Here is a 61,349-nt window from a genome sequence, read left to right on the forward strand (position 1 = left end):
TTCAACACTTTTGACAGCTTCCATATTCAATGCATGCAAAAGCGAGTCTGATGAATACAGATAAAGCATCCAGAGTGTTTCTTTGACATTAAAAATCCATAATCTAGTATATTATTCTTAAGTAATTCACACATCTCTTTTACGTAGGTCTCTCTCTCTATGTGCTCTATAGAAGAAATACCTTCATTAAAGCAAACAAAAATAAACAACTTTTCTTGTATTGGGTAGGGTTAGAAACTGTCCTTACATATAGTACAGAAGTATGCTGATACTTTAATGACAGTGATGAACAGAAAATATTAACTGAAAACAGCTGTCTTTTTTTTAAGCACACAAACACCAAGCGAGTTCATCCTGTACTAGGACTGTCATTTATTGTAATAGGAGAAATTTTTCTCAACAGGTAAAATGAAACATATTATATTCATTGTCATAATTACCCAATCGTTAAAATCAGCCATAGTTGTTATAAGGGCATCAATTTGTAAGATATTTGCTTTTAATTTGCAATCTTCTGTTCTTAACCTAATTAGGAATCCTTATGTGTCACATGATTCTTTTTCAAAAAGAAAAATCACAAAAATTTGGGCTATTAATTGTTTACTGAACTTTCTCCATTTGGAAAGCAGCAAACAGTGTAGAGTTTATGAATTCCCACCAAATTCAATAGAAGAGTTGTAGATCAGACAAAGGCAACTCAAGGAAAGACACCTAACAGAAATTATAAAAGAATAAGTGACCATAATGTTCTTCATTTTGTGCTGAAGGTACACAAAAGAAGATTTTAACTGAAATTTAATGGACAATAGTGACTTTCTAAAAAGAGACTTTTTTCAAGACAATTATAAGAGTAAAAGATGAACTTACTTAAAAGATAATAAATTTCTAATAACTCAGTAACCATGTTGTCATACTTATGTCATTCATACAGTTTAGGTCAAAGCACAAACACCTGACTGGTCATTTTTTTTATCCCTACATCATTCTCAGCTCCTTTCTGTTTTGACTTTAAACTCTGATTTTCTTGTTGGGAAAAACGGACAGCAAGCACCTATCCTTCTGTCTTGCAGGTGACATGTACAATCATGTGTACCTCAGCATCTCAAGGAACAAGGCTGGAGCTACAGAAACAGAAAGCATGACACGGAATACACAGAGAACCAGAACGTTATGTGCCTCCTTAACAATCTCTGGACGAGAGGACTATCCTCTTTGAGATATGCTGTTAAGTAAAGCGGGGAAAGTATCTGTTTAGTGCAGAATTTTCAGATGTTTATAAGATTTTTTTAAAGCCTTATACATTACAATAGTTTCAAATACTTCAGCATCACAACCTAGCTCTTCTCCCATTAAATTAATAGACATATTACCCTACATTTTCATGGAAACAGAATTAGCGACATACATTGGAAATGAAGCTATTTATGCAGGTTTTGTTCCAAACCTTCTATTCAACATTTGACTGGACAACAAAGATTTAGTCTGAAAATTTGTCTCTGTTTCTTCACATATGAGGTCCAACACACAAAAAAATATGAAACTAACCCTGTAGCTCAGGAATGAATATTGGAGAGAGACAAAAAGTTGGTTGTAGAACATGTTCTAACCTATCACAGTGAGACAAGGCTCAACTCAATTGTTTCACTCAGTATGAGTGGACATGTGTTCAAATATAGACCTTTTCTTACCCTCAGCCGGAAAATGTCATTGTGCAAGAGTCAACAGTGAGTTAATATCAAATTTCTTGTGAAACTGAAGAAATTCATGATGGAAACTTCAGTTATTGACTGAGGGTTATGGCGAAGAGATGCCAGAGATTAAGACAGTGTTCAAAGGAACCCATTTTTTGTTGGTAGATGTGAAAGCAAAAACAATGGAGATCCTCAACAGCCTTTCAGAAAATGATCTGCAGAATTGCTTTGAACATTGGCAGCATCCTATGCAGCTGTGTCAACTCAGAAAGAAACTATTTTGAAGGTGATTGTAATTTATTTTCTTAATTTATTAAATAAAAAGATGCTCATGGGGGCTTTTGTGTCAGACCTCACATACACATTTCTTCATTCATAGGTCACTATTCTCCATATGTGAAGTTGCGGGTGAAATTACTTAAAATGTACAACTCTGAATCCCTTTTATTAGAAGGCATAGTAGAGTCTAGATCTAGTTTACCTAACTTCAGGAACTCAAAAAGGCACCTACACCAAGAGTCCAGTTGCTTTAAGCTGCCCCATTTGCCAATGAAGAGAGGTAGACATCCACAGACATTTAGCTGTATCTTAGAGTGTTGATACCATTCATATGTAGTTTTACACGCAAAGGAAGACTCAACATCTGGCAAAGCAACAAGCTACTACTAAAATATGGAGAAAGTTCTGCCCAACGTGTCCTGATCATTTAATACAAACTTTAACTGTTTGATAGTCAGTCATGTTAGTCCCTGGTAGGGGTCTCCCATCTGTAGTAGCCTGATCTGAGAAGATGACTTGTCAGATTTGACCAATACAAATTGGCTGTTTAGAAAAGATTTTTTCTAATAATCTTTCCACTGCACAAGGGTTACGCAAAAGCAGAAGAAACACACTCACAAGATGGTGATGTGTGCGCTAAGGAGGTCCCTCTGGCTGCCACCATATAAGTACAGTCTCCGACACCTCAGTTTTTGGTTGTATTACTGTTGTATCTTGAGAGACATTTTAAGCCTAAAAGGTATGTCTTAAAGGGTGAGAGCTTATTTTTCTTTAAATCTGCCTCACGGAACAGCATAGACCCCAGCCTGCCGTGTAAAACTGAAACACAAGTCATTCATTTCAGAGCAGTATTAATTCTTCAGAAAAATGTGAACACTGCTATTTGTTTTCATGTCAGTGGCCTAAGGGAAACAGGTTAACTGATTCGTTGTCTATGGGAAGAAAAATACATAACAACATCAACAGACTATGAATCCTAGATCAACTCCTCTCCTCCTACTTATATACTGGTGTAATTCTGTTGATGTGGATGGCATAGTCCCCAAAAGAGCTCCAAAATGAGAGGAGAAACACATCCACTAAACTCTGAGTAGATTTTTATCAGTAACACAACAAAAACCTAAAAGAATATTTTAAAAGTGAGAAGACAAATCTCCTGTTTAAAATATTCCCACCTGCATCAGTTCCACAACAGGCAAGCTCGGTAGGACAGTGAGGCATCTGGACACCAGCTGTTGCTAACACCAGGTAACCTCATCCCATACTTGTCCAGCTGTTACAGTGCTCTTTTGTCATAGGGCTAGGAAAAGATGCAGATTTCCATCTGTTTCAACTGAAGCTCTTGGAATGTTGACCACTAAAAATATCTTTGTGATTGAAAATAAAAACAGACTTTTCTAAATAAATAAATAAAATATCCTTTAAAAGTCTACCATTAAAGATTCACCCTTGTAAATTAAAGCTGGCTTTCTGTATCAGAACAGACAGGCAAGTGAGACACATAGACTTCCTTCCTTATGAAGAGTATCAGATTTTATGCTGTTAATGAATGTTCCTGACAAACAGTTGGTGGTAATAATCTAATTTTTTACACTCACAAGAAAACCTACTAAAAATCTTTTCAACTTTACTTTCCCTCATTGCACTGTGTTTAACTGACTAAGGTCTTTTTATAACTACGCATAAAGACAGCCACTGCCAAGAGAGAGATTTTTATAAATCTTATTAGTAGGAGTTTCCTATTGCTCAGGTATTTCATGTGTAATGTTCTCTTTGCTACCCACTAAGAACTACAGCACACAGACCTATTTTACTGAAAAAAATAATAGCATATATATTTGAATTTGACTTGTTTGTAGCATCTGGATTCCTTTCTTTAAGTTATGAAATAGTCATGCAAGGATTTCCCAGAACCAAGCAGCATTAGACTGAAGAAGTAATATAGTTGGGCTTGCAGAATTTCGGAGTAACTTGGCTAATGATCACAAGTTCAACACTGCCTGAACATGTCTGAAGCTGCTTTCTGACACTTCACATCCAGAGAGGTTTTCCTGTCTCCAAACAGATGTTTGTAAAAAGTAAAGTGGAGTTATAATTTGGTTGGATAAGCAAATGTCTTCTGAACTGGGAATGGCAGTCTTCATGCAACAAAGTCCCAGCTTGAACAGCAGATGTGCCACTTAAGCAAAACCCCATTTAATTGTTCCAGATGAAAGGTCAAGATGGTTTAGTGCCTCAAGTAGCACAGGATAGCACTTGAGCATCCTGATATACCACCAGTTGAGCCACAAATTAAATTTTCAATCTCCACTCTTCAGCTGTAAGGAAGAAGTGCATCTTTCTTCTGAGGAAATAATTGTAAAAATAATTGCACAAGTCTGATTGTGTTTTGCTCTGACCTAGCTTCCCAATATCCCATAGCTTCAGAGGAAGGCTGCAGTTGCCAGTAGCCTCAGGGGATCCATATGACAGTGGCGAATCCAAAGCAGCAAAGCTACTTTGTCTCAATCACGTCCTGCCTAAAGGAGTATAGAAGATCTATAGGTGTACATGGAGGTTTAAGAGCAAATACATTTTCCCAGGTTGTTTTGTTCTGCTGCTGTGGTACAAACACTTGATAAATGGTCAAATTGAGGCCCCAGAAAGAAATGCCATTTGAAAGAAGATAGACAGGAAATTGTGTCAGTTCACAAAGTCTCCTTCAAAGAAGGCTTGCTTACATCCACAAAGAAAGCCCCATAAAGTGATCACGCAAATAGCCAGTTGAATAACTTCACTTAATGCAAGCAGAAGTGCTCACAACAAGCTGTGCTACGAAGCAGATGTTTGGATTGAATAGAAATATTTTCACATCGGTTCATGAAGATGGTCAATACAAGAACGCCTGCTATTACTGTGGCATGAAATTTATATTTGGATCCATAAACACAATACATGACAACTTATTCTGTTTAGGAGAGCTGGAATACTGTATTCAGCTTTAGGAACAAGATTAATCTGTTGATACAAAGGAATTAATACAGATCCATGGACAATTTAGATTACATTTTGGAGTGCATATTTTAAAAAGCATTTCTTTTTTGCTATAATTTGGCAGTCGCAGGGTAGCTTGACAGGAAAGGATGGAGAAAATAAACTACTTTTCTACTTAGTACTTCTCTGAGGAAAAGGATCATAAATGTTCTGTTAGGCCTTGCTCATCAAGCTATGTATGCCTGCTGCCTGGGAGCTTAGACATATGCCTTTCACCTGTAATCCATAGGCTCTTTGGTTACACTTTCTCCTAGGTCATATCTGTCTTCACCTCTGGTTGTTCAACACAGCAGTAACTGGGGTCTTGGTGCAGCAGTCCCCCACAGCATCTGGAACAAATTCTGAGGCTTTCTTTGAGAACAAACAAGGATGCAGCTCTGTCAGGCACCTAAAACTGAGCTGTGCTCCCAAGTTAGATGTTTCCTAGACCCATGTTTAAGTTTAAGAGATATGTGAACAGCTTCTGCCTTGTCTATATCCAGCAATACTGTCTGCATTAACATGGTCCACAATAAGCTTCCTAGCAAAATGGAGTCTGCAGACAACTGTGAATCATGTATTAACATGCTGTGTAATGCTTGCAAGTAAACTCCATCGTTTCATATATATATATAAAGGGCAGTAAACTCTTCATTACAAGTTTCTGTTTTCCTCTTGTGGCTCTAAACCAAATCTCATTTACAAGTGGAAACATGTTATTCTGCATAGTGAACACTTGACCTTTTATTTCTACAAAGTAATTCTCAGAAACAATGCCAAAAGCATGTAGTGCTACTGACAGGGTGACACTGCAGCATTTCATATGCATATTTTCTTGGGAAAACTATTTGGAAAAAGCTACAGGAGTCCAATTAAACTTTATCACCTGACTATGCATGCTCACAATAACAAGACTGAATATTAATGTCACTGTGACCCCAACACATGCAGCGCTGCTCACAAACAGGGGCCTCCAACACTTTCTCTAGCAGGAAACTCTGCTGGAGAGATGATACTTAAAGCAAAGAAATTTCTGGAGTGTGATGGTAATAGAACATAAGTGCTTTACTGATATGGACTGCACTTGGGTGTTGTCCTTAAATGTGTTGTTGAATTAAAGCCTGAGGATTTTTCATTCCATGCTTACACTTAACAGTTCCATTAGCGTTTATTTTGCTATTACATAAGTATCTCTGTGATTATCATCTCAACTATATCTGGCTGCAACCCAGACATTCCTTAAATAGCCATCACAAGATTGGTAGTACTGTTTCAATTTTACAGATACCTGTAGGATTGTTTTTGTCAACATATGGGCTGTGAGAGCCAGGAGTCTATGACAGGACACATTTATGACTTACTTTAGGTATGTCCCACAATACCAAAAGCTTCATTACATAAGGTTGCTCACTGTCAGGTCAGTTTATTTCAGTCACCAAGAGATAAATGCAGGCAACCAACTTCAAAATTCATGAAGCCTGAAAGGAGAAACTTTGTTCAGAGCGCTCTTTAATTTCTCCAGAGAATGCATTTTTCTGAATGAGGAATACAGGCTACCATCTGAGGATTTCAATAGCTTTCAAATGTAATGTTAAATTTGAAAGATTTTATGTTCTTTTGGAATAAAGACTATGTTTTGTCCAGCAGAGGGAGACTAGAGTTTTAGAGAAATGTAATACAAGCACTAAGCATAACAAGGAAATAAAAACCTCTTTAACTCAACTGTATCAGACATAGATTTTAATTTATAAGACATAGTAACCTAGATCATACAGACAGCTAAATATAGGCAAAATCTGTTTAAAATCAGCCTTAAAATCATAGTGCTTGATACTGATGTAGGATTTGCAGCCATCATCCCACTTCACATTTGATGCTCTACAAATAATGATTTGAAAGTCCTACTGTGATTGTTGATTAAATTTCAAATTCAAAATTATTCAAATCCAACTTAAAAAATAGAACAAAAGTAGTATTCTCTGCCTTTAAATTGCTTATCATTCTTGTCCACTAGCCTGATACAGATTTCTTGTCCAAGACACATTTCTGTCAGATGTTTTTAAATTCTGATGTAATACATTGAGAGAGTTTCTTAAGTTACTCACATTCATTCAAAAGTTCTTTCCCATATACAAATGATCCCTGAAACACTCCCTGCAGTGAGGGTAAAAAGAGGTAATATGATATGTTAGACCTTCACACTAGTTAATGAAGAATAGCCTTTTGCCATCAATCTCACTACAGAATTATCTTCAATAAGAAATGCTCTCTTAATGATTTTTTAAAACATAAAAACTTCAGATAGTAATTGGAAACATTTGATTTCTAGGATAATCCATCTGCTTTTTTTTTTCAAGCTGCAAAACCTTAAGCTGATATATTTAACAGGGATGAAAGACGAGGTCTGAAAGGAGTTCTTGCTTGAAGAACAGCAAAAACCAGCATAGACCAGGCTCCAGAGTCTGGAGGGCTAACAGAAAAAAAAAACATCTTTTACCTGCTCTCTTCTAATTTTCACTCCATTGTAGAGCTATTCGTCTTTGCTTAACTCCCTTTACATAGTCTAGTCAGTAATAGTTTAATATTTCTGCTCATATAAGTAGTCATGTTAATGTCTACTTATAGGATCACATCAAGAATAGCATGGTGCAGACATGGATAGACCTAAAACATAGCCGCAGCACATACTAATGGAGTCCTGAATCCATCAAATACTTGGGAGTCCCCAGGACATATACTTCTGTTTTTCAATCCACATCAAGAAAAAACTAGAAGAAACAGTAATAAATCTATGTCACTAAAAAGAAGCATGTAAGTAAATAGTGCAAATATGCCATTATCCCCAAAAGAACCCTGGTAACACCATGCCAAAAGGAAGCTGTATCCTGGCACAGACCAGAAGAAGAGGCAGTCCAGTCTAGGTCAGCAGCCAGCACTCTTGAGCAGCCAGACCAGTAACTTGTTTGTTTGCATTGCTCAATTACATTCCTGAACTTTCTGTCACTGTTGTAAACCGCTGTGTGCCAAAAAGAGAATTTTACCTGGAAAGAAATTAGAGACTCATAGACAATTATCACACTACAAAATGAAAAATTGTTGCCTTACTACATGCAGACTTAAGGAAGGGAGATGACGAAGGTAAGCTAAAGGTATCTCTTCTCTCCCTTTGTACTGATTAGATGCAGGTATTACAAATCCCAGTGATTGTGAAACCCAACACTAATTACCCCAACTCAAAACTATACAGCAAGGATTCTTCCAAGGACAGATAAACACATTCCTGATTCGCACTCACTTGTCTCCATGCTGTAAGATCCCATCAGTCTCTTATTTCTGTTGAATGGCCTGTAGCTTCCTGTTCCAGGTAGATCTAAGTGTTTTCACCCAAGGTAAAATATAAAATAAAATTAAATTAGATTAAACTACATAAAAATAAAATAAAATAAAATAAAAAATATAAAATATACCAAGTGTGTTTTATATGAGGAAATATCTGCCAGCAGTTTGCACTCAGGAAAAGGTCAACAGAAAGCTGGAGGAAGCTTTTTTGCAGAGTACCTAGTTTTTTTTCAGAGCGGCCCAGTAAACCATGAACCCAGCCCAGATATCCAGTCCCACGGCTAACCAGGCCACCTCTCACCTCCCTGTTTCACAACAGGAGAAATCTGTCACCCATTGCCTACTTCAGTGCAGTTTTAAAGCTGCAGGCAGTGTTTTTTTACCTCACGCCAGCTTATCTGGCACAGTGCACTGTTCACAGGCTACTCAGATTCACAGCTGCAATAAAAAAGATCCACTCAATAAGCAGCTCTTCCTTTTTTCTTTGTTCAGACACACCAGCTGATGTGCATTGGGGATTACTGCATGATCAGGACAGTTGTGTAACTGAAAGGAGGATGAATACTAGTTTAAACTAGCGAATGAACTGTCAGGTGTAAGCGTGAGAAAGAAAAACAGAATCGGCACGGTCTTAACACAGAGAGGAAAACACCAAGTCCTCCCATGACAGAACATGAAAATAATGGTCACATCAAAAAAAAACACAAACAGAAGAAGAAATATTATACCTAAACAGTATATTTTCTGTGTGTTCTGTGTTATTTGTTAGTTTGGATGTTGTCAGCCTTCAGAAGATAAACCTGATATCAGCGCCAGAAAAATACCAAAGTGATTGACTTTAAGTCAATCAAGCAGTCCTCTCAGTTTCTTGGTCTGTGTCCCAGTTCTTTGGAAACTTTTCCTGAAACCATACAAAGAGCACTGAATTCACTGATTTCCATAGCCCCTCAGAGGGAGCTCACTGCCTCTGAGCTGTGAGCTGTGTGAGGGAAGTCACTGTATGTGGACCAAAGGGTGAAAGTTGGTGATCCTGACAGGGAGACCACTGTGCATGGAGGAGTCAGATCCACATCACGGTTAACCTGAGCAGGCACAGCCTGTACTGCATAGATTCCTTGCCTGCAGGATAAACTCAGCTGGTAACAGGAGTCTGCAGGCATCTCCCACTTGGCGCTGGTGATCCCATCTCCTAGCTGGCCTTGTCTTTGTCTAAAAAGGCAACAAGAAGTTCTCCTTTAAACAACCTCTCTTCCCACCCGTGCCTTAAAATATAACTGAGCCTTTGCAACCTGGATATCTACACTCCTCCTACAGTCAATAGAGAGCTAATCTATACAGGTCATGGCCTTTGCAGAGCAAGTCAGCTCATGCGTGGTCAGCTGAATCACTATCTAAGCTCCACTAGCCATGTTGACTAACCCTCCACAGGAGGGTTGGATTGCTGCAAAGATGGCCACGTCATTATTTGACTGGTGCATATGAATTGTCTTTTAAAACTGAGATAACAGAAAGCCATTTTAGATAAAAACATTGCCAGACCATCCAAAGGACCTTGAGCACTCACGGTACTTGCACGCCTTCAGCGTTAGACTGAGGCAATGCCTGATAGCAATGCTTTTCAAAATAATTTTCTATTACAAACACAATCCATTCAAACTTGCTTGAGTTCAGCTTGAGTGACCTACCTTTTGCCTAAGACCAGCGTTTCCTGATGCAACCAAACATTTTAGCATGACTGGAGGAGCTGGGAACCAGATATAAAATGTCATTGGCATACTTTTAGCAGCCAATGTCACAGTGCTGTTTGTGGCTACTTGGGGTCATGTCATCATCTCTCACACTATCCAGATTTTAAGATAGATAGGGATTTAAATCTTATAAAGAAACATTACCTCACAGACAGCGATCCCTGACCCTCTAATTACAGGCCAGTTAGAAGTGAACCTGTCTAGAAAGTACTATAAAACATAAATGGCTAGCCCCAGCAATGAAATAGACCCTTAGACATCTACTAAATGAGAATGGTGCAGTACATGGTGAAAATTGAACCAAGCTGCTTCGAATTCATTCAGTCCTGTTGATTCTAGGTATGAGCAAGTAGTAAACTATTTTGAAATTTGGATTAAATATTAGTAATAAAATTAATTATTCCAAGTCTGTTGACAATGACAGAGATAAGTTAAAATCATCTTGCTGAAAATACTGACCAACATTTAATATTGCTGCCAGTAAAGAATCATACTTTAGATGATAGATCATAGAATAGACTATAGAATGGTTTGGGTTGAAGGGACCTTAAAGATCACCTAGTTTCAACCTCTCCTCCATGGGTAGAGGCATCTGCCACTAGATGAGAATTAAAAGTAATTTTCCTTCACGGGCATAAAAGGGAGCTCATAAACCAACCAGAAACGTTGTTCAGCTGTTGCTGCAACTCCTCCTTTGTTCTCCTCACACTCATAGGAGGAATAGAAACTCCGCCCCAAGCTTTGGTTGTACTTCTGCCTGAAGATCTAAGTTGGTGCACAGTCACCGATACTGCCAAGGACTGAAGACATTCAAGCAGGAAAAATTCTCTGGCAAGTTTATTTTTCCTTCTTTTTTTTAATTTCTTGGGTCACTGTGCAGCTACCAACAAACCTCTTGCTATGCTCAACAGAATCTGTGTGAAATTGGGCGTGAGTCAACAAGGAAATGAAAGGAAAGACTTTGGCAATGTTTTCTATTGGGATTTAAATGTCCAATGTCTTTTCTGATTGGTATTTTTAACTGAGATTATTTCCATAGCCTCTCTTTAAGGAGAACTTTCTTCTGAACAGATTCTGGACCTCTAAAAATTATGGCTTAGAAAAATCCAGAAATTAATAATTAGTTACTGTAAAACTGTATGATAGACAGTAGACTTAGCTAGATCAATATAAATAATTAAAGTCTAACAATGTTTAGTTAATGATCTATCCAGTTCAAATCATTTATCTGCAACAAATTTTAATATGCAGCAAAGATCTCCAAGAGTGAAAAGACCTAGGAACAAAACACAGAAAAACTGTGCAAATATTTTTTTGTATGAGGCCCAAAGGGTGTTAACAGGTATTTCTGTTTATTTTCTTTAAGAAAGAAGGGTTGGATCCTTTATGTTGACTTCAATGGGAGCTGTAATGCTCTGCCTTCTTTTGAATCACACCTCTGATTACTTTTTCTTGCCTTTCAAAGGCCACATACTTACAGTCAGAATTTTTCATAAATATGTTTGGTAAAATGGGAATAAAGGGGGGGGGGGGGGGGCGTTCTGCTTATGTATCTGAGTAAACAGAGTGATTTTTAGTGATGCTGAGAACCACCACCAGCAATATACTAAGCATTTCTGAAAACTAGGTCCAGCTTTAAGAGCCTATACAGATCCTGATAGGCCAAATCATAGCCAAAGATATCAGACGATGTGGAATTCAGTCAGTAAGAGAACTCAAGAATGGATGAGTAAATTTAGATTTTCTTTCAAAGAAATGTTAATTCCAGGCCTTTCTTTCCTCATGCAGTGCTCAATGGCCCTGGATAGAATGGAAGATTTGAGTCTCAAACAGACTATGGTTCCATTTGAGTCATGTGAAGTTGAAGGTATTCCCCTCACAAAACAAATGCACAGCATTTGGGACCGAGTGTGGAAGTTTAAAGCCAGACCTGACGATCTGCTCATCGCAACCTATGCAAAAGCAGGTTGGTGTGGGTTGGAAAGAGAACAGAAATTTTGGAACGGTGCTTATCGTTGGAACAGAAAACTATGGTTTTCTTTTGTGATTACTATTTGTTTAATCCACAATCAGACATATTTTAAAGACATGAAGCTCTGTCAGCCGTGACTAGTAACTTCTGACTTCTTTGGCAGAAGTAACAAATATCTGTTATTATTGAAGTCCAAATAGTCAAAGTCTAATTACCTATGCTCAAATGTTTTCTTTGATTTAGACTATGTACATATATATTAATGGCAACAATAGAAGATTTCTGCCGATAGGCAATGATTTAACAAAGCCTAGCAAATGTCATCATTACTAAGATGACAGTAGCTTCAGTAGAAGCTGACTGAACCACTAGGGATTATATTACGTTTTTGGGGAAAGACTCAGTGTGTAAATCAGTACTGAAATCTGGAAATGGGTTAATTACTTTAATGAAATAACCAAATTCACTTAATAATTTCAGCCAACAAAATAAAATACCCACCATTAATATTAGCTATCTAGCATTTTAATCACTGATTGCCCACTCAGCTCATTAACATTCCTCCTCTTGATCAGACCTTTTATACTTATTACACAGGAAAACAATGAATAACAAGCATCAGTATTAATCCTGAATGAACAAAAACATGTACAGTTTAGGGGATTTAGGAACAGATTCAGAAACATTTCATGATCTTTAAAAAACAACAATTACTTGAATTATCAAGAATTTTTTAAGATTTTTTTCAGTAGGAAAAAAGTCATTATTAAAAAAAAACAAAACCCAAAACATTATTTGCATAAAACCTAAAAGCTTTTACTTTATTTCCAGTATACTAAAATCAAAACCACATTCTTTTAGCCAGCCTGGATTAAAACTTCTCGGACTTTGAACTTAAAAGTAATAAAGTTAGGATTTCAGAGCTTTTTTCATTACTGGCCTGGGGTTTGAGGATATTTCTGTTGGCAAGAAACAGACCACCTAAAATGTAATCCTTGAAACTGCTTTGGGAACTACCTTTGTATTCCTAATTATACATTTTTGCCCCATTATCCTCTCTTTCAACTTTGTCCATCATCTTCTGTGCTGCTTTGTCTTCCTTCAATAGTGTCCCTCCTTCTGGCTTTCAGTTCCCTAGTAGAAGAGACTTTTCGCTATCTCTGAGGGAAACTTCTAAACACGGACATTTTCAGGTACCACATGGACACAGGAGATAGTGGACATGATTCAACAAGATGGAGACATTGAGAAATGTAGACGTGCCACTACTTACAGACGCCATCCTTTCATTGAGTGGATTATAGAAGAGCCTCCAAGTGAGCGTTACTGTGGTGAGTATTATACAAATAGGTTTGTATTTCAGACAAAATGAAACAAAACAAGCACCCAGTGCTGAGGCTACAGATTTCTTGGAAAACGTCCCATTTGCTTTGTCACTAAAGTGTTCACCATGTTGGCTATTAGGGATCAGTTCAGTTGCCTTCACATAAACATCTAGTGCTACTGAAGCTGATGAAAGGCTGGCAAATGTGACTCAGGCACTACTGAAGACTGTGCTGTTCCAGAGTGGCATCTGAAAGCTTTGTGTGACACTCCACAGTACCTAAAGCTGTAGCAGATATGCACAAGAATGGCAATGTGGGGGTAATTGAATCCCATTCTCTGATTATGGGCTGTATGGAAGAGAAACTTATATCATGGATGTATTCCAAAAAGGTAGATAATGTTTTCAGCAGTTTCACTTCTGTTTTCAGTAACTGCTGTTAAATTCTAGGATCTAATAATCTAAACAATTTGTGGGGCATTCAGGCAAACACCAGGCCTAACTGTTCTGCAAAGACAGTTTCCTACAAGAGGCTTCTCCCAGCAAGAGTTCCCATTCCACACAAATCTTTAAGCCAGGCTGTCTTCACATTTGAAGCTAAAAAGCCTGACTAACTCTGCAGCAGAAGTGCTGCTTCTTCTCTTCTAAGCTAGACTGTGTTGACAAAGAAAGAGACAAAAGTGTGATAGAAGACGTTAGAAAAAAAAATGGAATTCATGGTAGATGTTTAAAAAGGAGAGGGAGAGGGGATAACAGATTTCCATGTAACACCAGATATTCCCAAGTATTCCCACACATACAAAGCTACTGAAAATCTGTTGTCCATCATTCTCCTAGTTTCTCTTTACATGCTATCTAGAAAGTCTAGTCAGCCAGTCTATTCTTTTATCTTAAAACAAACCAAAAAGTTCTTACCTAAGCACTGTGAACTAAAAACGTTGTTTGGGTCAATATGAATTAGTACTCATCATTATCCCTTGGAATGCAGCAGTTAGACACGGTCCCAAGAAAGCAAGAAGATACGAATCAGTGTTCCCCCTTTCCTCTTGTATACATAGGTATATAATTCTCAAGAAACACTGAAGGTGCTTATGTAGGGATGTAGCTGTTACACTTCTACATAAATGCTTTGGAGATGAATGATCAATGAAAGGTGAACTGCTGAAAAATCACAGTCAAAATCCAACATATGAGAATAGAAAAGAAGAGCTAGTGCAATTTAGAGACCAACTCACATCTCATAATGAAACATCCCACAGGCCTGGAGTTAGCTGAAGCTATGCCTTCTCCACGAACAATAAAAACTCACCTTCCTGTGCAGCTGGTGCCTCCCTCCTTCTGGGAACAAAACTGTAAGGTAAGGCTGAAGAGGTGGGAATCAATTCTACCTCACCTGCAAAGAAAGTGACATAAACCAGCACTGAATACCGTTTCCAGAATCCTTCTGAAATCAAAAGGTCTCCTCAGGCAATTTCTCTTTAATACACAAAGCCTGTGCAAAACTAAAGAAGTCTATGACTAAGTTACCTGATTTATTTTTCAGAAAACGGCAGCTTCAAAGCAAAATCTCTTAAGCCTCTGTCATCAAGCTCCAAGAGAAAATTCCAGGAGATGCTCAATATCTCTATAAGCATGTGAAAGTAATTTTTTTTCCTTCTCTCTCTCTTCATATCAATAAAGGTAATCTATGTGGCGAGAAATGCAAAAGACAACTTGGTGTCATACTACCATTTCCACAGAATGAATAAAGGATTGCCTAATCCAGGAACTCTGGAGGAGTTCATAGAGAAATTCATGGCTGGAAAAGGTGATGAATTGATATCAGTTGTATAAGAGCTTTTGTTCATTTTAAAAATGTGTGGCATTGATTTATTTATTTCAGCTATGGTCTGAAATCCAGTGCAGACACTCTATGGAAGGTTATTTACTGAAAGCGTTTCAGTAGTAATTTATCTTCATTCATGTGTTCATGACAAATTTTGGGCTTACTCTCTTCTCTCTGAGGTTTAAAGAAACCTGCTTGGAAGCCAGCTGGGAAGGAACAGTAATTTAATTGGTTTTACTCTAGCCTAATATACAAGAAACCAAGATCTAATTTTGTGTTGAAATGTATGGTGTGAATTCAAGCTAAGAGAATCTTCATACCTGCATAAAAATCAGTCATCTCTACAAAGCCAGTTATCCAGCTAAAGTCAGGCAACCCCAGGATCTGGGGACGTTCTGAGCAGCCATATGCCTGAGGGATTAGTAGCATAAATGCTGTGATAAGCATAGAGCACAGCAGTCATGGCCACAGTGATTCAAAACCAGCTGGGAAATGCCCAGACAGTGGTTATGAGGTAAACAGGAGTGTTAGAGTGAAGGAATACAATGAAAGATTGACAAGGAGGAATTGTACAACACATTCAAGTGAACTTGCAGTTTGGATATAAAAAAACCCCACATAAATTATGGTAAATATTGCTTAGTCTTGTGTGCTTGACAAGTAAAAACCTTTGTATTTAGGCAACGTAGGCCTGTGATAAGCTCAGGGACATCTTAGAAAATATACTTGGGATTTCTGCTCTGCTGTGAGAAAGAACAGAGCACAAGTAGAAAACTGCTTTGCCATTCCCTAATATATGAAGGCAAAGCAGCAGGTTTGGCATTCACACTTTCTACCAAGGATTGAACTCCACGTTGCCTGAGTTCTCAGTTGCATTTCCTCTGCCTGGGTGCTGTTTCGGAGATCCCTTGGCTTGCAAGGTAACGGAAATAAATTTACTCTGCATTTCATCCATGGCTTTGTGCTTGTTCCTGCATCCCACCTGTGTTCAGCTCATACACACAGATATCTAAAGACAATTTGGGTGCTTATAGCTGCTGCTGATGTTACTTCTTTTTCAGTGCTTTGGGGTTCCTGGTATGACCATGTAAAAGGATGGTGGAAGGCAAAAGATAAGCACCGTATTCTCTACCTTTTCTATGAAGATATGAAGGAGGTAAAAGCCTGAATATATGTTTATAGAGTCCTGAAATCTGGAAGTCCAGTAGATACCACCTACTATCAACAGTTCACTATAATAACCCCTGCTCTATCAGTAAATCTCCAGATAACCTGTTTGTCTCATCATGACAACAACTACAACTTTAACACTATGTTTGATTTCTTTGCTTTTCCTGGATCTGTATCGTATCCAATATTATTCTCTCTGCAGAATCCAATGCGAGAAATTCAGAAGATTATGAAGTTCCTGGACAAAGACATGAATCAGGAGCTTCTAAACAAGATCATCTATAACACATCATTTGAGATAATGAAGGAAAATCCCATGGCAAACTACACTAAAGACTTTCGGGGAATAATGGATCACTCAGTTTCCCCATTCATGAGAAAAGGTACTGAGGTTTGCTACTGACCTCAACTCTGTCTTCCTGGTTGTCATTCTGTTCTAAAATAAGCTTTGAAGTACAAATATCTGGTGGATTACAGCTAATGGGCTTCAGGAAATACTGATAAATTAATCTTTTTTTAATTTTTTGCTTTACTCTTTCATAGGCATTGTTGGGGACTGGAAGAATTATTTCACTGTGGCAAAAAATGAGAAATTTGATGAGGATTACAGGAAGAAAATGGCTGATACCTCTCTTGTTTTTCGAACAGAATTCTGATTATTAGCAATGGGAGTTATTCTCTATGCTCTTCAGCCTTTTCCAATGTATATATTTTGCTTTTCCTTCACAAAATGCCTGTGTCCGTAAGATTTCAATCTCTCTCTCTTTCACACACTGCTGATTTTTCATAACTGTGAGAGTGCCCAGATTATGTGGAAGTCTGGGTTGGCGTCCCTGAAGAAAATAACTCCACTGGATACTTCTTGTTCATCCCTCCCACAGTAACAAAAGTGGAATCATAGAATCATAGAATAACCAGGTTGGAAGAGACCCACCGGATCACCAAGTCCAACCATTCCTATCAAACACTAAACCATGCCCTTTTGCACCTCGTCCACCCGTGCCTTAAACACCTCCAGGGAAGGTGAATCAACCACCTCCCTGGGCAGCCTGTTCCAGTGCCCAATGACCCTTTCCATGAAAAAATTTTTCCTAATGTCCAGCCTAAACCTCCCCTGGCGGAGCTTGAGGCCATTCCCTCTTGTCCTGTCCCCTGTCACTTGGGAGAAGAGGCCAGCACCCTCCTGTCTACAACCTCCTTTCAGGTGGTTATAGAGAGCAATGAGGTCTCCCCCCAGCCTCCTCTTCTCCAGGCTAAACAACCCCAGCTCTCTCAGCTGTTCCTCATAAGGCCTGTATACTTCGTATACTTTGTATACATTTTAAGTTTTTGTCTTTGTAAAACTTCAGTTGATATTGCTGCTATTTTCAAATCAACCTCTAACAGAAATCAGGAACCAACAAGTGTCAGCATTATATGTTATTCACATTTGTACAAACATTCATCAATAAATAACAATAAACAAATTAAAGGGTGGTCAAGTATAAACAAATCAACATGCATAAGGTAGAATAATTTTCTTTTTCTTTCATTTTAATCGGGACATCATAAAGGCCACTGAGATGAAAGCAACATTTGCAAAAACACTGAACATCAATCCCTTTGATAAAACTTGCTAAAGAGCCACATAGAGGCATTTATCTACAATCCAGCTGTGGAGGCAGCAGGCCCTACTAAATCAAGACAAGAAGTTTCTCTCACTGTTGCCTTTTGAAATGAATAGCATAATTTTCTGTTAACATTTGGAGAATTCTGAAAGTTGGACGGAACCAAGTCAAAAGTCAGTGCTGCATATACTATCTCCCTCTTCTTCACCACTGTAGAGTGTTCATCAGGTGCATCAAGTTATTACCTCCTCCTTTTCTTCACTCTACTCTTGTTAACCAAACACACAAATATCCTACTAAGGGCTCTTAATTACAATAGAGCCTGGTTGATAGCACTAATATCAGCACTACAGCCATGCTTTGAGCTCGTGGGATATTCACAGAATCACTAGGTTGGAAAGGACCCACCGGATCATCGAGTCCAACCATTCCTATCAAACACTAAACCATGCACCTCAGCACCTCATCCACCCGTCCCTTAAGCACCTCCAGGGAAAGTGACTCAACCACCTCCCTGGGCAGCTTCTGCCAGTGCCCAGTGACCCCTTCTGTAAAAAATTTTTTCCTAATGTCCAGCCTGAACCTCCCCTGGTGGATCTTGAGGCCATTCCCTCTTGTCCTGTCCCCTGTTACTTGGGAGAAGAGGCCACCACCCTTCTCTCTACAACCTCCTTTCAAGTAGTTGTAGAGAGCAATAAGGTCTCCCCTCAGCCTCCTCTTCTCCAGATTAAACAAGAGGAGCCTCTCACAGCTGCTCCTCATAAGGCCTGTTCTCCAGCCCCTTCACCGGCTTCGTTGCTCTTCTCTGGACTCGTTCCAGAGCCTCAACACCCTTCTTGTGGTGAGGGGCCCAGAACTGAACACAGTATTTGAGGTGCGGTCTCACCAGTGCCGCTTAAAGTGGTTCATAGCTCATTTAATGACAGACAACAGTTACCAATTCACTTCTGGTTTTAAAGGGCCACCATTGAGCTTGGCACATAAAAAAGGCCCCAAGGAATTCATGCTTAACTGGGTTTGGACTCTGAATGTAGGAGGGAAAACAACATAGACAGCAGCAGCTGGAGGAGAAATATTGTCATGGTCTTTTTTTGTCTAGTTTGATCTAGTCTCACACAGAAGATGTTTGCTTTTTTTCTCTTTGGCCTATGAAGAGTTCCAAGGATTTGGTAATAGGAGCACCTGTCAACATGCACAGTCTATTTCAGGGTACCAATTTAATCCAAACATCTAAAATGAATGCAGTTCTCTAAAGGGCAGAAATGTCTTGCATCAAGTTTGAAAAGAAACTGAAAAGCCTCCTGTTGAATGTAGATGTTACATTGTCAGTTCCTGGCCCACCAAGTTTTGTCCAGAAATGCAGGAAACACTGAAACCAGAAAAACATATTTGCTACTTTAATGCAAACGTAGGCAATTGAAGGGCTTTGGGTCAACAGAGATCCCTGCCCACAAATAAAAAATGCCTCAGTAAACCGACTGCCTGAGAAAAACATAATCTGACAGAAGTGCCTCTGTTCATCACAACAAAATTAAATATCAACCTGGAGAGCACCTGCTACTTGTTTGCTTTTTGTTTATGATTAACTTGATTTGCTATCTTACAATTGCCAGCACGAGGAAAAGGCATTCCTTGCTCATTTCCATCCTCTTGGGCAGCTCCACTAAACCACGTGATTTGTCAATCTAAAACTCATTCAGTGTCATAAGACCCATCAGTAAATGGAAAACAGCCTTAGCTCCGTAGCTTGGTGACATTTTATGAGTAGTGCTATACAAAAGGTCACACAGTTGACTTCTTTGTTCCTCCTTTGAAATCTCTGATTCGATCAGAAGTGCAAAATGCTGACAGCAGCTGAAGCCTGGTCTGAAAGGGAGCTGCACAGCCATTGCAAGGATAGAGGCACCATATAAGGGGATCATATAACGTTAGGAAAGTCACATTTACTCTCCCTTTCTCAGGCAACTCTTCACCCAGCAGCAATTCAGCAGCTCTGAAAAAAAAAAAAGACAAAAAGTTATACAGGTCAGAGTGCAATCCCAGAAAAAAAAAGGGGGGAGAAATAAGCATTGTATGTGTGGTTACATAAAAACTGGGGGTTTATCCCATTGATATTATTCTTGTGTATATTCAAGAACAGAAATGTTAACCTTTATGACCAATTACAGCTGGCAGGGTGACAGAAAAGTGCGATGTTTCTGCTTTTTATGCCCTCTCAAGCCACCACAGCTGAGAGACATCAACTTGTGAATTCAGTCATAATGTTATTTTTATTATATAATTAATAACAGCAAAATGTTATTAATTATACCAGTGTAAAACTACAGGGAACAGTGAATTGTTCACAGTGAAAATGATTGAATTTGCAGTTACCAGGGAAGCTAGGGAATGAGAATAGTTAATAAGCTGTATGCATCCACAGTGGGCTGGAGACTACCGTGCTTCAGTATTTATTGTGACAGTATATCAACAGAGATATGCATGCATTTCTGCGTAGATGACTGGAAGATGCCTAGAGTGCCTTATGTAGCTCATGTAACGTATGTATCTTTAGGTTTGTCAGTTCCTATGTAGAGAAGAGCATTAAATGATGTTTGTGTATGGGGATTGCTTACTAATACTGACACTAATTAGTAAGACATGTAATTTACTTTTACATAAGATACTGTAAATCAATGAGCTCCTACAGAAGGAGACTGTACATGTTCACCTTAATTATTTCAGGTAATTTTAAACTATTGTCAATCTTCTGGTGCAAACAAGTGCTTCTCTTTACTATGGTGTACAAAGCTCTATTAGACATATGCCCTGAATATACACCTATGCTTTATTTTCATCCATTTACCTAGATGCATAATTTTACTATCCTTCTTATATAGATGCAATTTCCATGTCAGTTTAAAACGGACTTGTGTCAGTTTAGAAAATTAAGTCCCACAGAAACTTTTTCAGTGCTGATTGTCTTTTATTTTATAAGTGTACCTGCAGTTTTGATAGCTGAGAAACTTTGCTGTTCATCCCTAACAAATGTTTGAAAATCAGTGTTGGTTAATACATGTTAACTGCTAATATGGTTCTGTTTTGTAGCTCTGCATTAACAACTAGTGAAACATAACCAGCCACGGGAATGATTGAAGATTCCTGCTTCAACACAGACTTTTTAATGGGAAGTATTGTATTAATTCTAGGTTAGTCACAATCACCCTTTAGCTTGACCTTTGATAGCAACTAGGGGAGACATTTTACTTTCACATGGAATGCAACCATTTACGACATAGGATGGAAGAAGCACCAAGTTTCAAAAAACTAAAGAAAGAGACAGAGAAGAATGCTGTTCAACCTTTTCAGCTAGCATTCAAAGACAGAGGGATGGTGCTTTTCTTTCCATTAATTTTACTGTAGATGATCTGCTTCATGCTTGGACTGAAATTCACTGCCTCCAGTTAGGAAACTGACTGTGAATAGGAACCAGTTTTCCTTTAATTTGCCCTATCCATACAGGATATGAATAACCCCTCTTAGCATATATACACAAGACTTTTTAATAAGACTTCATGCCAACACGTTCACAAAGAGTCTTATCTTTACAACAAGGTTAATTATTAATCCTGGTATCTTCCAGAGGTTCATTAGCATTATATTTTAAGTTTGGACTGAAGCTTCCATTTCCTTCAAATCCTTAACGAGTGATACAAGCCTTGTCTCAGCATAGGCTGTAGGTAAGCCTAGAGGCACATTGAGAGAGAAAGTTAAGCCCTACATACTCCTAGGATGCAACCAAACTGTCCTGCCAGACCTAAAGCCATGGGCTTAAGCTGAATAACAAGGCTCTGCCCACTCTCCAGACCAAGTACAGACGTGGACACTGTGTAGGCAGACTAGGAATGTTGTCATGTAGCAGTATGCCATCGTTAATGTTGAAGAGGCAAATTACTCATGGATTACTTTGCAGAAAGGCTTTAGCATAGCCTGCTGCAAGAACAGTGTGAGCTCAGACTGCCTTTAGAATTGTGTGAAGGCTCACAGTTGTATTACAGCCATCTACCATGATGATGAGAAGGATTATGTCAAAAGCAAGCCACACTGGGTCCTGCTCTGGTACAGGCAACATAGGTGTAGGTAAAGTCTTACGTCACGCACCTAAAAACTAAGATAACTTTTTTTTTTAATTGTAAAAATTGAGTTTCATGATTCACACTAACTTCTTGTTGTACCAATAACCTTCACTCATCTGCATTTGCTATTATTTCTGCGTGCACCTGAAAGGGCTTTCACATTCTGTTAACAATGGAACAGTCTTTTACAGCCACACCAAACACCAAGTGTTCAAACAAAACTTAGTTTCCTTGTTTCAGTTTCACGCTAATCTTTCAACAGATTTGGTGGCCTTTGCAGACAAGTAATAGAACACCGAACTTCTTATATTCCCATTTCCTATTGCAATGTAAAACCAGAAGTAGGGACTATGTATACAACTTCTTTTTTTAATACTTAACCAAATCCTTCACACATGAAGTAGTATTGAGAAAATACAAATCACAGTATGGCCTTGCAATCTTATTTACAGACATAAACTTCCATATTAGCCTCCCTCTGTACGCTTTCTTAACTTCCTCGTGGTACTTGTAGGCTCTACCATTCCACTCCAGTGGGAACGTACTGAACCTGAACCCAACAAAACGGCCATAGTCAGCCAAACAATTTACAGCTCATTTGCACGGGGCAGGGAGAACAGTTTAAGTTTCCAAACAGAAGAGAATAGTTAGCACACTGTAAATACATACCCTGCTTTCCTTTATACTAATTTGGCATACAGAAAAGTCATAAAAGTAGCTTAAAGAAAGAACGCTGACTGGCCTGACATAGTTCACAAGCAAAAGAATTTGTGATCTTCAGAACTTGCTGGAAAGGCAGGTTCTACAGTGGCAAGTATTTAAAGCATCAGCTCTTGTATGCTGGAAACACATTCCTCAGTTGCAAAATTACAGTCATTTTCTCATTCTGTGCTCTTCAGAAAACTCCTGCACGTCTAATAATTCCAACAACAGTGAACAAGCATTTGTACCCTACCTTGATGGAAGAGCTAATCACAGCCGTGTGGGACTTGGCTTCCAAACAAAAGCAGAATTTAATGCTTGTTATGCTCTGTCTCATCACATCTCAACATTTTGGCAATCTTGTTTTACATCAACAATGCTGTTTAAAAAAGATGAACTAATTATATTTTACAAAGGTAATAAAATTATAGAATACATGGAACTTTGTAAATTATTCTTGTTTTTCTCACTTATCTTGTCCCAAATTATCTGCATGCAATATATATCACCTTACGGGCTCCTTCTAGATAGGCAAGATGTGCTATTCATAAACTGTTCAAGAAAATCATATGAGACTACTGCAGGTACAAATCAAGATTTTTTCACACAAAATATGGAACAATTAGTATTTTACTGCAACAAGTTGAAACAATCAACATTCAAAATCCTCAATATTTTTTATGGAAACCATTCCCTAACCAGGATGTCTTACAGTTGCTGTTGCAATCCAAGACCAGTACAGCAGACTGTCAAGACTCTAATTTGTAAAATAGACCGAAATTTTGTTGCATTAAATGGTGGAGGGATTGGGAAGGGGAAGAATTGGTCTGTTTCTGTGAACTACTCATCTCGTTGCAGCAGGGAGCTCTGTGGCAGCAGCTAAGTGCTCTCTAGCCAGCATCAGTTACTTTCAGAAAGCCTGCGATGAGTGAACCGATAGTTCATGGTCTGCAGTACAAACACATCTGAAAACTCTTTGTGCCTCCACCTTGGACAGTCTCCAAAATCAATTTCCTCACAGGTTAAGTCATGAGATGATCCAAAAGTTGGCTCACAGCACATTTTCTGGGGATAGGAGGAAAGAACAAGTTTACATGAAACATTTTCTTCTCTGGGGTTTTCCAAAAAAGAAGGTAAACTTCCCTACAGTGTTCTCTCCAGCTGTGCACCTTCAATTGAGGATTGACCTGGAAGGACAGTAGTGCTGTACAGGATAGTTCGGGATAAAAAGGTTTTGCCACAGGATGGTTTTGTAAGGATTGTATCTAGAAAGGCTCTTCTTGAAGTTGTGTTAAACCCTGATGTTTAGACCATGGCAGGGCAAGCATAGGTACCAGTTCAGAGTCTCTGAAAGTGAGTGGAGAAAGAAAGAATTAATCCATTTAGTGCCCTCTAGGGCTTTTAAAAGGTATAATAACTGAGGTAATGGAAAAACAGCTTCTTGCAGTTTGGTTAGGGAGATCTGTTCCTTGCCAGCAACTTCCATGAGAGCATGGAATCATATGCTCCTGCTGTGGTTGAGTATTGCATAGATTACAATATACAAAAAATATAGGTAAGGTACAATGAATGCATTGGAGGTAAAAAAAACAACAAGGAAATAATTTCTGACATATAGTTGAAGAACTTTACTGCCTTTTGTCACTACTGTCATTTGAATTTTAAAAGAAGAATGACAATAATCACATTTGGGAAAATGCAAATTGCTCTTCTGAGAGCAGCATTTCGACTAACATGACTCTCTTTTTTATTAAAATAATAGATAGTCTCTCATGACACCATAATTTATTCAGTGATATCCAATAATTATCCAGTGAACTGTAAATAGAATAATATGCCTAAATTGTTTCTCCCAGGCAACTTCTTATTAAAAATCAGTTACTTATCACAAAATGCCAAAAATAGTTTAGGCGCTATCGAAGTGCATGCATGATTACATTAAAAAAAGTGTGCACTTTAAAATAGGTATTGCTGCCCTCAAACACACGCAGAAACGGGTATTAAAATGGATCCTAGTTTTAAAAAAAAAATATAGCTACAAATCTTAATGCCTATTTCTGTTATTCACTCTGGTACAGTCCTTCACAGCTGAGGTTTGATAAATAACTCAATCATTCTGTGCTTCCATCAAGATATTCAAAAACAGGATCCTAAATCCTTAAGTACCTGTGCGAGCACATAGCTTTTCACCTTACACACCCCCTATGGTGAGAATCATAGAATTGTTTGGTTGGAAAAGACCTTTGAGATCATCAAGTCCAACCATACCTGTCCACTGCTAAACCATATCCCTGAGCACCGCCTCTACCCTTCTTTTAAACGCCTCCAGGGATGGTGACTCCACCACCTCCCTGGGCAGCTTGTTCTAGGGCCCAGTAACCCTTAAGTGAATAAATTTTTCCTGACGTCCAGTCTAAAACTCCTCTGGTGCAACCTGAGGCTATCTCCTCTCATCCTAGAAAATGACAGACAGACTTCCCCAAGAACAGGCTCTCGGCACCATAAGGTGCCCTTGCAGCAGCATCTAACCCTCAGGAGCCCTTCAGGGATGGGGAACAAATCATAGAATCATTAAGGTTGGAGAAGACCTCTAAGACCATCCAGTCCAACCATAAGCCAAACACCACCATGCCTAATAAACCATGTTCCATAGTGCCACGTCTACATGTTTTTTGAACACCTCCAGGGATGGTGACTCCACCACTTCCCAGGGCAGCCTATTCCAATGCTCCACCACTCTTGTGGTGAAGAAATATTTTCTAATATCTAATACTTTTTCTAACATTGATATTTTTTCTAACGTCCAACATTTTTCTAACATTTAACTTCTTCTAACATCTAGTATTTTTCTACGACATAATATTCTTTAACATCTAATAATCTTCTAATATTTTTTCTAACATCCAATATTTTTCTAACATCTAATATTTCTCTGATAAGTAATACTTCCTTAATGTCTAATATTTTCTAATGTCTAATATTTCTCTTAAGTTTTTCTATTTTTTCTAATTTTTTTGTTTTTTCTAAAACCCAATATTCCTCTAACATCCAATATTTTCTTACACCTATTTTTTTCTAACACCTATTTTTTTCTAGTATTCTTTACCATCTAATAATCTTCTAATATCTAATACTTTTCTAACCTTCAATATTCTTCTAATACCCAATATTTTTTCCAAGATGTAATATTTTGTAATGTGTAATTTTTTTCTAACACCTAATATTTCTTCTAACATCCAGTATTTTTCCTAACATCTAATATTCTTTAACATCTAATATTTCTCTAACGTCCAATATTTCCTCTAACATCTAATATTTCTCCAAAGTCTAATATTTCTCTAACATCTAATATTTTTTCTAACGTCTAATATTTTTTCTAACATCTGATATTCCTACAACATCCAATATTTTCTTACACCTCATTTTTTCTAACACCTAATTTTTTCTGATATTCTTTAACACCCAATAATCTTCTACTACCTAATATTTCCCTAACATTTAATATTCTTCTAATATCTAACTTTTTTTTCTAATATCTATTTTTTTTTCTAATAGCTAATATTTTTTCCTAACGTCTAATATTTTTTTCTAACGTTTAGTATTTTTCTAACACTTAATATTTTTCTGACACTTAACACCCTTCCGACACCCGACACGTTCCCTGCCTCGATGATGCAGTGGGTCTCTTCCAACCTGGTTATTCTATGATTCTATGATTCCCTGCATCACCCCCCCCACCCCCACCCCCGCTCCCCGGTGCTGCCGCTGCCTGCCGGCCCGGCCCGGGCAGGGTTAACGCTGGGGGCGGGGCTGCCGGAGGCGGAAGCGGCGGAGGATGCGGCGGCGCTGCCGAGGGGCTGCGGCTCCCGCCCCGACACCCGCCGCCGCCGGCCCGGCCCGACATGGAGGTGACCGGGGGCGCGGAGCTACCGCGGCTGCCGTGGGGGGCGGGGGCGGGCGCGCGACCGCGGGGCGAGGGGGCGCGTAGTCCCCACCTTCCTCCACCCCTTCCTCTCCCCTTACCCCCTCATCTCCCCCTCCCACCTTCACCCCCCCCGTTTTCTCCCCCCTCTTCCCCTCACCTTTCCCCGCCCTTCCTGCCTCCCTCTCTCTTCCCCCCACTTCCTGACTCCCTCTCTCTTCCTCTCCCTCCCCCTTCCCCGTCCCCTCTTTCCTCCCCTTTCCCCCCTCTTCCTGCCTTCCTGTTTCTTCTCCCTTCCTCCTCCCCTTCTCCCTTATTTCCCCTCGCTTCATTTGCAGCCACTTTTCCCCTCCTTTTTTACCCTATTTCACCCCCTTTTCCCCTTCACCTTTGCCCTCCTCTTCCTGCCTCCCTATTTCTTCCCCCCCTTGCTGCCTCCCTATTTTATTTCTTCCCCCCTTCCTGCCTCCCTGTTTCTTCCCCCCTTCCTGCCTCCCTGTTTCTTCCCCCCTTCCTGCCTCCCTATTTCGTTTCTTCCCCCCTTGCTGCCTCTCTATTTCATTTCTTCCCCCCTTCCTGCCTCCCTGTTTCGTTTATTCCCCCCTTGCTGCCTCTCTATTTCATTTCTTCCTCTCTTCCTGCCTCCCTGTTTCATTTCTTCCTCCCTTCCTGCCTCCCTGTTTCATTTCTTCCTCCCTTCCTGCCTCCCTGTTTCATTTCTTCCTCCCTTCCTGCCTCCCTATTTCATTTCTTCCTCCCTTCCTGCCTCCCTATTTCATTTCTTCCCACCCTTCCTGCCTCCCTGTTTCTTTTCTTTCCCCCTTCCTGCATCCCTGTTTCATTTTTTCCTCCCTTCCTGCCTCCCTATTTCTTCCTTTTGGAGATTTAGGAAGGGAGCGTCCTTCATCAGGCCTGGGCAACGTGGGGGGGGTGATCTTCCATCAATCATGCAGTGAGACAGGAGCTGGTGATTACAGGATGTATTTCCCATTTACATGCAGATGGAGAAATTTCCCCAGAAATCTTATGCATATTCTATTACTTTCCAAGGATTAATTTTAATGTTATTATGAAACTTAACAACAGTCAAAACTCTTGTTAATTTGGAGCTGGCTCCAGCTCTCTGCTTGGTCTTGCCTTTAAGATAGGGAGAAATTCCAAACAGGTGATAACTGGAGAAGAGACATCTGTTCAGCAGAAATCACACCTCCCACAAGGCGTTATCATCTTCAAAGAATGAACAGTGTCTGAAAACAACAGTCTAAAGGGAAGGATGCTGTCAGAGGGACATTCTGTCTAACTTTCAAAAAACACAGCTGCTTAGATGAAACTTGACTCTGCTTTAGCTTAAAATATTCCACTTCTTGTACTAGTAATTACTTCTTGTATCAACTGGAGGAGATCAGCTGGTGCTGACGTGGGCAGGGAACACTCGGATGACATACAGTGAATGTATTGAGTGGCTACTCTTTTAAAGTACGAACGGGTGAACAAGCATTCCTTTTTTGCTGAGGTGACCTGGTGTGGTAACAGCACAACAACTATGTAACACCAGCACTAGCAAACAATACCACTGAAGCGTGTGTCTGCTGTAGCCTTTCATAAACACCAAGGCAAATCTAAAGGCAACGTAGGAGAGTTTAAAATTCGTATGTGATGTTAACTCCTGGTAGTTTCTGAGCTGTATGTGTTCTAATAGAGGTTCAGGGCCTCTCTTTGCTGAAGCGATCACACTCAAAACGTGTTTTGATGTGATTTGGTATGGTTAGAGCTGGTGATGTCTAAAAGTTGCGTACTGCTCAGAAGATGAATGTTTGTAATGGTCATTACTGCCGCAGTTCTCATCAAAGCATAATACATTGCATTTGTACATCAGTTAAGCTTTTTAAGAGTATATTAAGCTATTGCAAAAGCAATGGGTGCATAGCAATTAAAATACACAGAACATGCTTAGCTGTGGCCTGGGAACACCTTTGTGTAGATAGAGTTGGCTTTAAACTTAAATATATATGTGTATATATCAGTAAAGTATGGAAGCATACCTGGTTTCAGGATGGTGGAATAGAAACTGGAGAATCCTTGCAGGATTCATTGTTTTGCTGAGAAGTGTACTTAGTGCCTGCCGGCACGCAGTTCTGATGCATCCAATCAATTAAAAGTTTGAGGTTTTTTAATAACTCATCTTCCTCATTGTCCTTATAATTCAAGTAAATTATATGGAAGCTACTTAGGATTTCTGTTACCAGAACAGCAAAACTGCGTGTGTTATGCTGCCTGTGTGCATATTAGATTAAAGGAGACTAAAAGTAATGTGTGGATTCATCTGACCTTACTGTAGCATGGAGGAACATGTGCAATCATTTTTTAAATAGTGCATGCAATTTTCTGTACACAGCTATACTGTGTAAGTATTCTGCTCGTAGTGACAGTGTTTTGCTAATTGCAGTGCTGAAATGTTAAGAATGTAAATGTTGACAGTTTTGTGTACCAAGAAAATCTGAAACTTAAAGTTTATACCTCTTTTTTAAATTATGTATTTATGTTTAACAGGCACATTATTATCTAATAAGTTGGCCATTTCCATCCCAAAAATACTTTATCCCATGTGATATAGTGAGAGCTAACTGTAACTGCCTTTGTCCTTGGTCTATACTTGAACTCATATTTCTATGACCTTTCTTAATATTGGCACAGCTGTTCAATATAAATTATTAGTGATTTTCTGTTCAAGTAGTGTTTAGATTCAGTTTGGTTTTTAATTAGTTTCTGTAAGGTGGGGGTGGGTTGTCAGAATAAAGACAGTAGCAAAATAAAAGTGAAGATGCATGTGTATAAACACACACACAAACACATAGATATATAAAAATACAAATATTTATATATCCACCCCTTGATTTTTATACACACGTACGCATATGACAGTATGAAGGAAGAAGCAGGATAAAGGTCACAGCTTGAAAATGCTACCCTTAAATGGAACAGACACTTCAATGTATCTCCTTTGCCTCATCTTAGATACGTATGTTTACTCATGTTCCTGGCTGTAAGTAAACATATCTCCTATAAACCACTGTAAAGTAACAGAGTCTCGCAGTTGAGATCTGTGGCAGTTTGCGGTAGAAGACATTATGAATGTATGTTAGAAATAGGGAGCCCAGAATTTGCAGAGCCTTTTCAAGTACATTTGGCAGGCCAGCACTTCTAGTGCTGAGCAGCATGGTTTTGTGGAGGGAGGTTGTGTTTAGGCTTTGTTATTGGTTTGGTTTTTTTTTTTAAGCAGGGTGAGGGAGGGTTATACTTAGATATTTTGTTCAGATCGCTGGCTTTGCTGAGTATTTTCAAATATATTTGTGAAACCAACAATTTTAGCAATAACCACTATGTTTAATAAAGAAAAATGGTCGAGGGATAGATGTGGTTCAAAAGTTTTCAAAGTTTGATTTAACTACTACTCTACAAGTGTGGTTTTTTTCATTTATACCTTTTTTTTTTTTTTTTTAGCAAGTCTTTTAAGAGCAAGGTAGTAAGTCGTGCTTTTGTAACTTCTTTTAGTCTATCAACTCTAGATGTCAGTTCAGCAATGGAATCATAAGATCATACTGGTTTGGAAATCAGGAGTTTTCTATTATGCTGTTGCATTGTACTAATCATGGTAGATCTCTATCAATTTTTTTTCCGTTATCCTTCTAACTAGTCCTAAAAATATACTTTCAGGTGTTTTTCTTGAGTTCTCACTGTATTCAGTTATTCTCAGTATTCGCAGACTTTCAGTTAGTTGGTAGTCTTACATTGAAAAATTCAGTTTGTGCTTTATTTTGTTGTAGGTTCAAGATGCTGGGCAAGAGGTGGTGGCATCTTCTGTCACACCAGGATCAGGCAAATCAAAGGTAATCAGTCCTCACGAATCTAATATATTTGGATAGCAGTAGTTGAAAGGGTTTTAGCCTGGCATACAAGCTGTGACTAACAGGAAAACGCAAAGGTCTTTTTAAATAATTTCCTGTCTTCTGGACTTCTTGAAAAAAGTATGTATGAACACTAGACTAAGGTGTTTTGGAAAACATGGTGGGGGGAGAAATCTCTTATTGATTTATTCTCTTCCTGTTGTATTATTTGGTAAAATATTAGTAGTGTCCCAGTTTGGCAGTAGTCTGTTTCATAGTGTGCACAGACTTCTTTGCATATATTGGAAGTAAATTTAAACAATGTCAATGTTATGTCAGCGTGTTACTTGCTAAACACTGTTCAAATTATGTTACTGAATTGCAACCCTTCCCAAATGAGTTTTCCTGTGTAACTGATGCTGTCCAGCTATGTGCTATAGAATGATTTCAGAAAAGTACGGAATTACAAGTAGCTTCTGTTACTGTACTTAAAATAACAGAATTGGATAACAGAACAGCTGACTTGTGCTGCTGTTGTTCTTGCAAATGTGTGGTAAGACGTTTTCTTGACCTAAAATTTAACTTCTTGTAAGTCTAATGCTCAAATGCCTTTTTCTGTTTACCTCTGGGTTACAGGAAACTGGTTTGTCTAATATTTACTTTTTTGCAGCTGGACACATTGCCCAAAGAAGATCTCATCAAGTTTGCAAAAAAGCAAGTGATGCTTGTACAGAAAGTAAAGTCAAGATGTACAGGTACCTTACTGGGAAGAGAACAATTTCTATCTTAATACTTGGTATTAATATTAGTGTGTATTTTTGCGAGGTGAATTTAAATTCTAAGCAAATATCCTAGATTTCTTTTTCTGCAGTTTCACTATTTTCTGTTGGAGGATAAGGACTGAAGTCTTTAGAGCAAGGAAGGGAAGAAAAAGAAGCATTGCTTTTGTCAGGTGTTAAAGTAATTTTAATCTGGCAGCCTGGCATGATGGAACAATGTAGCTTGTGAAAAGTTGAAGTGGGACCCTTCATTGTGTGTTCCCCAAATTGATTGCAGGGATACCTATTGCTTTTCCAGAAGCAAATGGGAGGATGGAAGTTTCTGATATATTTTTGCATACTTAGTACTGTTGTAGAGTAAAATGGTTTCTTTAAAATAGTTAGCTACTTTATGTTTGATCACTTATTCTTTAACAAGAAATTGTAAAATATACCAAATAAAATTTTGTGTTAACCACCTAAAAGTATCCTTGTAAATCTGTGCTCTGATGTCCTGCCTCTCTTCTCTCTGCTGTCCTTTTTCCTCCAGTGACCCACTACTTGGACTGGTGTCACTTCCCCTTATTTGGAGTTTGTGTTATGCTGACTTCTGGTAACTGACCAGTGAAACGTTAAGGAGAGGGATAGGCTATACTAGGCTTTTATTTCATTTTATTTATTTCATTTTATTTATTTCATTTTATTTATTTCATTTTATTTATTTCATTTTATTTATTTCATTTTATTTATTTCATTTATTTTATTTATTTATAAAGTCATCATCTCCTACCTGCTGCCTATTTTTAGAGAATTTAATATCTTTTCTCCAGCTTAAATTGAACAGTAAATAGAAGGCGAGACAGTCATCAAAAGAGTTTTTATCTGTTATCACTCCACCCAAACAAAGAATATTTGTTTCCTTTGGACACTATATTTAACATCAGGACTGGAGAAGTAGTACTGAAATGTTTCTTCTTCTATTAGCCCTTCTTATCACTTGGTAGCAAACAAAAATTGACGAAGTAAAAGACATCTCCAAGTTGATTAGAAATGTTGTTAAGCACTGGTTTTACTAGTAAGTTGCTGCTGTGATGGAGCCTCAATTCATGCTGTGCAATTTCTATACTTCCTTTTTCAGAACTAGAGAAAGAGATCGAAGAACTCAGATCTAAAGCAGCTGCTGGAGGAGCTGATGATATTATTCAGGTAGGAATTTATAATGGATATCTTAAGCAGTATATAATGTTAGCTAAAGTAGATCTACAGAAATAATTTGTGGTAAATAGTAAATAGCTTTGAAAACGTTAGGCAAATTCAATGTAATCAACTTTCAGGAATTCCAGACACTTCCTAAACCCTCTTTTTTCTTCCTCCCCCACATTCTTACTCCACTTTTCAGAAAATACTGTCAGTTTCATGACAAATTATACAGAATACTACAGTTTTCTCAGCAAGACTTTTTCTTTGTGTAGCTGTTTAAACAGGCTTTTATTTATTTTAGAATGACTGGTATGAATAGACTTGAGCCATTTGGAAAACTTCTGAGATAGTCATTTGATGAAATCAGAAACATATAATTAAGGCTGCTTGTCACAAGAAATACTTCTAAGAAAGTAACTGAAATTTTCTTTAAGTGTCAAGAATATCTGTCTTTCTCAACGTAAGGGTCATCGATTGCATGTGAAAGTGAAAATTAGCAGTGAGGAGGAATTTATCAACTGGAAAACTTGTTCTAATAATTTGGTTGGAGATTTCTACAGAAGGGTAGCTCCCCTTTGCCACGCCACCTATTGATAAAAAATAACGATTTTGAACAGAATCTGTTACTCAACATCATTGTTTTAGTTTAATTATTCCATATCTGTCATATTTAGGCTGGAAGTAACTTTTAAAACCAGGCTTTGTTTAATTGACAAAAAAAGTTGTGACCGATATGAGTTCTAGAGTTTGCAAGGAATCATTCAGACTTCCATTGTTAAGAAATCCTGCTTCTGGTGGTCTTTCTCCCTTAAAACAGGCTCTCACGGAAAGACTGGATGTTGTACTTCTGGAAAAAGCTGAAAGTCAGCAGCAGTGCTTAGCTCTGAAAAAAGAAAATGCTCTAAGAAAGCAAGAAGCAGAGGTACTGAAATGAGCAATAGAACATTACTAAATTCTTTCAGAATTTTGTTTTTTTCTAGTTTTCCTTGTTGGGTATTTAATTTTCATTTTAATATTTTTCTTCACTTGCTTGTATTCTGTTTTAATGTAAAAAAGAAAAATCTAAAGGCTTCATGTGTTGAGGTGTATTTTCTCTGAACCCACTAATTTATATTTTTTTGAAGGACTGATAATAACTATAAAATTCTTGTATGCACCAGCTAGATCCACAGCTGTTTGTAAAGAATTCAGTCTGTGCATTTGTAGCCTACATAAATGATGGCTTCAATCGATGAGCTCTGTCTTTCCATTTACATTCAGATATTCGTAGGAAGGAGCCTGTCAGCCAAGGCATCTAAATTATGGCAGTAATCTGTATTAATATAAAGTGAAGAGTGAGGTTCTTGCAATTGATAAGCATTATTATATTCCAGATACTTGAATTTTATGCACTGAAAGTAATTTGGTATTTCAAACATTATCACAGTGGTTGCTAAAACTGAAATCTATCATGACCATTTTGTGAAATTATGCTGGTAAACATGGTTTAAGACTTAGTTTTCCTTTGTCATTCTGCAAACATTTTTGTATTCTGCAGTGTCTTCTGGATTGAGTTGTCCTAACATAGTTAGATATTTAAAAACCATAGCAATTTTTAAAACTGAGGACTCCTAAATTTTCTAATCCATTATTGTGAACAGTTTATTTGGAAATTCTGTGTGCTAAATTACCAGTGTTTAATAAATTGCTTGTTTGTTTAGACTGCAGTGGCTAAGACGGAAGAACTGCAGAAGCAACTAGACCAATCAAATATTGACTCTGTGAAAGAAATAGAAGCTCTGAAGAGTGAATTAACCAGTGCACAATGCAAATACAATGAGGACTTAACAAAGCTGAAAATAGAATTAGAGGAACAAGTGAAGAAACAAATGGGGCTGCTGGAACAGATTGAATGTCTTCGTGATAGTGAAAAGGAAGTTAAAAGATTACAAGATGATGTCCAAAGTATTAAATCTACTTATGAGGGGCAAATTTTGTGTCTGAGCAAGCAGCTGGAAACTGTGAATGAAGACAAAACCAAAGAAGTGACAAATCTGCAAGAAACTATTAAAAGCAACTCTCAGTGTTACTATAATGAAATCAATAATCTGAATGAAGAGCTTAAAAAATTGAAAGTTGCCCATCAGGAAGAGGTGTCAGAGTTGATGCGTCAGCTTGAAATATCTTCTAAAGAAAATGAAGAAAAGCAAAATCAGATAAATTGGTTACAGCGCAATTTGGCAGAGGAAGGCTTAATAAAAGAGAAAAATGTGAAGGATGAAATGTGTGCTTGTGCTGACCAGCGTGACTATGAGTTGGAGCAGCTGAAAGAAGTCTTAAATAAAAATGTAGAAAGCAACATAGATGTTGTAGATACACAAAAAGAATCTTGCTTAGAAGCAAAAATGGAAGAAAAGGTTAGGCACCTGGAGCATAGCTTAGAAGAGCTCCAGTCCCAACATAGCATATTAAAAGATGAGTTGACTTACATGAGTAATGTTAAACTAAAACTGGAAGAGGAAATCCATTGCATTAAAGATGAGTACTTTCATGAGCGGGAAGACTTGGACTTTAAGATAAATGAATTGCAGCTGACTAAAGAAGATTACTGTTGTGTAATTGAAAAACTAAAATCAGAGCTTCAAGCGGCAAGAGAACACTATGAAACCGCTGTTAGAGCACATCAGTTAGAAACTCGGACTCTGAAAGAGCAGCAACAGAGGGAAATTTCTGAACTAAATGAAACTTTAGTAGCTGGTTCTGAAAAAGAAAAGATGGCATTAGTTTTTGAAATACAGGAACTTGGAGAACAACTTGAAAAGCTAACTCAGGAGAAAGAAGAAGCAGTGTCTAATTACAACAGCCTGAGAGAAGCAATGGAAACTCTACAGACTGAGCTAGGGGAATCTGCTGGAAAGATCAGCCAGGAGTTTGAATCAATGAGACAACAGCAAGCTTCTGACGTCAGTGAACTGCAACAGAAACTCCGAGCTGCTTTCAATGAAAAGGATGCTCTTCTTGAAACTGTGAATCACCTGCAGAAAGAAACAGAAAAATTGTCATCTAATCAACTAGAGATAGAAGAACTTAAATGTAAAATTGTTAATCTTCAGGAGGAGAATGACACAATAAAAAGCTCCATCAACCAAAAAGAGACTGCTATGAAAGAACTGGAAGAGAATATCATTGCTCTTACTGATCAAAACAGGGATATTTCAAATGAAGCAAAATGCTTGAGTGAAGAAAGAGAAACCCTTCAGGAAAGGTGCAAGCAAGAACAAGGAAAAGTTCAGGAACTTCAGCAAGAAGTAGATGTTGCTAACCAGTGCAATAGTGACCTGAAGAAAAAGGTGGAGGAATTAACGGAGAGACTGAACGAAGCTTTAGCTGGTAATATCGAAAACGCTCGAATGCTAGAGCAACTGGAAAACAACATTGAATGTCTGGTGCGTGAAAAAGAGAATTTGTCAACTGAAGCAGATAGACTTCGTGAGGAAAATAAGAAAATCATTCAGGAAAAAGGGAGATTAGGTGAAGAGCTGGAAAAGTTTACATCTGAAAAAGGTGGTTGGTTGGTGTTGAAAGAGCAATCTGAAAACTTAGAAAAGAAACTACAAATGATAATTGCAGAAAAAGACCGTCTGTCAGCATTACTCGAAAGTGAACAAGCGCATGGATCCCTTGTGAGAACTCAGCTGTACCACTTGCTTCAGCAAGTAGGGTCCAGCATCTTGGATTCTAATGAGGAGTATGATTCTCTTAACTTGTTACAAATTGCAAGTGAATGCTGGGCAAAAATGAAAGAAGAGCAGTGCATTGCTCTACAGAATGAGGAGAAAGTTCTTAATTTGCAGCGGGAAGTAGAGAGACTAGAGGAAGAAAATGCAGCTCAAGATACAGAACATAGATCCCTGATTCAGGATTTTGAAAAAGAAAAAGATCTCTTGAGAGAAGAATTGGAAGGAGCATTGTCTGAAAAAGAAGCACTTCAACGTGATGTCCTGGAGCTGAAGAATGCCAGTGAAAAAACAAGGACTGAAAATCAAGATCTGTTAGCTAATATTGAAAAGATCACTCAAAAACTTGCTTTTTATGAAAGCCAATTACAAGAACAGCAAAAAGGATTAGAAAAACAAGACAACTTAAATTTCGTCCTGGAACAAAAGGAAACTGAACTTAGAAATGTGAAAGACGAACTGAGTTCACTAAAGGTTATATTTTGTTATTGAAGTATACAGACTAAACCTCTAAAGTCTTCAGAATTAAGGTTCAAAAAATACTTTCAATTCTCTCTTTTTTTTTTTTTTCTCCACTTCGCCTCAAAGTGAGTTTCCCTTCTAGAAAGCACATGTTTCTGAGCTTCCTAACACCTCAGAATCCCCTCCCCCCAGGGAAAGAAACATGCAAACAAAATCAGTCATAGTGCCATTCTGACCAAAGGTGCTTGTGCTTTTTAACCTCTCTTCCTATCGGTAGCCCTCAAACTGAGAGCTATAATTTAACTAGGTGGATTAATTGACCTCATGATCTTTCAGCTCTAACTTTCTATGATCTCCATCTCAAACAAAATTCCTGCTTGATCTGCATTAGCTACTTCTAACTTCATATCCAGGGAATTGATGATTATGTAAAACTGACAGCTGCAGAACTAACTGTCTCTCATTTTTTGTCCTTGGACAGGATAGAAAGCAGCTATTAAAAGGTCAGAATGTTTTCCTTTCAACATAAGTATGCTTTTCAGTTACCAAGCTAATATGAAACTGCACATAAAGACTTGGTAGGAAGAATGTAGACATAGTCCAGCTGTAGCTGAAATTTCTGGTGGCTTGTTAGGAGGAAAACAGATATCACAGATTTTTGTAATTCCTTTTATATCTTTGTTTATACTACAGAATTTAATGGAGACATTGACTGAGAAAACTGATCAAGAATCTTCAGTAGCAGATCTTCAAGAAAAAATTGGTATATTTCTTGCTGTTCTCCTTTATGTAAACTGTTTGGAGTTTTTGGATTGTTAGTTTTTCTTTCTCTGCATAGTTATCCCATATTTCCTACAAGCCAATTAAGATGAGGAAGCATGCAACTTCCTACAATATTCCTCCCATTAAGGATTTAAAATACTGTTAGCAATCTTAAATTGGTTATCATTTGATCTTTCTTAAAGTTTTTTCTTCTTGTGTACATTTGGCTATAAGCAGTGTAGTGGATTTCAACTTTATTTTTAAAATATGGGCAATAATTTTGTAAATAAGGATCCCCAAGGCTGCCAAGAGGAGAAGAAAGCAATACTTTGCCAAAACCGCTGTTGCCTCGTTGCAGACAAGTTTTTGCAGGTGTATGTAGGAGTAGACAGAAATACGGCTTTTAACATTAACTGTGATGGAGGACTCTGAAACAGGGAAAGATGGTCCATAAGCTGTCTGTGCAGCTGGATGTTCTAGCTTCAAATTAAATTTAAATGCTTAATTGAATGAAACATTTTAACATGTCCCCCTGGATTATATTTTTTTTTGTTTTAAAGACATTCTGTTATTGGGGTTGTTCAGCCTGGAGAACAGAAGGCTGCAGGGAGACTTCATAGCAGCCTGCTGGTACTTTAAGGGGGCCTATAGGAAAGGTGGACACAGACTTTTTAGCAAGACCTGTTCTGAGATGACAGGTAGTAATGGTTTTAAACAAAGGGAGGGTAGATTTAGACTGGATATAAGGAAGAAATTTTTATACAATGAGTGTAGTGAAGCACTGGAACAGGTTATCCAGGGAAGTAGTGGAGGCTCTATCCCTGGAAACAGTCAATGATGCTCTGAGGAACGTGATCAAGTTAAAATGTCCCTACTCCTGCTTGGGTGGAGTAGATGCCTTGTAAATGTCCCTTCCAACCCAAAGCATTCTATGATTCTATTTGTGTTCTAATTGAATTTCATTTCATTTATTGGTGGAGAGGGAAGGCATATTATTTCACTTTCTTGTTAATTTTTTTTAGGAAGGCTGGAAAAAGAATCTGCAGAAAAAGGGGAGAAGCTAAATAAAATTAAGATTGTTGCTGTGAAAGCAAAGAAAGAATTAGATGCCAGCCGAAAAGAGGTACCCTGACTGTTTCTTAATATGAACAACATTCTGCATGTGGGGTTCTGTTTTAATGACACAAACTTCTTTGTCATAAGATGCAGACTCTGAGGGAAGAATTGGATTTGGTTCGATCAGAGAAAGATCAGTTGTCTGCTTCAATGAAAGATGTTATTCAAGGAGCTGAAAGCTATAAGGTAAGAATAGTACTATATTTACAAAAGTTAACTGTCAGAAAATACAGCTTTTGAAGAGTAGTCTGAATATATATTGCTATTTATTTACAGGAGTATGTTTGACAAAAGAAATTTATGTTAGTGCAGTTAAGTACCTAAATCAAGAAATGTAACAGTGCTGTCAGAAGAAAATAAGGCACTTCATTTCTGCTGGGTGGTATTTTTAAACCTTTTAAATCTAGCATCATATGTATCGAGCAATGTGTTGCTGGGGCAAAATGTAAACCCTTAGGAATTCTTCAAAGTACATTAAATTGAGGATCATTTAGACAGTCCTTAAGTGGTAAAGACATAAACTAATGATTTCCTGTGAGTGAGTCCTCTTAGAACACATCTCTGGGTACATGAAGCCAAAGCAGGTGACTGGGCACAGTCAGCATTGATTCACAAAGAGTAAATTGTGTCTGATTAATCTTATTGCCTGCTATGATAAAGCAGTTGGAGTTGTGAGTGAGAGAACAGTGGACATCACTTATCTTGACGTTAAGAAGGCTCTTCATGCTCTCACTGCATTCTCGTATCAGCGCTAAGATGTTACAATCTAAATGGGAATTAAAGGAAACTGGATGAGTACTTAAAAATAAATAGTTGCATGGTTTGGCTCAGAGAGTAGCAATTAATGGCTTATGCAAGGTGCCAATAATAAATGGGGTACCAAAGGGATCTGTGCTGGGACCTGTCGTGTTTAACAATGACCTGGAGAAGGCGATGGAGGAGTACACATTCGTCAAGATCTCAGACTATTCCTGACTGAAAGAGTCAATAGCCTTGAGTGCAGGGCTGCCATTCAGAGACCTAAAGAAGTGTGAGGAATTGGCTGACAGAAACCTTTTGAAGTTCAACAAAAACAGATGCAAAGTTCTTCACATGGGAGAGAGGAACTCTTTGATACAAGCTGGGGACCATGTGGCTGCTGGAAAGAATTTCAGGATGTTGGTTGGCAGTGAAAATGAGAAAAATCTGCTCTGGTGCCAAAGGTGGCCGCAGCATCCTGAGCTGCAATAACAGCAGTACAGCTATTAGGTCAAGGGAAGTCACCACCTCTCTTCAGTGAGCACTCCTTTGAAGGTGAAGGGTCTGGGAGCACAGTTCTTATGAGGAGCAGCTGGAGGAACTGAGCTTGTTTAACCTGCAGAAGAGGAGGCTGAGGGTAGACTTCATCATTCTCTACAGCTATTTGAAAGGAGGTTGTAGTGAAGTGTGTTGGTCTCTTCCCTCAAGAAACAAGCTATAGGATGAAAGGAAATGAATTCAGGCTGCACCAGGGAAGGTTTAGATTGGATATTAGGAAAAATTTCTTCACTGAATGGGTTGTCAAGCATTGGAACAGGCTTATGAAGTGATGGAGTCACCATCCCTGGATGTATTTAAAAGGCTTGTAGATGTGGTGTGTAGGGACTCAGTTTAGTGGTGGGCTTAGTAGCGTTAGGTTAAGGGTTAGACTTGACAGTCTTAAAGGCCTTTTCCCATGTAAAATAATTCTGACATCCTTGAGAGTATTGCAGCCTGTCTTGTCCCAACTCTTGCCCCCAAATACAAGGAAGACATTGATAACCTGAAGTGATTTCAGTGGAGGGTCACTGGGATGGCTAAGGGACTGGAATAAGTGATTCACAAGGCTGAGAAGTTGCTTAGTGTGGGAAGGACTTCAAAGGGACCCAATAACAGCCTTTCGGTGCCTATAAAGACCCGATCAAGGAAACAACCAGATGCAGGATGGGAGACAGTAGTCCTAAATTGAAATGAGAGATTGCAACTGGATACATGGATAAACATTTTTGCCCTGTGAGAGTGGCTGAACTTTGCAACAGGTGGCCCAGAGGCCTGGTCTGATCTCACTGCTGACCCTGCTTTAAGCAGGAGGTTGAATGTAGACCACCTGAGGTCTCTTACAACCAGGATTATTCTAGAATTTCATTAATTGAAAAGGGTTTCTTCCAGCCTGTAGTGGAACAATGTCTTGAATTCCATTTTGATTTTTCTGATGTTACAGTAAATGAACTCATATGCTGAAATATTAGTAAGATAAGTAAGCGTCTGAAGTATAGAATGTGCATATGCAATGTAAATTATAAACAATGATAGTTTTGTGTTTGTCTCTGATAAGAATCTTTTGATGGAATATGATAAGCAAGGAGAACAGCTGGATTTGGAAAAAGGGAGAGCAAATAGTCTTGAACGTCAAATAGATGACCTCACAAGACAGCTACAGGTGTCATCCCAGGAGGTCAGTTCTATGTGTATGTCTGCTCTATCAATAATTAGAGTAAAAATTATTTTACCTATTGAGTGTAAGTTTTCTTAATCAATTGTCACTTTATACAGTTTCATAACCTGAGTACATTTTGAATAGTGACTTGAAATTAAAAGGGTTGGGGTTTTTTTCAACATTTGATGTCTTATCTGGGCTGTGACGAAGTTAAAAGCCCAATATTCTAGATATATTTCAGTAGAAGAGATGTAATTTACCCTAGGTCAACTCACAGAAAAGAACAGATGATCACCTCTGGCTTGGTTTGGACATACAACTCTGTTGCAAGTAGCAGATTTGAAAACAAAGCGTCAAACTTGCACTGGTTCTCTGATTTCACACCTATGCTTCTCTTGAAGTACAGTAACCTTTAACTGTTACCTTTTTTTTCTTCTATTTCTTACACAAAGTGTGGTTTTATTATTTAATCAACGGAGTGCTTAAACATACTAAATAAATAAGGGGATTTTTTCCATCTTTCACAAGTCTGAGACTTCAAGATGCATTATAGAGTACTATCATGGCATTCAGAAAATTCTGAGATGGTAATTAAGCAGCTGTGAGACACTTCTTTGCAAAGCTGACTGCAATGGATTTGCGGTTTAGGATTTAAATTCCCAGGCCCCATACATAATTATACTGAAAATCCATCTAGCCCACTGTTGCCTTATAAATGAAAGCTAGTCACGAATAGCGTAGGTAGATGGCAACTATAGCATGTTTTCTGCTGATTATGCAGGCATTGAACTTTTCAAGTTTGTTATGAAGTAGTCTGTAAATAAAAACACTGTTTAGGTAATTGGCAGCTTCTTTCACATATACTTCATTCTTAATCTGCCTAACAGAGACCAAGATAAAACATTGAAGGCATCAAAATTTAAATCTGTTAAAATCATTGCAAAAATAGCCCAAATACAGGAGGAGTTCTTATACTGTCCTGATAAGATCTCATTGAAGGCTTGGCTGTGCTGCCCATCTTTTTGGGGAATTAGTAGTATGATCATTAAATAGAGGAACTGTATTTGAAGTGGGGCAATAAGTGCTTGAATGCTGCATATTATTATGGGCGGAAAGTGATTCTTGCAGAAAGCATAAATGTTGGAACTTGTGTTTCCATCTTTCTTGTCATTCTAATCGTCTTAGAGAAAGCTGGGCAGATGAACTGAACAAAATAATCAAATTGTGCTAGTGACTCTACTTTAGCCTATTTCTCAATCTGGTTTAAAAAATTAAGATGGACAAAAATCATCTGTAGGAGTGCTGTTTGTAAGGGAATTGGGTAGAAATCAGTGATTGTTTTTAAAATATAGACGGTATCTTGTCTGACAAAGTTGCATGCAAATTCAGCTTATGTTTTTATCTTTCCACTCTGATCATTTCAGCATGATCAGTTACAGTCTCTTAACGAAGACCTCCTGGCTCGTGTTGAAACACTGCAACATAATGCTAAGCTGCTGGAAGCTCAGATACTGGAGATACAAAGAGCCAAGGCAAAGGCTGACAAAGAACTAGAAACTGAAAAGCTTCTGAAAGAACAGAAGACAAAGGTAATAATCTGTAGAAATGGTGAATGGGCTGAAGCATTACTTTCACTGGATGTGGCTTGTATTAGACATTTGTAAAATGTCTTTATAGAACAAGTTCCGTACTTCATCTTGTTACTTGACTCGATCTTTTTTGAAAGCTTGGTCTGTTCGTTGATATAACTTTAAGGCTGTCGCTTACACTTAGTAATCTTCTGGGTTTCTCTTCATCTCCCAGTGATTTCCTGAAAAAAGGAATCAAATATCTTTGTACAACCTAAGTCTGTGTTTAAGTGTACATGGATACTGACATGTATTTTGAAGTTGGACTGCCTAATTGAGAAGTATGTAAATTTCAGGAACATAGTGGCACTCTCCGAGAAATGGAGGAGCTTCAGACGCAACTTCAGAAGGAAAAGAAACATCTGCAGAAAACTATGCAAGAACTAGAACTGGCCAGAAAGGTATTGTTGCTGTTCATGTTAGTGCTTAATAAACTATCAAAGATTTTGGCCCATCTTGCTGTGTTAAATGCTTCCCTTTCTGTTCTGAGGATTTTAAACCCTGAAGTTTGCAAATGGGAAAACGTGAAGGCTTTTAGCCCTTGTTTGTGTTTGGAGAGCTGATGTGTACTTCTGGGTTTGGGGGCTTTTATTATTTTTGTTTGATTGCTTATTTTAGCTTCCGGTATGTGAGCTGTCATGAGTAGAAATAGGAATAGAACTCAGAAGTCTGGAGTACTTGTATGGTGCACTACTCAGAAGGTGCCCATTGTAAGAACTGAAGATGATAGAAACTAATATCTGCAAAATACCTACTAGTAAAACTGTTAAAACTAGGCAACAGGTTTTTCAAAAGTTCTGGTTCTTGTTTGCATACAGTGTATTTACTGAGGATATGTAAATGTGATGGATGGATGTTGTTTGTGGACCTGGATAGTTAAAAAGTTTTTCTTAGATGGACAATATAGTTTTTTAAATATATATATATTTTTTAAGAGTTATTAGCAGCCAAGATAGCTTCATTGTGTGCAACTTGCAGGATGCTCAGAAGAGTACACTGATGGATATGGAAATAGCTGATTATGAAAGGCTAGTAAAAGAACTTAACCAGAAGATTACTGATAAAGACAGCAGAATAGAAGATCTCGAGCAAGAGACGGGGATTCAGAAACAGAAGCAAGAAACCCTACAGGAAGAAATAAGTGAGTAAACTCTAAACAGCAAGAGTCACTATGGTGTATTTAGTAATGGTAAAAAATACAATGCAGAAATAACTTCTCAAGTTGGAAAGTGAGAGTAAGGTTTGCAGGGAGTACTAAACAGTTACATAGTCAAAATTACTTTTCCATAAAAGAAGCTTTACTAGTATTCAGCAAATAAAAGCCAAATTGTCTAGCTGATAAACTCTTGTTTCTCACCTGACTAAGTTAATCATAAGTTCTGAAAGTTGGTGACTGACAGGGGTTTTCATTCTGACATACAACACTCATAAAACTTTTACTAGTTAGTATGTGGTTAAAAAAATCATTTCTTCCTATCCATAAATGTAAGTCTTAAACCAGCTTCATTTATTTCAAGATCTTTGTGATACTTGGAAACAGGATACTAAACTTACTATAAACTACTTATTTGCAACTCTTAAGAAATCTGTCAGAATTTGCTTAAGTATATTTTTTCCAATATTCTTAAGTAAATACAAGAGGGGAAGTTTCTTTTGCTGTTTTCTTCATTAGAGTCACTTCAGTCAACGATGCAACAGGATGAGGAAAGAAATGCCAAGATAAAACAGCTCCTGGTGAAAACAAAAAAAGAACTGGCCGATTCAAAACAAGCCGTAAGTCCAGATATTAATGATTATGTATTCCACTTTTAAACCAACTAATAAAAAGCAGTTTGGTAGCTGAATTATTAAGTTGCTGAAGTTTGAAGTTTTTCAATAACAAGATAATTTTATCATGCAGGAGAATGACCACCTGATGTTGCAGGCATCATTAAAAGGGGAACTGGAAGCCAGTCAACAACAAGTAGAAGCCTATAAGGCAAGACACTTCTTTGTTAGTTTGAGGTTTCTTATTTAAGCAGTGAGGGTATGATTGGTGGTGGGTGAACAGAATATAGGCTGAAGGATGAAAAGATGTTATTTTTACCACTAGGTTACTGGTTCTTTTTCTTAAATGAGTTTTGTCTGTTTGCTGCTTTCCCCAAATATTTCCCCTGTGATGTTCTTCCAATAGGTTTACTCTTTCTTGTTCCTCCTTTCCTTCCCCTTTCCACCAAAAGAGAGTAGTTTGAAGCTTGTAACTGGGATATGTTTTAAAATAATTTCTTTTAAAATTGAAGTTACTCAGTTTAGAAACAAAAGAACACAACATTTTCAGCAGAAGTTTTAATCATCATCCATCTGTATAAATTTGGTTGATTGAACAGCATAGGAATTGAATGTAATGAAAGGTATCAGAAAGTAAGAGATAGGGATTGGCTTTCTTAAATGCTGCCACTCCACTACTGTAATTTTATCTTCAATTCTCTCTTTAAAAGCAGTCATTTTTTTTAATTAAGTATATGATAACTAATGTCTATTCTTTATTCTATTTCTGTTGGGTTCTTAATTTTATATTCACCAGTTCTGTGTAGGAATAACTGGTAGAATCCTGTGTTCTCTGTAGCATGTGCCCTTGAAAAAGGAAGTAAAAATTTTGTCATAGTGAAGTTTTCAACTGATTTTTTCAGATTCAAGTGGCTGTACTAACATCAGAAAAGCATAAAGTTCAGGAACACCTGCGAACTTCTTCAGAGCAACACCAGCGTACATTGAGTGCTTATCAGCAAAAAATTGCAGCTTTGCAAGAGGAGTGCAGAGCAGCTCAGGTACTCTAGTGAAAGAATTCATGTCAGAGACTTTAGAAGGGAGATTTACTGCACTCTGTGTGCTTCTCTAAAAATATTTTGCAGGTCTTTCATTTTTTTTCTTTTTGTCTCTTAAGAATTCTGAGGTATCCCAGTGGTTAATATGTCTGAGTGGTGGTATAGAGGACAAGCCAAACTGTCCTACTGTCATGTATCACTTAAGGTGGAATATCTGGACCGTGCTGTCATATTTCCAGTTGGCAAAACCTTGTAGTGGTAGTGGAAAGTCAGAGTTTAAGATGATCACCAAGTAAACACTGTGGGGAAAAGAGAAGTTTTTAAAGCAAAGAGTAGAAGAACAAACAAAAAAATGGAATATAATTTGCTCCATATAAAACAAGTTAACATAGAAACCACTTTTAAAAAAACCACTTAAAATGCATATTTGCAAGTACCTTTTAATATAATGCTATATGAACAGCTTCTTAGTTGGCAGCTGAGGTACTTATGAACCTGACACAATTGCTGAGGTGTTTATTGCTTCTGTTATTATGTCTGTATGAAACTGTGTTAGATGTTCCTGGAATCAAGTGTTTGCATTGGAGACCGATTCAGAATCTGATCAGAATTGTGTGATGGGTATGCATCCTGCAGATAAGTAACAGTTGAACACAGCCTCTTGAAAAGCTTCTAAGTTTTAAAAAGGTGAACTGTAATGGGGAGATTTTGCGATTGCTGCTACAGGAGCTTGTCTGAGACATACTGGTAGATACGGATCATGGTTATAAAAGTGCATTCCTCATTACGTTATAAAAGTGCATTCCTGAGGACTTCAGTACTTATCCATGGTGTCTTCCTCCTTGACATTGTGAAACCAATAATATCTTCCATGATAACATGGCTTGAAGCTGTTGGATGATTAGCCTTCCTCTTTAGGTGCCCTGCATTGAAAACGTAGATATTATAATAAGGTCTTTAACAAAGGAAAATTCTGTCTAAAGGAAAGGCAGACACCGAAGCATGTAGTAAGTTAGAAGTCCAAAGCCATGCTGACATTTAAGTCTGTGTATCTGAGGACTTAAGAATGTTCTAGTTCACTTAGTTTGACTTGAAGAAAAAAGAAGGATTAATTTAACAAGGATGCCTGCAAATCTTAGACTCCAGGAAAGCTGGAGCAGTGACTAGTCAGGGTCAACGCTGTGGAATTTCACTCACCAGTTCAGCTGAGGGAAAACTTTCCAAAATAATCCTCTTGCAGATGAGAGTATCTTTGTCATCTGAAGGATATCTAATGAATCTATGAGCTCCTCCTAAGAAAACCTGCATCTGTGTTTTCTTAGAATAATATACAATGTACGTGTTTGAAGAATGGGAATAGTGCTGATGTACAGTGATGGTGTCCAGTCAAGGATGAAGCTATGTTGTGTGGTAGCATTCTGTATGTGCACAGAAAATCATGTATCATCTGAATTTAGAAGAGAAGACAGACAGAACACCCTTACTATCAACTAGAATGTTATATCTCATGCTGCGTGTTACCGTTACAAGCCTGACTTAATGCCTCAAAATCATGCTTAACTTTAAGGCGTATTAGATTTTTATCACCTGAATAGCATAAAAGGAAAACAGAACCATCTTTTTTTTTTTTCTTCACCTTTTGCCTTCATTAAATGCTGTTAGAATCATAAAAGGAGGATCTTAAAGGTCATCTAGTTCCAACCACCCTGCCATGGGCAGGGACGCCCAACTAGATCAGGTTACCCAAGGCCCCATCCAACCTGGCCTTGAACACCTCCAGGGATGGGACAGCCCCAACTTCCCTGGGCAACCTGTGCCAGTGTCTCACCACTCTCGTGGTGAAGAAATTCTTCCTAAGGTCTAGTCTAAATCTGCCCCTCTCCAGTTTATGTCCATTCCCCCTTGTCCTATCACCACAAGCCTTTATGAATAGTCCCTCTCCAGCTTTCTTGTAGGCTCTTTTCCAGATACTGGAAGGTCACTATAAGATCTCCTCAGAGCCTTCTCTTCTCCAGGCTGAACAAGCCCAACTCTCTTAGCCTGTCCTCCTATGGGAAGTGGTCCAGCCTTCTAATCATCCTTGTAGCCCTCCTCTGGACTCATTCCAACAGCTCCACATCCTTCTTATGTTGAGGATTCCAGAACTGGGCACAGTAGTCCAGATGAGGTCTCACAAGAGAGTAATAGAGGGGCAGAATCACCTCCCTCGACCTGCTGGCCATGCTTCTTTTGATGCAGCCTAGGATACAGCTGGTCTTCTGGGCTGCAAGCACACACTGCCGGCTCATGTCAAACTTCTCATCAACCAGCACCCCAAGTCCTTCTCCACAGGGCTGATCTCAACCCTTGCTTGTGAATCTGTTGAATGTAATTTTTGAATTTGCAAGTATTCTTTCTTCTCTTTAATACTGTTATGTTGAATATCAGTGTTTCTTTTTTAAAGGTCAATTGAATATCATAAGATGTTAAATTCTAAAAAAACATGATCTGTTACGGTAGTGACAGTTTTAATTATCCATTTAAAAGAAAATGCAACAGGTGGTCTTTTTTAGAATGTAAAATGCATTTTATTTTATAGAAATAAGGGAGCGATAGTCAATAACAGAACTTACTAAGGGTGTATTTTTTGTATGGTAGGCTGAACAAGCATCTGTTACATCTGAATTTGAGAGCTACAAAGTCCGTGTTCATAATGTTCTAAAACAGCAAAAGAATAAATCTGCTTCTCAGGCAGAATCTGAGGGAGCCAAGCAAGAAAGGTAAGACTAAAATTTTTATATGCAAGCCGAAAAATACTGATACTTGAGTCATTGTACTTGCCTTTGCTAATTGCCGACTATCAAGTGAGTTCCATTATTTAACTCTTCACTTGAATAAGGAAAATACCAGAAGGGAGGCAGTTTGCTTCACAAGTTACTTAGGTTTAAAAAAAAAGAAAAAAGTGCTCTTTAATTCTGTAAACTTCATCTTATTTGTAATCTAACTGTGAGTGCTTATCTGAACAGAAGGATCATATATTTGTACCACAGTAGAGCTACATTAGTTTCTTATTCTTGATTTGTCTTTTTTAACATTTACTTCTGTGTAGATCACTTGTTATAGTCAGAGCAAGAAGCAAGACATTAGGAAGATTGTCATGATTCTCATTATTCTTGTAAGCAGAAATTAGCCAGCACCTGAGTAGACTTGACACATCATTTCATCTGACATAAAGTATTGCAGCAAAGTGCCACTTCCAGCTGAAGAAAATTGATGCTGTTCAGCTGAGCTCACTTTGAACCTTTTCAGGAAAGAATTATTTAGTGTGGTGAAAGCTCCTGCCAATTCAGTCATCAGTTATCATAGAATCACTGAATGGTTTCGGTTAGAAGGGACCTTAAAGATCATCCAGTTCCAACCTCCCTGCCCATGGGTAGGGACACCTTCCACCAGACTAGGATGTTGGAGGTCCCATCCAACCTGGCCTTGAAGGGATGGGGCAGCCACAACTTTTTTGGGCAACCTGTGCCGGTGTCTCACCACCCTCATTGTGTATCATTTCTTCCTGATGTCTAGTCTAAATCTTCCCCTCTCCAGTTTAAAGGCGTTTAAAGTTCCAGCAGATTTACAAAACACTATCGTCTTATCAGCTTTTACAGGAGGAAAAACTGCCAAGAAAGTTACACTGCCACAAGTTCTCTGAAAATCATTTAAGTATAGTCATAAGCTGGGTAAATTTGGGTTCGCTTCAGAAAATGTCTGAAACCACAGCAGAATTAGATCAGTTTCTGTAAAGTATTTTTGTAAGTTATTGATAGGTGGTTTTGATGACAAACAGGGAGTTTATGTGTGCGATGTCAGAAGTAATTTCTGACTATCTTAACAGTGTAGGCAATTGCTGCTGAAAATCCACCAGAGGGAGACCTGTGCCTTGTTAGAGGACTTTGGTTTTCTGGTTTGTTTGGTTTGTTTTTTTAAAATACATCTACCCCTTCTGGTTTTTTTGAAGTAAACTGCAAGACTTCTGTGACTCTGTGACTTGCATTTCTTTGTCTCTCGTTTTTGCAGAATTTTAAGAAGTTCTGGTATTGTTAGGTTTTTGTTGAAAGAGGTTCACCTTGGAAACAAAGTGGACAAGTAAGCAATAAGCAAATGACAAATAGTTTTCAAAGAAAGGATTTACGAGTGTCAGCTTGAAGGGTTAGCAGGATATGCAGTTGATGAGATAACAGGATGTTTGCATATATAAGTGAAGAAAGCATAAAAGGATAATGTGTGTGACTTTTCCTCCTGGTACATCTGATTTTGATTTATTTCTGACCAAGAGAGTTTATCTGTTTTGATGGATCAGTGTTGCTTCCTAGTCCTTTGCTCAAAATTTCCTCCAACCAATTGTCTCCTATGTTCAGTCTCATAGAACTGATGTGCATTTACTAAACAAATTAAAAAAAAAACCTTCAGCACTTTCAAGAAGCATCTGCACCCTACTTATTATTCTCCTTCAGTCTTGTTCCTCTAAATGAGCTTGAGGTAGAAAGTGATAGCAGGTGCACTTTATACCCCAATAGTTACATTCCCAGCAGTTCAGATGGGATGTGAAAAGACAATTTGTACCTGTATTGAAAAATTATCAGAACGTTCCTTGTTGTTTCTGCTGCTATTGTATTTTAAGATTCTTCTGGTTGTGGTGCTGTATTGATTTAATAAATAAGCAATTTGGATCAGCTATCTAAAATTGTGTGCGTTTAACTTAGGTTCTGAAATAATATAATTAATTTGAAATATATGTATTCTATTTCTTTTTTTTACCTTTGTAGAGAACAGTTGGAAATGGTGATAGATCAACTTAAAGTCAAGTTGCAAGATGCTCAGCATAATTCACAGATAAATGCATCTGAACTCCAGGCATTGCAGTCTGAACATGACACCTTGCTGGAAAGACACAATAAGATGCTGCAAGAAACTGTTGCAAAAGAGGCAGAACTCCGGGAAAAGTATGATCTGCTAATGAATAGATATAGATACTTTATTTTGTATGAACTTTAAAGTCTGGGCAGGCGATGGCCTATAACTGTTCTTCCCAGTAAAAAGGCGTAACTTGAGAAAGTTAAAAGGATTTTCAAAGTGATTGTTTGCTATTTTTCATCATCCGTCAGAAGTTTCTGCAATGAAAAGAAAGTAGTGACTGGTCAGGGCATTTGAGATTTCTGCAAGTTTTCTACCTGTTAAACACCAAATCTTAAAATTAACAGTTCTTAAGCATATTGAGTATTTTTAAGTGTAGTGCTTAGCATTAGATTTATGTTAGGCTGTTCAACTAAATTTTAGGCGTTTCCTCTTAGAAAAATAAGGTAATTTCGCTGACAATATGCCCAGTTGTGCATCCACCAAGTGCTTTTCTTGCAGAAAATACTGTTTCTTAAGTCTATGCTTACCACAATGTAAATGTGGTATTTTTTTCTAAAAGAAAGGAATCTGTTTAATCTATATCACCTGTTGAAAAAGTAGATTAATAATGTGATCGATGATAATACTTGAGCTATTTTAAAAGTGTCTTTCCTTGCCTTTCCTTCTCTGTTTAGGGTACAAATGAGTTCACATGAAATATTCTTTAGAAATTACAGCGTAGTATTAAGAACTGTTGACTTCTTGCCTATATCTTTGTACTGTTTTATCTGTTTGTGATAGCTACATGATGATTTATTGTAGTCAACCAAATTATGTCCTTTATTTTATTGGCAACAAGCTATATCCCAGTAGTTTCCCTTTGAACCTAGAGAGGCTAGCTCTTTGCCACTGTGGCTATATTTAAGTTTGTGTGCTTATAAGGGTAAGTCCTATGCTTAGCTTTTCCATACATGAACTTGTTTAATTACTTGTCACAAGATTGTCTTGCTTTTGGAATACTTCCAAACCAAGTACAATTACTGTGTTACTGATGTTTTTCTTGCTAACAACTGCGCTCTTCCCTCTTTTGCACTGAAAGATGAAGCTTAAAAAAAATTGAACTTAACTTCTTAGAAACTTATGTTTTCAGAAGTTCTGCATAAGTGTTTGGTAAATAAATTTTAAAGAAAGTAGAGTACAAGGCAAGTGACATGCCCTGTATGGCATTATAGTAGCAATTTTAGAATTTAAGAATGTTTAGACCATGATGTCTCTGATACTTTCATTTTTTCTCAAAGATGTCTGAATTTTGTGTTCTGAAATATCAATCAAGAGTTTATATAGAATAGTGCGTTCATATGATAGGCAATAAGTAGAACTTTGTCAGTCTTAGATTTTCCTTTTAAAAAGAGGACTTTAAATGGCGTGAAAAAACCCCATAGTCATTCGAAGGTAATTATACACATGAAAACTGAAAACTACTTTAAACTCGTAAAAAATTTGAAATGTAAAAATGAGTGTGTTTTACTGTTTATTTCTTACATTTTGTGTGTATGCTGTTCTCAGGCTCTGTACGATACAATCTGAGAACATGGTCATGAAAACAGAACACGCCCAGACACTGAGTCAGCTGACAGCCCAGAACGAAGCTCTCCGGAACAATTTCAGAGATCAGGTCAGGAACCTGCAAGAAGAGCACAGGAAGACAGTAGAGACACTTCAGCAGCAACTGTCCAGAGTAGAAGCTCAACTTTTCCAACTCAAGAGTGAACCAAGCAGTAGAGGTAACTTACAGCCATGATACCAGATTTTCTTGGGTTAGTTACAAATTTGTGTACCTGCATCTGAATCTAAAACATGCTTATAGTGTGTGGCTCTGTGATACACCAGAAACTTTTTCTGGAGAATGTACAGCATGCCATATCAATCCACTGATACCAAGTAAGGAACGTGTCTTTGTTATTCCTGTCCCTTCACAGTCTTAAGGTACTTGAATGTGTCCAGAGGAAGGCAGCACAGCTGGTGAAAGGGCTGGAAAGAATGTCCTGGGAGGAGCAGATGAGGGGTCTGGGTTTGTTTAGTTTGGAGAGAATAAGTCTGAGGGGCGACCTCACTGCTACAGCTTCCTGAGTAGGGAGAGTGGAGAGGGAGATGCTGATCTCTTCTCCTTGGCACTAGGACTTGTGGGAAGGATTCCAGGCTGCACCAGAGGAGGTTCAGACTGGACATTAGGAAACATTTCTGTACCAAGAGTGTGGTCAAACACTGGAACAGGCTTCCTAGAAAGTTGGCCCCAAGCCTGTTAATGCCTGTTTAAGAGGTATTTGGACAAGCCCTTGATCTACTTTAACTTGGTTGGCCCTGAACTGGTCAGTCAGTTAGACAGAATGATCGTTCTAGATCCCTTCCAACTGGAACTATTCTTTTCTGTTCTAGAATCCATATCACAGTATCTCCATTGTCAGACAGATGGAGGGAAATTACCTTGTAAACACTTGGTGCTCTTCCTATCAGTTTTTTTCAGACTGTGGAGTACACTGGACCTCTGGCTCCAGTATGAGGGACCAAGCTAAAGAAAAGTGTATTGAAAGCTGTTTGTTATTGTTATACTTCCTGTTTGACCACTCTTCTATTTTAAGATTTTACTGAGTTTGAGCTCAAGTGCTATTTCTGTATTTGTAAGGTAAATCCTTAGGACACGTGCCAAACAGCAGTAACAGTTTAAGAAGTTACTCTTTACATATGTTACTGAGGCAGCAGAATAGTGCACACTGTATTAAAACAGAATAATTTACACCTCCCACAGGACTGAAAGAAAAGCTAATTCAGTTTTGCATTAAAAACATTTGACACTCGTCATAGCTACAACACATTTTTGGGTAGAGTTGCATGAAGGTTTCACAATCACTGAAATAAAAATTGCCAATCAAGTTTGGATTTAGAAACAGATTTTTATTAGAATGGTCATTTTGATGAGAAAGGCTATATTTTCAATTACAAATGTTATGTGTGTGTCTGGCTTTCTCTCTTTTCTTCACCTTTCTTCCCCCTGCTTTTTGAAGACTGTTTTATGTACTGCTTTCCAGTTTGAGATAGTCACACAGATGTGAAATAGCCCTATCAATTACATCCTGATGACAAATATCAGAAATGTGTCTTTCAGGTCCAGCTGCTTCAAATCCAGCAACAAAGAATTTAAGAGAACGACGAAATACTGATCTTCCAGTTCTCGATGTGCAAACTGTAGCTAGGGAAGAGGGAGAAGGTATGGAAACAACAGACACAGAATCTGTCTCTTCAGCCAGCACCTATGTGCCATCCTTGGAACAACTTCTGAACTCCCCAGAAGCAAAACTTGGTAGGTAGAATGTGTCGCTTTTTGAAACACTTGTCTGTGTAAGTGGCAGAAGTTTGTGCCCTCACAATGCCCAAGATTGTTGTGTTTTCATGCTTTTATGTGCACGATACAAGTCAGCTTCAGTACCACTGCCACGTTCTCCTGAATTTCTGTGGAAGTTTTGTTCTTTAGTGAAGACTAACAATAAAACACTGCTACAGGTTTTAGTGATTTAAAGATTTTATGTTTGTGACTTTCTAAAGGGAAAAGACTGGATGAGCAAGTCAGTGCCTAGTTGGAGAACTTTTTGTATTCTGGACTAGTCTCTACTAGAGACAATGAAGGGTTCGTTTAGCTCTCATTAATGAAAGGATAAAATGTCTGTTCATCTTAATGAACAGGGAATTATTCATATTTTTTTTTCTAGGAAAAAAAAAAAGCCAGCACGAGGAACAGTGTTCTCAAGAGTCCCCGAAAAAGTAGAAAAATAAATGTAGCATCTGGTTATGTTTTAGAAGTCTACCGAATACTTTGTGGAGAGTTGTTGTAAATCTCTGTCTATGGGCAGGAAACAAGGGTAAATTAAAAACCATGTATCTTGCCATACTTAGAACCAATTTGTCAATCTCCTTTTAATATACTTATATATACAGAAATAGTCACAAAACAACATGTAGCAGCAGCAACGATGCTTGTTAATTTTGCAGTCTGACTTTGTGTGGATTTTGTTTCTAAGAAACTACATTAATTAAGTACTAATTTAAATGGGTATGAAGTAGATGCAAGTGCTTTTTCCTTTTCTCAGTTTTCTTTTCCAATTAATTGTAGAACCATCTCAGTGGCAAACAGAACTCACCAAGGATGAACTGATCCAGAAATTGAACACAACAACGAAGAGCGCTGATCACTTGAATGAATTACTTCGTGAATCGGAAGCAACCAATGCAATCCTAATGGAACAAATAAAGGTCAGCAGACATGCAGGAAATGTGGGCACAGCTCTTATTTTTATGGTTTGTTTCCTACACTAGATGTTTAACACCAAGAATGTTTCAGAGCATCCCAGTCCATAAAAATTTGGTGATGCAAAATGTCATTTAGGAAGGGCTCTTATTCCACAGAACTAACTAGCACTTCCAGAGCTGACTTCAGTTTCTGGGGCTTCCCATGCCTTAATTTTTCTAGTCAGGGGAGAGTGAGGGGGCAGGGAGTAAAAGCTGCTACAAAAACCCTCAAGAGTTTGAAAGTTCAGTGTTTAGTAAAGTGCCTTTACTGTTTTCACTTAGATAAAAGCAGTAAATTCCAAGAGAAGCATTGTCTGGTTTCTCTTCCTGTAACCCCTTTTAACTGTCTTGAGGTAAAAGAAGATACATGGTTAGGGATACATGTACTAACAAAGTTTGGCTTGATTTGATTGTAGCTGTAGGTTTGATAGTTAGCTGTTTGACTTCTAGTCTGTCACTGAAATTAAATAGTTAGCACCATGTATCATTGAAACTACCGCAAAGATTTTATCAAAAAAAATATATTTTCAATCATTAAAAAGTTATTTCTGGACAACATTATCACATGTTCAAGCTTCACTGGATTTTTGTCTAGAATATGTTGCTATGCGCATGTTATTATTTTTGAAGCAAGCTGCATAATTAGCATTTTAGCTCTTCAAAAGACCTTTGTTCAATTGCTCGTTATATGAAGCAAACAATATTGCATAATTTTTTCCCTCATCTGCAGCTTCTTAAGAATGAAGTAAGAAGATTGGAAAGAAATCAAGAGAGAGAAAAGTCTGTGGCTAATCTAGAATACTTGAAGAATGTTCTGTTACAGTTCATATTTCTAAAGTCAGGAAGTGAGAAAGAAAGGCTGCTCCCAGTAATAGACACCATGTTGCAGCTCAGCCCTGAAGAGAAGGGGAAGCTGGTTGCAATTGCCCAAGGTAGGTGGTGTTGAAAACATTGTCACAAAAAAAGATTAAGTGGAAATAAAGGCAACTGAGGTTCTGTGCTTTCTTTTATGTAGAACTTTGAGGGAAAACAGAGCTTAGCAGTATAATTAAGCTGGCAATATTGAGCTAGCAATAAAACCATTTTGCTCTGTTGGGAAGGTACCATTCAGTTTTTAGGAAACAGAGTGAATACCCCAGAATATAAATAAAATTAAGGTAAAATATAGTTTCTTCTGAAACATACATATCTTAGGAAGATGATAGTAAGTTGGGAAGATTTAATGTGTTTTGAGTAGAGTTCAAGATTTCTGTCAGTGTGACGTTAAAGTAGAAGTTACTATAAACGAATTAGTTTCTTGGCAGATGTTCTAAAAAGATAAAATTGTCTTCTCAAGATAGTAGTGCAGATCTAATATTAGTCTCAGTATATTAAGTTCAAAAATTTCTTCAAGCTTTTTGAGCTTTTTTGTTTAAGAAATAAAGGAACTAGGGAGGGAAAGAAAAAGAGCTAAGCCTTTCCAAGAAATTAAACCAAGAGCTGACTGTATAATACTATACTGGCTCTGCTTCACATACTCTGTTTGAGCATTTCTCCTCTTAAAAACACTTTTTAAGGTATTGTTTGTCACTTCTCAGTAACAACCTGTACCTTCTTACATTTCATTAGCAACTGACCTATAATTTATTTTAAAATTAATAAATAGAGTAAGTAATGTGTGTATATATATATAAGCACTTTAAACTTGTGAACAAAATCACATGAATAAGGAAAGTGGCAAAGTAGTGCATTCCATGGCACGCTTTACTTTTGGAAAGATGAGATATAAATTAAGTCCACACCATTTTAATGTTGTTCTGGCACTTGTTGGATTTCTCTGGAGAAAGATGGTAAATGGCTTCTTTAAAACATCTTTAAGTACCCAAAGTAAAGTGGACTTAGTGATAAAATTCATCATGTACTAGCGTGAGAGAGTGTATTGGTTGTTACCTCTTTAACAAGTTTAAGAGGACAGCTTTTGAAAAAGGACAGGCAAGGGAGGAAGAAATGTCGTACATAATAATGTATGCAATGTCTAACATAATAAAATTAATTTAAATTATGATTTTTCTTACTCCTTCAGGTGAGGAAGAGAGTACCTCACGGCCCTCTGGCTGGGCTTCATACCTCCACAGCTGGTCAGGTCTTCGATGAAACAGTGGAAACGCTGAATCTTAAAACACATTCCACAGCTGCAAAAAGATAAATCTTAATGTAGAATAATCTGTTGGTGTTGTAGCATTGAACTACAGGATTTTATTTCTGTGTGTTATTTTCAGCTTTTTAGGCTCTTATGAAATAAGTCCTCAATAGCTCTGGAAGTCTGTCCTGTGTTATGCTCTGACAGTGGAGGAGTATTGCGCTTGTAATTGTTAAAGGCTGATCAGAAGTGTAATGAGAAGTGACAAATTAATTGCAAATTACTTGCAAACAGAATTATTGAAAACTTTGACAGATGTTTTGATACTGATTTAAAAAGTTTGATATAGTAACTGGAATAACTACATGTTAGACTTAAAGCATTTTGAAGTGTTTACAGTTTCTTTCACATATTTTTGTCAGCTCGCTAATTTATGTAGTTAGTGTTGTTCTCTGCACATTGAAGAAGTTGAAGTTATTTCCTCTCTAGTGATGTTTACAAAATGTAAGAAACAGAAATGGCATTTTCTGCTTTGACTTGACAAAATTTTTCATCTTGGTTATATGTTTGGGGTGTTTTTTGCGAAAAGCTGGATTGAAGATATAAAAACAATGGTCCACAAAATGTAGAGGGTGTCTAAAACTACATGCAGTATAATGGTTGACACATCTGAGGCGTGGTGCTGTAGTAGAGATTAATGACATCTATGAAAGTCTTGGAATAGCATTCCAAGAATAAGAGGTCGTAAATGAGCTGAAGCTTTCGGGAAAAAGGCTTAAGCCACGGCTTTTTAGCCTGAGCTTGGAAGTTTGTGTTCAAGACCAGGCAGAACTGTTTCATCACTGTCATGATGCCTATACTTAGATGAAAATACTCATTGACTTAGTCATGTTGAAGACACTAAAGGAAGAATCTGAGTCTGAAGGTCAGGCTCCTAACAATAACTTTTGAGAGAAAAGGACAGAACTTCTGTCAATAGATGCTTCTTCTAAATGTTCTAATTATTGAAGATGTCATATCTTTCTCTCACTATTCTGTATTTGCACATCATTTGCACAGATCTTATGCATAGATGAGGTAATCGCTTTTGCAGGTTATTGAAGAGAGTGTAGTTCTTTTGCAAGAAAAATACATCTTTGCCATAGAATTACTTTTTCTATTATCAACACAATACCTTATTTTAGCCTCAGTCTTCTTTTTTTCCCTTTCAGTCCATGCTGCCTTTCACCATCTTAATTTATTTGTAAGTTATTAAAATGTGTACACATGTTCAAACCCTACTTGCCTTCCAACGAGAATCTTTCCATCTTTTTCACTCATTTTTTCATGCTTTCTCTGCTATTTTATAGTGAATCATTCCTGATATACATACCAATATGAGGGATAGTATTCTTTCTTTCCTATTTTACCGTAGCTCAGGCCCTGAGGAAACAATGCTGATTACTTTAATATTGCCTTATTCAGGACTGAGAATAATCTGGACATAAGAACAATAGAAAGGCAGCACGCGTTGAGAAAAAACTGTTCAGTAAGAGTGCTTTCGGTTTGAATTTTTCTTTTTTTTACATATTTCAGTACACAATCAACAAAGCCAACAGACTAGATATTTTAATTCATTTCCACTGCTTTAAGCACCTTTCCCCCTCACCCTTCTCCCTTCCCCCTCCCAGATGTGTTCTAACTGGAATCTTTGTAATTTGTACTACCAGTGTAGACATTGTCTGTGGATATCCAGAACTGATAAATGGTACTGTGGGGATGAGCCTTCTAGGCATCTGTAGTTTGGAAATGTAGATAGCAAACATGAGGCTATATGAGGGTTTTGTGTTTGCTTTTGAAACAATTACCATATCTTCAACATTGATGATTTGCTCCAGATCTCAGATGTTGAATTCTAACTTTGTATTCACAGCTGGATTTGGTTAATGTCACTCAAAAGAATGCCAAAACAGAGCAAAAATACAGATTTGAAATACGCATAAAAATAAGTGCAAGTAATTTTTCTGCTGTGATTTTGACAGTGGAAGAAGCACAACTGGAAGGGTACGATTTTGTCTTACTTAGTTCAAACTCAGTTTGCCGGTGACCTGATTTAGTCTCTTCTGCACAATGTCTGCACAGCTGTCTCTAAAGAGCTGTGACAAGTTCCTTTTAAAATGCACAGATTTCATAACTGTAGATTATTTAACATTGTAAACTGTGAATAAGTGTATGCAAGTAACATATATCACTGGCTGTATTAAATACCAGTCGCTTATTGACTTCTTTCAGGTCTGAGTTGCATGCTCACTTTTTAGTAAAACTGAAGTACTGTACTTCTGAATGTAGTGGGCACCTCTTGCATTACTATATATATATTTCTATTTACAATGGAAGGTTAAGGTCTTAATTAATGTTAAAGATATTTTAATAACTGCTACTAAACTGCGTTCTGTTGCGAAGATTGCCAGAACTTACCTTTGTGGCAATAAACTGTCTGTAAGAAAATATATCAAAGTCTAATATGCACTTGTAGTAAATGGCATAGAAGAATGTGGACTGGAAGCAGGATTATTTTGCATAGAAAACTTTTTATATGTCATATATTTGCATTTGGAATGTACAGCATTGTAGCTGTGATTTGCTTTCAAAAAGCAGTTTAAAATTGTAACTAGTACTGCTGTTTCTTGATATATATGGTGGTGCTCTTTTTTGAAAGGGCACTGTGCTGATTTTGCTTTCTGATTCTTTTATTTGTTTTCTTTACTGTGCCATATTTTGTTAGGATGTTTCTCAGAAAGTGTAACCCCTGCCCAAAGAGTTTACAAGCTTAGGACCAAATTTCGTTCTTCTATCAACCTGCCTTCAGCCTAAGCCTGAGGAGGTCATAATAAAAATAAAAGACTCTGCTGTTACTATGCAGAGTATATATTAATTAAAAGCAAAAGTGGGATTGATTCAGAGTTCACAGGCCTGTATTTGCGCTGTAGCTGCATTTTTAACTACCTGTGCTGGCTTAGAAAGGTGTTACATGCCATCCATGTTCCCTTTACCCAGAAGGCAGAGTCATCTGTGCAAGAGAAATGCGCTCCACTTGAAAGACAGGAAAACCTGCACTTGTCAGGGAGCAGCGTAGATGTGGCCAGCTGGATTTTGGGTTCAGGATGGCCAAAGGGAACCTGTGTTAGAAGTGATACATGGGAGAGTAGAGTTGCTTTTTTCTGTTGTGACCTTCCTTCCCCAAAGCATAACCAAGAGAGTACATAGTTAGATTAATTTCTAAATTTAAATATTCCTTTGGCTATCACCTTCCATCATTTTGCTTTAATAACAGATCCTGGAGCTGTGGAGAAATATTTAAACGCTCTCCTTAGTTTGTACTAAGTGGCTTTGAAGGCAGCTTAACTACCTGTGCTTCATTTAGCTTATGCCTTGGCTTCACCCAGTGCACCAATACTTCCTCAACTACCTGATAATTCTATTCTTCCTGGTACTGTGAAAATATCTCCCTTAGGAGCCTTGCAAATAGCAGTTACCACCCGTAAGCTGAGAAACCAGATGTATGAAGAGATTAAAATATATTTCTTGTAGTAATATCAGAATTGCTAATCTGAATAGGTAAGTGTTTTGGTTGGAAATTGATCTTTGGCCTTTTCATGTGGCCATCACTTCAATAAAATTCACCTTTACCCAACAGAGTGCCTTTTTTTTTTTCCCTGAATACCTGTTTTTACTTGAGAAGATTATACTTGGATGCAAGGTAGAAAGCAAGGGGATGTTTACTGTAGTATTAAAGAGGAAGCTTTGTGGATTTGGTATAGTAGCCATAGTCCTTACTTCGTAACACAGTAACAGTGATGGATGCTTCTAGATGAATGGAAAAGGAAAAGAAATGTTTTTATGCGTTTTTTGCTAGGTAAAAAAAATATAATTTTTTTTTAAAAGAGGTTCATTTAAATTAATTAATATTTTTCACTAGATCATCACCAACAATCTGGCAATACCTGAGATGAAGAAGAGAAGGGATGCAGAAAGTACAAATGTGTTTGTTAGAAGGATTGCACTTAGTATTTTTATTGTAAGTACTAGCCACCTTATAAAGCAGTACTCCTTCCAAACAGCACTGAACATCAAGGTCAGGTTGGATAGGGCCTTGGGCAGCTTGATCTAGTGGGATGTCCCTGCCCATGGCAGGGGGGTTGGAACTGGGTGATCTTTAAGGTTCCTTGCAACCCAAACTGTTTGATGATTCAAACTGGACAGAACTACCTCTTCCCTAATTCCCTGTGATAATTTTTCTGTATCTGCACAGTTGTCGTAGTGCAAAAAGGAGATGCTCTGTGGATGAAGAGGTGGATGGATTACTTGATTTAAGTGGGAGCTTGCTGCATTTAACTTTCTGCCATCCATTTTTGGTAGGCTATGCTTATTATACAAATATGTGGTTAGGAATCGTGAGGTGCAAAAAGAAGTTGACATAATATATGGATATGAAACAGAAAACACAGGTTGATATTTGAAGTCAACCTCCAACAGCTTTCACATAAAGGTGTATATGCTTAGGGGAAGGGAAA

The 61,349-nt window shown here is 37.9% G+C and overlaps 2 protein-coding genes across 4 annotated transcripts; both read left to right on the forward strand.

Annotated features, from left to right (window-relative positions):
- Positions 1-11,848: 11,848 nt before the first annotated feature.
- SULT1C4 (sulfotransferase family 1C member 4) lies at positions 11,849-17,239 on the forward strand. 2 transcript variants are annotated; one of them, XM_069877306.1, is made up of 7 exons: positions 11,849-12,035; positions 13,235-13,357; positions 14,589-14,722; positions 15,046-15,172; positions 16,252-16,346; positions 16,563-16,743; positions 16,904-17,239. In XM_069877306.1, exons 1-7 carry the CDS (start codon positions 11,852-11,854, stop codon positions 17,014-17,016), a joined length of 957 nt encoding a protein of 318 aa, XP_069733407.1. In that variant the 5' UTR covers positions 11,849-11,851; the 3' UTR covers positions 17,017-17,239. The 2 variants fall into 2 exon arrangements, with proteins under 2 accessions (XP_069733407.1, XP_069733398.1); XM_069877297.1 differs by having other exon boundaries at positions 11,876-12,035; positions 13,235-13,372; positions 14,625-14,722.
- Positions 17,240-26,619: 9,380 nt separating this feature from the next.
- GCC2 (GRIP and coiled-coil domain containing 2) lies at positions 26,620-60,482 on the forward strand. Of its 2 annotated transcripts, none has more exons than XM_069877319.1 (23): positions 26,620-26,692; positions 30,531-30,593; positions 31,261-31,345; positions 32,487-32,554; positions 33,366-33,470; positions 34,249-36,738; positions 37,420-37,489; positions 38,511-38,611; positions 38,692-38,790; positions 40,937-41,056; positions 42,463-42,627; positions 42,963-43,067; positions 43,645-43,807; positions 44,339-44,439; positions 44,567-44,644; positions 45,336-45,473; positions 48,108-48,229; positions 50,267-50,443; positions 51,903-52,120; positions 53,485-53,694; positions 54,502-54,641; positions 55,408-55,609; positions 56,740-60,482. In XM_069877319.1, the coding sequence occupies exons 1-23, from the start codon at positions 26,687-26,689 to the stop codon at positions 56,808-56,810; spliced, it is 5,097 nt and encodes a 1,698-aa protein (XP_069733420.1). In that variant the 5' UTR covers positions 26,620-26,686; the 3' UTR covers positions 56,811-60,482. The 2 variants fall into 2 exon arrangements, with proteins under 2 accessions (XP_069733420.1, XP_069733427.1); XM_069877326.1 differs by having other exon boundaries at positions 53,500-53,694.
- The last annotated feature ends 867 nt before the right edge of the window (positions 60,483-61,349 follow it).

The sequence above is a fragment of the Phaenicophaeus curvirostris genome, chromosome 1, assembly GCF_032191515.1.
Source record: "Phaenicophaeus curvirostris isolate KB17595 chromosome 1, BPBGC_Pcur_1.0, whole genome shotgun sequence".
Lineage (NCBI taxonomy): Eukaryota > Metazoa > Chordata > Aves > Cuculiformes > Cuculidae > Phaenicophaeus > Phaenicophaeus curvirostris.

Coding starts and splice junctions, on each gene's coding strand:
- SULT1C4 (XM_069877306.1), top strand. CDS start 11,852: ATGCAGTGCTCAATGGCCCTGGATAGAATGGAAGATTTGAGTCTCAAA. Junction 12,036..13,234: donor CGCAACCTATGCAAAAGCAG/GTTGGTGTGGGT, acceptor GGACATTTTCAG/GTACCACATGGACACAGGAG. Junction 16,744..16,903: donor TTCCCCATTCATGAGAAAAG/GTACTGAGGTTT, acceptor ACTCTTTCATAG/GCATTGTTGGGGACTGGAAG.
- GCC2 (XM_069877319.1), top strand. Junction 42,628..42,962: donor TGAAAGAACAGAAGACAAAG/GTAATAATCTGT, acceptor TGTAAATTTCAG/GAACATAGTGGCACTCTCCG. Junction 44,645..45,335: donor AACAAGTAGAAGCCTATAAG/GCAAGACACTTC, acceptor TGATTTTTTCAG/ATTCAAGTGGCTGTACTAAC.